Here is a 72089-nt window from a genome sequence, read left to right as displayed (position 1 = left end):
GAGCTTTAATTTTATTTTCTGTAAACTAGACTTACTATACCACCACTTTTCACAGGATAGCCTTCCTTACTACCATTTTACAGATAAGAAAATTAAGTGAAGAGACATTCAGCAATTTTCCCAATAGCTCAGAAGACACATGATTCAAAACCACTCTATCTTCAGACTTCTGGTCTGTTCACTACTGTTCCAACACCCAAATAAACATTTCTCTCTGAAACTGGGTCTAAGTCCCTCAAGTCAGTTGACCTTCATGTCAGTTAGTGTATATCTAATGTCCTTATTTCAGTCATTTTTCTAGTATTCTCAAATGTATTATAATATTACCATATGGATAAAAATGTATCAGCAAACTTAGGTTCTAAATCAATTTACCAGTCAATAATTATATAAGTTTTTATTCTTTTAAGTTGAAAGAGTAAAAATATACTTTCAAATTTACACACTTTTACCAGGTGTAGTTATATACTGCCAATGTATAAAACTACTTCATTTCCACACACAAAAAAAAGTTAGGCCATAATTCTTACATTTTTTAAAACCATTAATGTAATCACAAAATAATACCAGTACCAAGTAAATACATTCACTCTGCGACACTATTTATAGACTGGAATTAGCATAAGGCATACCCATCTTGGACTTTCTTGGGTAGAGAAGTAACAAAGAGCCTAATTATGAAATACTTTCACTTACAAAGCGATTTCTAGTACCAGATATACCAATAATCTGTCCTGAAATTTTCTGGTGTTTATAAATATAATGAATGTTATCCGCCACATTTAAGTTGCAACCTAAATATTATTAATCCTTCAATATTAACTAAGTATTCAAATTTCTAAAGTGCAGTTTTAGGAAATCCTGGAACTTTAATGAATAAAAGTATAAATTTCTCAGTTAAAACATTAAATAGATCTCAAAACCTTCTGAAGATGCTAAAAATACTAAGAAAGGTGACGGGGTGGGGGTGGATTTACATGAGCCACTTAACTTGGTATTTTCAAAGCATATAGTAATTCTCTACTATTCGGGAATTAATTGTACGCTGTCAAGCACAGTGTTTTGCACACAACCGGTCTACATGTTTTGGTTTCTAACAATTATATGCCTCCAAGTTAAGTTTGTAGCCATCACAAGTCAGGATTTTTAATACTTAAAAGTAATCACAGGGGTGTCTGCTGGCTCAGTTGGTAGAGCATGGGACTCCTGATCTTGGGGTCATGAGTTTGAGCCCCATGTTGGGGGTAGGGTTTACTTAAAAATAAATAATTCTTTAAAATAACATTGAAAAAAAAAAGTAATGACAACAATAAAGATAGCAGTTAAATATTTGGTAAGTACTGCTATTTCTCTAGGAAACCCTAAAGCAAACGCCTTACATGACTTTTATTATTTAGATACTACTATCATCCCATTTTACAAATGTTGGAAACTGAGGCTAGGGAAGTAAAGTAATTTGGTCCCAAAAATACTACGTAGCAGAGCCAGACACAGCATTTTAGTTTTGGCTTTTTATGAAGAAACTAGTTATTCCCAGTAACACAAAATCAGAAACAAAGTCTGCTTTATATAAATTAGATTGGAATATTTATACATAAAATATATGAAAGCACCTCTGACATTCTCAAATAGCTGGTAAACAGAGCTACTGAAGTGGAAAGTAAGTTATAAACACAAGAGACAGTGTTGGTACAGTGGATCATGTAGCCCACGTCTGATTAAATCTGAATGTTTAAATCTGCATGGAAGAGAAGCTAAATGATTTGCCAAATCGTTTTGGCAGCTAGCTCTAGTTAGGGGCAGAACTGATACTAGAAGTCTGCAAGCACTGCTTTTACTTTTTTACTGAATATCACTTCTTAAGTAAGCATAATATGAAATATATGCATAATGTTGCAATTAATATCAATTATTTGCTTGGAGAACTGTTATGGTGTTAATGAAATAAACTATGAGATTTCTGAAGCAGAGTATTCTGCTTTAGAATTTGTCCTCGAAAACAACATGATGGTAAATAGTCATTAAATGTCATATCCATGCTTTCAGGGTCATAATCAAAGAATGAGTCAACACTCATTGTTCCAGCAATTTTCCTATCAAATTCCAGTATTTGTTTAAGAAGCTGATTTGCTATGGGGCACCTTGGTGGCTCAGTTGGTTAAGCGTCGGACTTCAGCTCAGCTCACATAATCTCATAGTCTGTGAGTTCAAGCCCTGCATCAGGCTCTGTGCTGACAGCTCAGAGGCTGGATCCTGCTTCAAATTCTGTCTCTCTCTCTGCCCCTCCCTGCTCACACTCTGTCTCCCTCTCAAAAATAAAATAAAAACATTAAAAAATTAAAATAAAAAAAGAAGCTGATTTGCTATAATACACAACTAATGGTAGTACTTTCCATCAGATATGAAAGCATAACAAAATTAAGTAAATCAACTCTTTATAGCTTTCATTTCATACCTCTTCTGTTTTCCAACTCTTTTTCCCTCCTTGCCATACTCCAATTCCTGTAGCCCATTACTTACTATGACACCTTGGGCAAATAAGCTATTTAATGTCTCAGTTACTCAGTATCTTCATCTGCAAAAGAGGGATAGTTAAGGACCCTCTTTAAATGTTGAAAGGCTTGGGGCACCTGGGTGGCTCAGCCGGTTAAGCGACCAACTTTGGCTCAGCTCAGGTCATAATCTCACAGTTTGTGGGTTCAAGCACCACATCCGGCTCTGTGCTGACAGCTCAGAACATGGAGCCTGCTTCGAATTCTGTGTCTCCCCCTCTCTCTCTGCCCCTTCCCCAACTTGTGCGTGCACACACGCGCTCTCTCTCTCAAAAATAAACATTAAAAAAAATGTTTTTAATGTTGAACGGCTTGAATGACACAATGCATTCTAAAGTATTTATAGCAGTGTCTAACACATAAATAATTCCTCAATATAAATTGTTTTTACTGCTGTGGTCATTGCTATTTCCTAATCCATCTCTTCCAACAAATGGAAAATACATGGGAAGCAAATAACTACCATTTCTTTCAGAAGCATAAATCAATGTTTGCCCTTGAGTGGACAGATGGCTCAATCTCAAGTGGCTTGTCCCCAAGAACTCTTCCATAAATGTGTACGGTCTCTTTCCACTCTGATATCACAGTGGAACCTGACATGACCTTAAGAGCTGGGTGCATCTAATGTGTTTTCCAGTAAGTAATTATGCCCACCATATTATTTCAATGTTTTGAATGTTCAATGTTAACTGATATTCACACTCAGGTTTGGGTGTCAGAATTTAAAATCCTGGGTCATGTCATTCTTAAATTCTCAGCTTACTTCAAGTCATATTAAAATAATGGAGTAGGGGCGTGGCTCAGTAAATTGAGCATCCAACTCATAATTTCAGCTCAGATCATGATCCCAGGGTCACAGAATCGACCCCCGCTAGGGCTCTGCGCTGAACATGGGGCCTGCTCAGGATTCTCTCTCTCCCTCTCCCTCTCCCTCTCTCCCTCTCTCTCTGCTCCTCTCCCCCTCCCCCCAAAAATAATTAATTAATTAATTATTTTAAATAATGGAAGGGTGCCTGGGTGGCTCAGTTGATTGAGTGACCAACTTTGGCTCAGGTCATGATCTCTTAGTTTGTAAGTTGGAGTCCCACATTGGGCTTGCTGCTGTCAGCGTCGAGCCTTCTTGAGATCCTATGTCCCCCTCTCTCTGCCTCTCCCCACTGGCATTCTCTCTCCTAAAAATAAATAAACATTTCAAAAAAAATTTTTAAATAAAATGAAAAAAATAAAGGAGTAAAAAAGATCTGGATTCCAAATATGGCTCAACCACATACTAGCAATGTGATCTTAGGTAAATTAAACTCTCTAAACCTCAGTTTCCACATCTGTAGAGTGGTGAAGATATCTGCACTTTACAGAATTATTGTATGAATTAAGTGAAATGATGTATCACCTGACACAGTGTCCAACTAGTATGCACATAATAAACTGTAGCCACTATTATTACTATTATCAGAAAGCAATACTCCTCATACAAACACCTTTCTTTCTAAACTCATAAAGTATCTGTTTTCATCATTTTAAAATGGGAAAAATAAGTTACAGTTTGTATTTTAACTGAAAATGTTTTGCTTCCATTTACTTTAACATTAAAAAAATAAAACAACATATCCTGCAGGTTCTTCCATTAAAATAATCTTGCAGGCCTTTAACAGCAAAGCAAGTTAACTTTTATATTTATCAACTTCCAAACCTAAGTGGAAACTATTCCGTCACCATCAACAGTACCTCTATTTGTACTATTCAGTTTAAGCTTAAGAGTGATTTGTTCTAGAACTCTAACTTTCAAATATCCTAGCTAAAGGCAATTCTGAAATATACCAAACCACCACATTTATTGCTCAAAAATAAAATTACTGAAAAGAGGTACACCTCTAAAAGTAACTTTACTACACGTTGATTAATTCTGGTGTTCATGGTAAGTTGATGTTCATTCTGAACTAACTTCCAAGAAGTGACTATGTTTAATATGGAAAGGTTTCTAATATTAAATCATACCTGTTTGACAGTCATAGGACTTCTTTTCTTACATTCTCTCTCAAGTTAATATATAATCACCATGTAACTTGATTAACAGTGTTGGACTGATCTTAGTAGATGACAGAGAAACTTAAAATTCTAATTTTAAAGGCACCATTCTTGTTTTTAAAAACGTGCTCAAAATCAACTTCCTCCTAAAATGGAACTATGGGGGCTGCTGAGAACAAGAGATTAGCATTCCCTGCCAGTTTGAACATATGCCTGAAGCCAAGCTCACTCAGATGCACACACACTGCTGTGAACAGGGTCATTTCTGTCAACGGTGACACCCAAGCCAGAGAGAAAGGAGAAAACAATTGACACAAACCAGAAGCCAACTGGGAAAAAAGCAGAACGTGGAAAATTCAATGAGTCACCAGTTTTATTACCGTGAGGGCACCATCAGCAAAACTGAGTTCACCAATCACAGCTCTCAATACCCATACCCACTATTAAAAAAATTAAACTATTTTCTTTAAATAGTTTATTTGTAAGTAATCCCCACACTCAATGCGGGGCCCAAACCCATAACCTCGAGATCAAGAGTCGCAGGCTCCGCCCAACCCAGGCATCCCCAAGAAATAAACTATGGATGTAGTTTAGATTTGCTCTTCTCCTCCCGCTGCGCCCAAGACACCTACGCAACCTCTCCCTGCCCTCCAGCCTTACACCGCCCACCGTCCCTCAAATAAGGACAACGGTTGTAGAGAGGCTTCTCTAAGCAGCACACAATCCACGCCCACATGGCTGGGCCGAGCAGCATGACACTGACAGTTTTCGATCCCTCCCAATCTGTCCAATTCGTGGCGCCTCCGCACAACTCAGAGAAAAAAAAGAGAGACAGAGAACACTCAAGGCGACAGCTTAGCTTAGGGTAGAACCTTCGGACCCTTCGTCTCGACATAGGCGGGCCAAAGAGCCGATGCTCAGCTCAACCCAGACACCCACACCGGAATCTGAGAACAAGGCGGGGAAACCACCTCCCCTTCGCGGGGATAGGTGGGGGGAAGGGGTCTCTAGCACTCCAGAGTCAGCCCTGCCACTTGGCTGGGAAATCAAGAGGAGCAGGAGGCGATGTTGGTTAGCGCGCAGCCCGGCGGGAGTTTGACTAGCCGCCGCCGCAGAGCTCTTAGGCCACTTGGCATGAGGCGGGGGCGCCTGGGAGACGCAAGCGGGGGAACCGGGAGCGTATCTCCCAGGGAAAAGCTCGGCGCGCTTCCCCTTTGCCGAGCCCCCCACCCCCAGTTGCCTTCATTTTAAGCGTTCTACCTGCAAGAAGCGGGCAAAGCCCGGCGCTTGTGTCCACGTCTGCCAGCTTCGGCGGCCACCGCGCAGCCTGCCTCCCGAGCAGGCAGCAGCCGCCACTGACAGAGCGATGGGCCCGGCCAACTCCTTCCCATCAAACCCCGCGCTTCCGCCGCCGGCCAATCGGCGCCGCGGCCGGCGCGCGCCGCTCCCCGGTCACGTGACTGTGACCTGAGCGGACAGTTGGGGCGGGCCAGTCCGGCGGTTGGCCGGAGGCCTCCTGTCCCTGTGGCTTCCGCGGCTAAGCAGGGTGCTCCTCGTCGTGTCTCAGGGGTATACTGCCATTTATTATGAGTCTTACCAATAGCGGTTACTTCTTACTCGTCCTCTGCCCCCGATTCTCTTGAAGCCTGTTCTGCCGAGTCTCACTGGAGAAGGAGAACCCCGAAATTGGTCCTGGTGGTCCTAGACCGGCCGCGAGAGAGACGAGTGCGGTTGAGGGTGGAGGCGGCTGTGTCTGGAAAGGACTCCGCCTTGAGGAGTCCCAGATCAGCTGTCATCCAGCCGGCAGCAGTGCGAGTGCTGAGAAGAGGCCAGTTCCCAAGCCAGTGGAGAAAATTCAGCCTAGACTCCAGGAGTGCTTGGGGCTCTTATCACCCATGGACGTCAAAAAGGGTCATTTGATGACAGGACGCTTACCTCACCCGTGTGTGGTGAGCTTCAAATGGCACATGATGTTGATTTCAAACCCATGTATGGCAGAAGCTGAGTTTTCTATTTCAAAACTCTTACCTCCAGGATACTCCCTTCACAGGTCGTGATACGTGGGCCCACGAATAAACCACCCAGGCTGCATTCACCTCAGATTTGAAACACTGGCTAAAGAGCAATTTCCTAGTCAACTGGAAATGACAAGTCCCAATAAGGAAAGATACTTGAACCACACAAGATAACAATGGAGAAGGGTAGAAAAGCAAGCCAAAGCCTTGGTCAGTGTTTTATCTCCGTGACATGTTTTAACCCTTTGTGCAAACATTTTTCGTGGGATTTTTTTTTTTGCTTTTTTTTTTTTTTTTTTTGTTACATAGGCTTTTGAAAACAATGTTTCCAAAGGGGAACTCTCTTTCACTGGTGGTGGGAATGCAAACCGGTGCAGCCGCTCTGGAAAACAGTGTAGACGTTCCTCAAAAAATTAAAAATAGAACTACCCTATGACCCAGCAATAGCACTGCTAGGAATTTACCCAAGGGATACAGGAGTGCTGATGCATAGGGACACTTGTACCCCAATATTTATAGCAGCTCTTTCAACAATAGCCAAATTATGGAAAGAGCCTAAATGCCCATCAACTGATGAATGGATAAAGATGTGGTTTACATGTGCAATGGAATACTAGTTGGCAATGAGAAAGAATGAAATCCTGCCTTTTGCAGCAACATGGATGGAACTGGAGGGTATTATGCTAAGTGAAATAAGTCAGGCAGAGAAAGATACCATATGTTTTCACTCATGTGGATCTTCAGAAACTTAACAAAAGACCATGGGGGGAGGGGGGGAAATACAGTTACAGAGAGAGGGAGGCAAACCACAAGAGACTCTTAAATACTGAGAACAAACTGAGGTGGGATGGGGGAGAGGGGAAAATGGGTGATGGGCATTGAGGAGGGCACTTGTTGGGATGAGCAGTGGGTGTTGTAAGGAAGCCAATTTGACAATAAATTATATTAAAATAATGTTTCCGTGATTTTTAAAGACTAATTGTTTGTGCTATATTTAAACTTTGACAATGCAAACAAATAATGTAAAGTAACAAACTGAACATAGGATCTAGTTGGTAAGAATAAAATCTTACACTGGAAGCTACCAGATAATTCACTGTGGAATCGCTTGTCCTAACTTACAGCTTTTTAAGCTTGAAAGGATGACGGGAAGGGAACCCAAGTTTACTTCTTGTGTACTATGGGTCAGGCACTTTACAAATCTAGAAGAAAATGAAACATTTCATTTATTTTGATATAAAAATTAAACCATTTTGATTTTCATCCTATGCTATTTCAAAGTATATTTTTTAAAGGCCTATGCAGTTATGCAAATATATCTCCTCACCTCAGGAATATATTTTCCTAAGATAACAGGGAAGAAATGTTCTCCACTTGCTAATGGTTTGTTCTCTAGTTTTAACTGGGCCATCAAAGTCTGTTGTAAAGGGGGGAGGGGAGACCAGAACTAGATGGTTGCCAGTGATCCCAAATCTAATCCTGAGACAAAATTCCATAGGTAATTGCCCTAGAAGAGGAGAGGCTTGACCTGGCAAGGGGAGGGAGAGATGTATTGAATCCTTAACTCTTTTCATTGAACAACTTTGTAAGGTAAATATCATTTTTCAAATGAGGAAATTGAATAGAAATATACCGTTGAAGCTAGCATTATACCACTGCCTCCTTTATATTATGTGATGAAGGTTTGTCAGGCACAGCGAGGGAAGATACTAGAAGCAGAGAAATCAACATATGCACTATATCAGGGTCACACCCAATATTAGGGACAAGACCATGTGTTAAGTGTAAGGATACAGAAACAAATAAAATAGCTTCCCTGAAGCAATTGATACTAGCGAGAGAAACCTTCACAAAAATAAGCAAAAAAATACAATATAGGGTAAATAAGTGCTATGATCGAGGCAAATGTTCAGGAGTTGGAAAATGATAAAGCAACAGCAGCCAGAGGGGAAACGGGAAAGCCAATGAAGGTGGTGGTTTAGCGGAGTCCAAATATTAAAGAATTATTCCTTACTAATCCTAAAATAGTCCTAGGGTCTAGGTAGTGAATAGAGTCTAGTAATAGAGTCTAAGGAAGTGAAATCAGAAAAACACTAGAGAAGATGACCAAGGAAACAAACTACTCTAGGCAAAAGAATGCTAAAAGGCCTAATTCAACAAATAAGTAAACCACATTTCATTCAAGAACTAAATGAAAGTTGCAAGGGGTGAGTACCAGGAGGGCTTACAATAGAGTCACTCATTGAACTGGTCAGAAAGGTTAGGGAAGGCTGCCTTGAGGAAGTCACACTGGAGTGGAGATCTGAAGGATGAGATACTGAGGAAAGGAGAAAAGAAAACAAGGAACATCATGCGTAAAAACCTTTGTCAGAGGGGAAACATTGCAAGCCTGAGGGACAGATCAATGTGGCTAGCACATAGATTGCAGGAAGAGAGTGCTACAGTATGAAACGGGAGACCAGACTAAGCAGGACCTTGTTGACCACACTGAGAACCTTCATCCTTTTCTTGAGAAGCAGAGAGGGGATTTAACCTGATCAGGTCTGTATTTTGAAAAAGATCATTCCAGCTGCAATGTGGGGATATGGACAATTAGGATCCACGGGTGGTAGTTACTGTTGGTGGTGGTACAACCGGATTGGGATGGAAACAAGGAGATGGAGACAGGTGGGGAAAATGGAACAATTTAAGAAGTAAAATGGGAGACTTCAGTGATGGATGTATATACGGTGGGGTGGACTGGGGATTGAAAGAAAGGAAGGAGTCTGAGATGATGGGATCTCTGGTAGGCCCAGTGGGTGGATAGTAACGATCCCCAGTGAGATATGGGGAACATTGGAAGGCAGTTGGGTTTGGGGGGTAGAAGGTGATTTCAATTTGAACATGTTGAGTTGAAGATGTTTTTGTGATTTCAAGGAGAGATGTCGTGTAAATAGATCTATTATCCTGCAGCACTGAGAAGTCTGGGCTAAAGGAAGAGAGGGAAAAAAAATTAGAGATTGTAGTCTCTCTCCATAAGGTACTTATTTTTTTTCACAATGCAAAAAAAAAAATACCACTTCCTTATTATAAATAAATGTTTTGTTTTTAAATATACTACAGAAAACAAAACGTAGAAGTCTTTAAAGCTGTTTCCCAGAATTCCCTATGAATCACCTGGACCTTGGTTAAAAACACAAATTCTCAGGCCCCTTGCCTGGAGATTCCGATTCCACATGTCTGGTATGGAGCCCAGAAACTGGGATTTTTAACAAGTGCCTCTGGTGATTCTTCTTATCAAAGACTTTCTCTGAGAAATGGTATGCCCGTGCCACAGGCCACGTGCATAAGAGCTACCCCAGGTACTTATTAGAAATAGACTCTTAGGCCTTGCAGACTAAGATCCCTAAGGGTAGAAGGGAGGAGAGGAACGGAGGGAGGGAGATACTACCGCACCAGGTGGTCTAAGATTTCGCCCTGTATCTCTGACAGGGGCGTCCTAGGCTCTCCACCAGGCAGTGCAGAGGAAAGCTGGTGTCCTTTGCTGAATGATGCACATGAGGCAGCAAGCAACCCTTGCAGACTGCTGTGATAATAGCTTTCCTGCCCCTAGCCCAGGCCTCCTGCCTTGTCTCCCAAAATGCTGCTTAGTCAACTCTGATGCTCTCTTTCCCTCCCCCCCGCATCGAACCTTTCCCTGTCTTGGCCCCCACCCCAATCTTCTTCAGGGTTATGCTGCATATACTCCTCCCAATTCAGGGGTCTGTGGTTTTGTTGTTGTTGTTTTTGTTTGTTAAGCTAATCTGGCCAGGACTGGAAGGGAAATAGGGTCAAAAGCTATGTTTCACTCTTGGCAAGGCTTTTTTTTATTCTCGAGAGCCTATTTTGGAAGTGTTTTTGTTTTTTTGTTTTTTAAGTTTATTCATTTTGAGAGAGACAGAGACAGCATGAGTGGGGGAGGGGCAGAGAGAGAGGGAGACAGAGAATCCCAAGCAGACTCCACACTATCGGCGAGGAGCCTGATGCAAGGCTCAAACTCACGAAACCATGAGATCATGACCTGAGCCAAAACCAAGAGTCAGATGCTTAACCGACTGAGCCACCCGGGCACCCTAAGAAGTGTTTTTGTTTTTCAAGACTAAATTGTTTGTTCTCTTTGTAGTCTTGCTGTAACAACTCCAAGTCTCTATGAGGCACTGTAGATTCTTCTAACTAGAGGAAGAATCAGGAAGTGTGGGGTAAAAAAGATCGGAATTATTTTTTGTCATGGGAACTATAGCAAACACACAGAAAAGTTAATAAAAAAAGAAGTGTACTGCTTAAAGACTAAAACCCAAACACTCATGTGACCCCACTGGGTCAAAAAGTAGAACATTACCAATACCCCATAAGGCCCCAGTGTGCCTCTTCCCTTATAACCCCCAAAGGCCTAGAGATAACCACTATCATTGTTCTTAGCATATTCACTTTCAGGCTTTTATTCATATTTTTTCTGCCTAATTACTCATTCTTAAAAATATAGCTTATGCCGGTTTTCGAACTGTATGTAAATTGAACCATAGAGTAAGTTTTTTTCATGTCTTAAATTGTTTTGATCAAGGTTATGTCTTTTTTTTTTTTTTTTTTTAAAGAACTAATCTTTAATTTTTTTTCAACGTTTTTTATTTATTTTTGGGACAGAGAGAGACAGAGCATGAATGGGGGAGGGGCAGAGAGAGAGGGAGACACAGAATCGGAAACAGGCTCCAGGCTCTGAGCCATCAGCCCAGAGCCTGACGCGGGGCTCGAACTCACGGACCGCGAGATCGTGACCTGGCTGAAGTCGGATGCTTAACCGACTGCGCCACCCAGGCGCCCCAAGGTTATGTCTTTAAGGTTCACCCATGTGGACGTGTCTGTAGCTCATTCATTTTCATTGCTGTAAGGGACCATATTGCACAGAAATATAATTTATCTACTCTACTGTTGTTTGATGTAGGCTATTTCCAGATTTGGGCTATTATAAACAATGCTGGTGTGTGTGTGTGTGTGTGTGTGTGTGTGTGTGTGTGTGCGTGCATATGTATGTGTTTACCCCGGAGTACATAACCACAGATTTCTATAGAGTCTTTACCTTGGTATAGAATTCCTGGGCATGTTCATTTCCATGCTAAATAAATTGTTCCAATTTCTATAACCAACAATACCGTGTAAACATTTCTTCTGCTCCACATCCTCAGCAACACTTGAATTGTCCAACATTTTAATTATTGCCAATCCAATGGATGTGTAATATGAACTTATTGTGGTACTGTTTCGTATGTCCCTTACTTTAGTGAAGAATAACATCTTTTCATAAAAGCATTGGCTCATTGCTCACATACTTTCCCATTTTTCTACTGGGTTATCTTTTCCTTATTGATTTCTATTAATTGACTATATAATGTGGAAACAAGTCTTTGGTTGACTACATGTGCTACAAATATTTTTTTCCATCCTGGCTTGCCTTTTCACTCTCTCTTTTGTTTTTAATTTTTTTTTTTTTTTTTTGAGAGAGAGAGAGAGAGAGAGTGATCAGAGGAGGGGCAGAGACACAGAATCCAAAGCAGGCTCCAGGCTCTGAGCTGTCAGCACAGAGCCTGACACGGGGCTTGAACCCACGAACTGTGAAATCGTGACCTGAGCTGAAGTCAGAACCTTAACCGACTGAGCCACCCAGGTGCCCCGCCTTTTTACTCTCTTAATAATGTCTTTTGATGAAAAATTCTTTTTTTTTTTATTTTTTTAACGTTTATTTATTATTGAGAGACAGAGAGAAACACAGCATGAGCAGGGGAGGGGCAGAGAGAGAAGGAGACACAGAATCCGAAGCAGGCTTCAGGCTCTGAGCTGTCAGCACAGAGCCCGACGCGGGGCTCGAACTCACGAACCGTGAGATCATGACCTGAGCCAAAGTCGGACGCTTAACTGATTGAGCCACCCAGGCGCCCCTGATGAAAAATTCTTAATGGAGTAATTTATCACTCTTTTCCTGAGTAGTGAGTGGTGTCTGTATCCTGTTTAAGAGATCTTTTCCTACCCAAAGGTCATGAAGATAGTCTCTTATGTTGTCTTCTAAAATTGTATTGTTTTCCTGTTCAAATTTAGTTCTAAGCATACCTGAAATTAACTTTTTTATTAATGGAGAAAGGGAGACACCTATACATCCTCATACCCCTACCCCCACCTCAATGTGGAAAATTAAACCAGCACTGCTTATTGTCAGGTGGTCCTCCCCATTCTACCCTGCAGTACTATCCTGGTCATAAACCAAGTAAGTAGTCATGTATGTGTGGATTTGTTTCTGACCTTCATATTCTGTTCCATTGATCTGTTTTCCTTTTTATATATTGCTGGATTTGATGTGCTAATATTTTGTTTAAGATCTGGGAGACTCTCCTATTTTGTTTAAGAAATGAGGAAACAGGGGCGCCTGGGTGGCTCAGTCGGTGGAGCGTCCGACTTCGGCTCAGGTCATGATCTCACGGTCCGTGAGTTCAAGCCCCGCGTCGGGCTCTGTGCCGACTGCTCAGAGCCTGGAGCCTGTTTCAGATTCTGTGTCTCCCTCTCTCTCTGACCCTCCCCCGTTCATGCTGTCTCTCTCTGTCTCAAAAATAAATAAACATTAAAAAAAATTTTTTTTTAAAAAGAAATGAGGAAACAGTAAGTACCTGGGTGGCTCAATCAGTTAAGCGTCTGGCTCTGATCTCGGCTCAGGTCTTGATCTCAGGACCTTTGAGTTCCAGCCTCACATTGGGCTCTGTGCTGGGCATGAAGCCAACTTAAAAGTAGAAAGAATAGAATAGAATAGAATAGAATAGAATAGAATGGAATAGAGTGGAGTGGAGTGGAATAGAATGAAATACAATTGAAATAAAATAAAATAAAATAAAACAAAATAAAATAAAATAAAATAAAATAATAAAATAAAATAAAATAAAATAAAATAAAATAAAATAAAACAAGGAAAGAGGGAAAACTGACAATAAAGACAGGAAAAGACTATCTGCTGTGAGACACAAACGAATAGATGAGAAAGAATGAGATTGATCTCTAATTTTTCTTTCTGGTAATGTCTTTCTTTGGGTTTGGCATTAAAATTACACTAGCTAGCCTCATAAAATGAATATACTTTTTTTTCTGACTCTCGTGTCATTTTTATTCATTTATTCTTGTCTTTGGAACCAGATTACCAAAAAACCCCCCAAAATCACATTTAGATCTTCCTTAAAATTTCTTTGCATTAATTTAAGGGGCAATAATATCCTTCCACATGAGCCTTTTCTTTCTGGAATATGGCATAACTCTGTATTTGTTCAAGTGTCTTTATACATTCTCAAAAAAAAAAAAAAAAAGATTATCGTTTTCATCGTATAGGCCTCATACCTTATAGTAGGCAGAATTCTAGATGTCCCTCCATGATTCCCATCCCCTAGTTAGACAATAAAACACTAATCCAGGTACTACTGTAAAGGACAGTTACAGATGTAGTTAAAGTTATAAATTATCCTGAACAGGGGCACCTGGCTGGCTCAGTTAGTAGAGCACCTAACTCTTAATTGCAGGATCATGAGTTTGAGGCCCCGTTGGATGCAGAGATTACTTTTTAAAAAATTATCCTGAGGGGCACCTGGATGGCTCAGTTGGTGGAGCGTCCAACTCTTGATTTCAGCTCAGGTCATGATCTCACCGCTCATGGTTTCGAGCCCCCCCATCAGGCTCTGCGCTGATGGTGCAAAGCCTGCTTGATATTCTCTCTCTTCCTCTCCCTCTGCTTTCTCTCGCTCAAAAATACATAAATAAACATTTTTTTTTTAATTATCCTGAATAAGCTAAGTGGGCCCAGTCTAGCCACCTGAGCCCTTGCAAAGGGAAATTTCTCTAGCTGGAGTCAGTCTGTGACGTTTGGCAGAAGAGGGAAGCTGAGATGAGAGATGAGTAGCAGCAGAGGAGGTCAGAGAGATTCAAAGCACAAGAAAGACTCCACCCCTCGTTGCTGACTTTGCAAATGAGGGAAAAGGAGTCTGAGCTCCGAGGAATGTAGGCAATCTCAAGAATCTGAGAGGGCCTCCTGCCTGACAGCTGGCAAGCAGACTGAGAACTCAGTCCTATAGCTTCATGGAACTGAATTCTGTCAACAACCCGAATGAACCCAGAAACAGATTCTCCCCTTGAGCCTCCAGAAAGGTACACAACCTGCTGACACCTTGATTTAAATCTTGTAAAACCCAGAGCAGGGCGCCTGGGTGGCTCAGTCGGTTAAGCGGCCGACTTCGGCTCAGGTCATGATCTCGCGGTCTGTGAGTTCAAGCCCCGCATCGGGCTCTGTGCTGACAGCTCAGAGCCTGGAGCCTGTTTCAATTCTGTGTCTCCCTCTCTCTGACCCTCCCCCGTTCATGCTCTGTCTCTCTCTGTGTCAAAAATAAACGTTAATAAAAAACAAAATTAAAAAAAAAACAAAACCCAGAGCAGAGAACCAGCTGAGCCACGGCGTGCCCAGGTTTCTGACAGCCAGAATTGTGAGAGAATAAATGGCAGCAAAAGAAAACTAATACACACCCTACTTATTAAGCAAAATATCTGGGGGGCTCATCAAGTAAGCCTTGGTGATGGTACGAAGAAGGTCACATTCCTCAAGTCCTGTGGCTGAGATTGTTTCACCTTTAAGAATCCAAACTAAAAAATGCCCAAGAGAGAGGTGGTCCTGGAAGCTACTCGGCTACCTCCTGAAGGTGGGCTTGGAGGACAAGATAAATAGTATTTGGAAGGAGGAGGACAAAAAAACAGGGAAAGCACAGCACTAAAGCCAAGAGCTTGGGGTACAACAGAAGGAGCCACGCATCTCCTCCAACCTCTGCTCGCTTCAGAATTAGACTCGTTCATCACACTCTCCTAAAGCAACTGTGTGCTAAGTGTGGTTCCCCTGCTCCAATAAAAAAGTGAGGAAATAGGGGCGCCTGGGTGGCTCCGTCGGTTGAGTAGCCGACTTCGGCTCAGGTCACGATCTCGCGGTCCGTGAGTTCGAGCCCTGCATCGGGCTCTGTGCTGACAGCTTGGAGCCTGGAGCCTGTTTCAGATTCTGTGTCTCCCTCTCTCTGACCCTCCCCATTCATGCTCTGTCTCTCTCTGTCTCAAAAATAAATAAACGTTAAAAAAAATTTTTTTTAAAGTGAGGAAATAAAGTCTAGACTGGTGTGAAATAACTCTGAAAATATCAATATATTTTGATATCAACACCTAATAAGTCTAATGGTAAAGATTCCAATTGTCACTCCTAGTAACTCCAGAGACCATTTGTCCTGAAAGACCAGATGTACAACTAGAACACAAGGCATCCGGGCATGTCGACAACTCTACGTGATTTCAGTCGAGTTATCAAAAAAGAGAGGAACGTTTTCTTACAATGGAAAAAAGATCTTTGCTTTTTCTGGAACAAAATACATGTAAACTAAGCAGGTTAAAATAAATTCTTGTCTTGGTGCCCAGTAATTCCAAAAGGCAGCATTCTAATGCTACCTAAAAAGTGATGATACACATGACAGATCAAGTAGCTGGTGAAACTTGAGTCTTCACTCTCAAGCACATAAAGCTTACACATAAAACAAAGAAGATGTAAATTCAACTAATTTATACTGAGATTTATTGTTAGCAGGAGTCATAAGAGCGCATGGCATTTTGCAAAGCATAAAATATTGGAAGACAAATTTTCTGCCCTGAGGAGCTTAGTAAAACATGTGTAGGCAGTAGCTAACAGGAAAAATATTAAGTCATGGTGATTTACAAAGTCATCGCCAATGGAAGCCCGGGTAGAGAAAAAGATGTCTTATAAAAAGAGAGAATTGGAAAATGCCAGGGATTTCGGAGGGGGGAAGGATATTGCAAAAGTTTGAAGGAAGAATGAAGAAGAGATGAGAGGAATGAAAAAGAAAGTTCTAAGAAATGAGGAAAGAGGAAAAAATGAAGATAAAGATGGAGAAAAAGATTTGCTGCTGTGAGACACGGACCAATACATGAGAAAGAATGTAGGAGTCATTTCCTTGACAAACCTCTGAAATTTGACAGCTGGAAATCCAAACTATACGACTCATTTTTTAAAAAACTTAAGACCTGATTTTCCCAAACAGTAGATGTTAAACCAAACCTCAATCAAACAATATTATCCCAACTGTAACAGATAGAATATACAAACAAAATTCCATGCAGATCGGAATGCAGCTTGAATTGTGAACAACTTAAAAAGTTTGATATTTTTGGGTTATAGTGTAAAAGGAATTTCACTTCCGAAGATATGTTCAAAAGCACTAGTTTTCCTTATGCATGCATATACTCTAGAAAAGTTCCAATGCTATAGCAACACTGAAATCAGACCCAATATTTTCCTTCAAGATAAGGACCAAAGTCCTGTGCAGTGTGCTCAGGACCCACATTGTTTCCAGGAGTTGCCTTTGTGGGGAGAGCACCTGGACAGACTTCTCTTTATTCCCCAAATAGGTCATACTCAAGGAATTATCTGTTTTTAAAAATTATCCATTTTTAATGGCATTGTCTTTTTCTTGAGTTTTAAATATTCTTTGTAAATTCTGGATATTGTTCCTTTTCAGATACGTGATTTTCAAATATTTCTTCTAGTCTGTGACTTTATTCATTCTCCTGTCTTTCAAAGAGCAAAAGCTCATAATTTTGATGAGGAGAATTTTTTTTCTTTTATGGGTTATGTCTTTGGTATCAGATCTAAGAAATCTTTAACCCAGGATCACAAAGATTTTCTCCTAAGTTTTCATCTACACATTTTATGCTTTAGGTTTTGGTTTTAGGTCAATGATCCATCGTGAATTAATTTTGGATAAGGTGTAAAGTATGAGGTGAGGTTCATTTTCTTAATTTTCTTTGCATATAAATATGAAACTAGGTACCTGGGTGGCTCAGTCGGTTAAGTATCTGACTCTTGATTTCCACTCAGGTCATGATCTCACAGTTCATGGGATCGGGTCGAGTTCTGCCCTGACAGCTCGGAGTCTGCTTGGGGTTCTCTTTTCCTTTCTCTCTCTGCCCCTCCCTGCTCATGCATGCTCTTTCTCTATCTCAAAATAACCTTTTAAAAAATTAAAATTAAAAAATTAAAATTGTTTCAGCTATCCTAGTCCTATATGAAATTTTAAATAAACCCATCAATTTCTTTAAAAAAAAAGTCTTATGGGATTTTTATTAGGATTACATTGAATGCTTAGATCAGTGTGTGGAAAAATGACATATTGACAATATTGAATCTTCCAATTGATGGGCAAGGTATTTCTTTCCATTTAGTTAGATCTTTGATTTCTTTCATCATTATTTTATAATTTTTAGAATACGGATCCTGCATATTTTTGTGAGACTTATTTCATGTTTTTGGTACTATTATAAGTGATACTGTGTTTTAAAATTTAATTTCCAAATATTAGTTGGTAATATGTAGAAATAAAACTTATTTTTGTATTGACATTTTGTCCTGTGACTTTTCTAAAATGATTTATTAGTGCTAGGAGATTTTTAAAAATCCTTGGGATTTTCCATGTAGAAAATCATATAGCCTAAACAGAGAAAGTTTTATTTCTTCCTTTCTGATCTGTATTTTTTTTCTTTTGTTTCTCTTGACTTCTTGCACTATATAGAACCTCTGGTACAATATTGAATAGGAATAGTAAAATCGAATATCCTAGTCTTGTTCTCAACCTTAGGGAAAAACATTCTTTCAGTTTTAGTATAATATTAGGTGTAAGTGTTTTGTAAATCTCTATCAGGTTAAAGAATTGCCTTCTTTGAATCCTCACTTTTCACCACAATTCAAAAATTAACTCAGAATGGATCAAAGAACTTAAGGATTAAAACTATGAAACTCTCAGAAGAAAACCTACGGTCCAAAGATAAAACTTTTGTATGTCAGAGTACAATATCACAGAAGTGAAAAAACAACTCATAGAATGGGAGAAAGTATTCGTACCTCATGCATCTTTTAAGGGTCTAATATATAGAAAACGTAAAGAACTTCTAAACTCAAGAAGAAAAAGACAAAAACCATAACTCAAAGAAGGGTCTAAGGTCATAAATAGTTATTTCTCCAAAAAAGGTATACAAATGTCCAAGAAAGCATGAAAAGATGCTCAACAGCCACTAGTCATTAAGGAAATGCAAATGAAAACACAATGGGTTACCACCTCACACCTAGTAGGATGGCTATTACCACTCCAGGTTACAAACACATTATCCCTACTCCTAGACATATACCCATTAGAATGAAGGCAGGGACTCAGAGAGATACTTGTATCTCATGTCCATGGCAGCACTCTTCTCAGTAGCCAAAAAGTGGAAACAACCCAAGTGCTAATCAACAGTCGAATGGATTAAGAAAAATGTGGCGCATATGTGGAATGGAGTATTATGCAGCCTTAAAAAGGAATGGAATTCTGATACGTGCTACGGCGTCGGTCAACCTTGAAACCATGCTCGGTGAGATAAGGCAGACAAAAAAGAAGAAATAATGGATGATTCCATTTATATGATGTACCTAGAATAGGTAAATTCATGGAGACAGAATGTAGAACACTGGTAACCATGGGCTGGTAGGAGGGGGAAAGGAGGAGTTAGTGTTTAATGCTATAGAGTTTCTATCTAGAATTATTTCTTTTAAGTTTTGCAAATGGACGGTGATGAAGGTTGTGTGACATCACGAAAATACTTAACGCCACTGAACCATACACTTAAAAATGGCAGCTCTGTGCCATCCCGTTTCCCCCATAATTTGCCCTATGCATCTCTCCTCTTTGGCTGTTCCTGAGTTGTATCCTTTAGAATAAACTAGTAACAGTAAGTAAGCTGTTTTCCTTAGTTCTGTGAGCTGTTTGAGCAAATTACTGAACCTGAGGAAAGCGGATTGTGGAAACCCCTGATGTGTAGCTAAGTCAGACAGAAGAGTGGGTAACCTGGAGACCCAACACTGGTGACTGACATCTGAAGTGATGGCAGCCTTGTCGGACTGAGCCCTTATATCTGTGGAGCCTGACACTAACGCCGGGTAGGTAGTGTGAGAACTGAATTGAACTGAATTGTAGAACACCCGGTGGATGTCCAGAGAGAGGGACAGTTGGTTGGTGTGAGGGAAAAACCCACATAATTACTGTCGGAAATATCGTAAAAGCAGCTCCCCAGCACACTAGTGAGGTTGGCTTTATGCTGGTTTATCACAGATTTGGGGGATCATCTTCTCCAAGTCTCTCACTTCCAAAACTTTCCCCACACTCTCCAGCCCACGGGGGTCCCTTCTACTGATCTTCTGTCGAGAAAGATGAGATTCCTCTTGGATTCCTACATGCCCATGCTGCTGCAGTGCTTACAATTGGAGGTGCCCATTGGGGCAAAGCAGAGAGGACAAAAAGAAAGATTTTTTTAAGTGTGTTTGTTTGTTTATTGAGAGAGAGAGAGAGAGGAAGGGAGGCAGAGAGAGAGAGAGAGAGAGAGAGAGAGAGAATCCCAAGCAGGCTCCACACCATCCGTGCAGAGAGCCCCATGTGGGGCTTGAATTCACGGAACTATGAGACAGTGACCTGAATAGAAACCAAGAGTCGGACACTTAACCGATTGAGCCACCCAGGCACCTCCCCCTGCCCCCCCCAACACACAAAGATTTTTTAAAAGGAGTTCTTTCTACCTTCTCTTACCCTCAGGTCCCTTTTCTCAACTCCTCTGAACAAAAAGACTCAACAAAAAAACCTACAGCTTCAGCTCCATCATAGGCCAGCTCTCTGTAAGTCACAAACACCAAAAAACCGAGGACGTGAAAGAAAAAAGTGTTACTCCCATTTTCTCTGGCCTACGGGGATCCCCTTTCCTGGTCTTTTGGACAGGAAGGATTTCTCTGAGTTTAGCTGTCTGCAGTATGGATGCCCCAGCTCTGCCAAGGGCTCACCCTTGGCTTGAGAACATGGGCAAAAAGAGAGGGGAAAATGGGAAAATAACCCCCCTACAGCTCACTTCCCCCGGTTTTTACTTCCTTCCTTTACTTTTCAAAGTCCTCAGATAGTTGCATTTTTAACATTGTCTATAAAGAGATTTTAGTTGCAATCATCAGAGACACAGGCTTTCTCTCCCTTGGCCACATCAGAAGTTCTCCTGCATACTTTTTAATTGCCTCTCCATGTGACAATCATTTTGTAATATCATTTTCTATTAAAAAATACAAATATAATTCAGTCTTCTGGTTGGTTAACAAGTTTTTTGCGGGGCGCCTGGGTGGCAGTCCGTTAAGCGTCTGACTCTTGTTTTCGGCTCAGGTCGTGATCTCACAGTTCATGAGATCAAGCCCCGCATCAGGGTTTTCGCTGACAGCAAGGAGCCTACTTGGGATTCTCTCCCTCTCTCTCTCAGTGCCCCTTCCTCACTTGCATATGCACTTTCTATCTTTCAAAATTATCAAACTTTTTTTTTAAGCTTTTTTTTTTTGCATTGTTGACAGTCATGCTTTGTGTTAATATCATGTAAATTTTTAGAATGGTTGTCAAACGCCGAGAAAGTGCTATCAGGTTGTTAGTTTTCTTAATATGTGCTATAAGATGTCTGGGACTTTCAAGTTTCCTTGTACACTAATTAATTTGAAATATTGTTTTAATCACTGACAGTTGTTACTATTACTATTGATGTCCTTGTTTCAATGGCATATTGTGAGTTTATGTTACTTTTTTCAGGGTAATCATTTTATGTCAAATCACCAAGAACTTTAAATCCTTTTTCAGTGTGTTCTTATGGTTCCCTCCTCTCATTAGAAATGAATTATCAGACAATCCTAGAGCCTATTCAGTACTTCCAGTTGAAATCAATCTCCTCCTTCTAGTGAATTCCTGCTTTTGGTGATGATTTGAAATCTTTTTTTGTTATTTGTTAGAATAATTTCTATTGATTAGTTTCACACCTTTTTCTCCTTTTGTTTTATCTTCCATTAATTTTTTATCTGAAAATTTTCTCAGTTCTTTATGAATAGATTTAAAGATGACCAAAGATGGTCCCCTTCATGTAAATCAAATATGGTGATGACAATTTCTTTTTTTTTTTTTAATTTTTTTTAATGTTTATTTATTTTTGAGACAGAGAGAGACAGAGCATGAACGGGGGAGGGGCAGAGAGAGAGAGGGAGACACAGAATCGGAGACAGGCTCCAGGCTCTGAGTCATCAGCCCGGAGCCGACACGGGGCTCGAACTCATGGACCGCGAGATCGTGACCTGAGCTGAAGTCGGACGCTTAACCGACTGAGCCACCCAGGCACCCCGATGATGACAATTTCTTAAATGTCTCACGGAAACATTCCAAAGTGTCCTACTGAATTACATAGTTGAAATTATTTTATTTCTATCAACTTTTTATGTAAGATTTTGCTTTTCTCGTGTTGAGATTTTACTTCCAGATCTTTGAAAAATATGTTTTAGGGGCACCTGGGTGACTCAGTCGGTTAAGCACCCTACTCTTGATTTCGGCTTAGTTCATGATCTGCACTGACAGCAAGGAGCCCGCTTGGGATTTCTCTCTCTCCCTCTCTCTACCCCTCCCCCACTCACTCTCTCTCTCTCTCTAGCAAAATAAATAAATAAACACTTTTTAAAAAAAGAAAAATATTGTTTTAGAGTACATAAAATGTCTTTGGCCCATGTTGCCAGGCTCGAACGGCTTTATAATGGTTAACTCATTATATTATACTTAGACTTTTTTTTAAGTCAAGTTGATATATGTAGGTAAAATACTCCGTTTATGAGAGGAACCTGAAAGGAAAATAAGTCGTAAATGCCAATGTGGTTAACAACCGTGGAGGCAGGTTTTTCTCTTACCAGATTAAAGGAATGAGCTGCACATGGTGTGCATCCTGCACACTTATTAATATCTTTAAAGAGTGCTAAGAGCCCTTTTCCTCACCTTTCGTGGCAGCCATGTTGCTGGACAAGACTGCATGAGTGTTTTCAACCACAGGTTACTATTGTCCAAAAGTTACTTTCCATTGTTGAATAAAGCCACGGGCTGTTTTCGAGTTCATCAAAATGTTTAAAGCTATACATAGAGCTTTCAATCACAGCAGGAGAGAACAATAATGGCCAACTGATTAGCGTTGCACACCATCTAGCATAGAATCCGCAGCCACGGAGCAGGGTTTGGTGTCTGGTTTATTTGTTAAGGCTCTCATTATGCATATATTTTCCTATTATTCCTAGTTGTCGTACGTTGCATAGAATGATCACACCTTTTGAGGGCTTCCGATGTATTCGTTAACTCTGAACACCCACCCAGTGTGTGTCAAGTCTGGATTAATTACTGTTGCAAATAATTTATAAACACAACAGTATCTATGACCTTTCTCTGCCTTAGACTAAACTCCTAAGAGTATGACTATTTAAAATATTTTTAAACATCCTTTTGAGAAACATCTCTTTTGCACATTTTATGTTCTCTTTGATTCTATATAAATATTGTTAGAATCAGGGGGCCTGGGTGGCTTAGTCAGATGGAACGTCTGACTCTGGCCCAGGTCATGATCTCACAGTTTGTGGGCTCGAGCCCCGTGTCAGGCTTTGTGCTGACAGTGTGGAGTCTGTTTCGGATTCTCTGTCTCCCTCCCTCTGCCCCCCTCTCTCAAAAATAAACATTAATAAAATCTTTTTTTTTTAACATTTATTTATTTTTGAGACAGAGAGAGGCAGAGCATGAACAGGGGAGGAGCAGAGAGAGAGGGAGACACAGAATCGGAAGCAGGCTCCAGGCTCTGAGCCATCAGCCCAGAGCCCGACGCGGGGCTCGAACCCACGAACCGTGAGATCGTGACCTGAGCTGAAGTCGGAAGCTCAGCTGACTGAGCCACCCAGGTGCCCCTAATAAAATCTTTTAAATATTATTAGAATCACAATTGTGAAAGGAAAAAAAGTCTTTAAGTATTGAATGTCATTATTACTTTTTTGTTACAGGCCATAATGAAAGACCACAATCCTTGTTAAAGTCAATGAATCATAGGGTAGTTCTCTTTTTAGCATTTTGAGCAACTTCCATACTGTTTTCCAGAGTGGCTGCACCAGTTAGCATTCCCACCAACAGTGCAGGAGGGTTCCCCTTTCTCCACATTCTTGCCAACACCTATTGTTTCTTATATTGTTGATTTTAGCCATTCTGACAGGCGTGAGGTGATATCTCATTGTAGTTTTGATTTGTATTTCCTTAATGATGACTGATGCTGACATCTTTCATGTGTTTGTTGGCCATGTGTATGTCTTTTTTGGAAAAATTTCCTATTCGCTGGAAAACAGTAGGAGTTTCCTCAAAAAGTTTTTTAAAAAATGAAATACCCTATGATCCAGCAGTTTCACTATAAGGCATTTATCCAAAGGACACAAAAAAACTAATTCAAAGGGATACATGCACCCCAATGTTCATAGCAGCATTATCTACAATAGCCAAACTATGGAAACAGCTCAAGTGTCCATCGACTGATGACTGGATAAAGAAGCTGTGGTTTATATATACAATGGAATATTACTCAACCATATAAAAGAATGCAATCTTGCCGTTTACAACAATGTGGGTGCAGCTAGACAGTATTATGCTAAGCAAAATAAGTCAGAGAAAGACAAATACCATATGATTTCACTCATATGTGAAATTTAAGAAACAAAACAAACAAGCAAAGAGACAAGAAGAAAGAGACAAACCAAGAAACAAACTCTTGTTGTTGTTTTTTTTTAATATGAAATTTAATGTCAAATTGGTTTCCATACAACACCCAGTGCTCGTCCCGACAAGTGCCCTCCTAAAACATACTCTTCACTGCAGAGAACAAACTGAAGGTACCAGAAGGGAGGTGGGTGGGAGGGTAGGTGAATTAAGTGAGGGAGACTAAGGAGTGCAGTTGTATTGAGTACCAGGGATTGTATGGAAGGGTTGAATCACTATATTGTACCCCTGAAACTAATATCATACTGTATGTTAACTGGAATTTAAATAAAAACTTTAAAACAAAAACAAAAACCTCTTCCAAAATATGAACCAATAAATAAATAAATAAAGTCCATGAAGCCATCAACCTAAAGCTGCTGCCAACCTTCGTTGACTACACAAATTGTATTTGCTTTACTATTTTCTATTTTCTTCGGCTTTTTCATTTCCTCTTTTGCAGGGTCCTCATTCTCCCAATCTCTGTCTCTTTTGCTGTAATTTTAAACACCTGTATTTTCTTGGCTCTCGTAACTGCCCTTTTCTGCACAATTTTGACAGCTTTGGTGACAATCCTGATGTAATAAGGCAGTTTTTGATGTCTTGAGGCTTTTGTGAATCTCCAGTTTAAATCTTTGGCTTGCAAAAGGATATTTTCTTCCAGACACCTTTGAATTTAGAAGAATAATTCTAAAAATATCTTGTTCCAAAAAACCTGAAGTTAAGACAAGGAGGAGCAACTAACTCAACTGTATTTTTTAATTTGCTACTATATGGTGATAACCAGGAAAATGTGTAACTGAGTCGCTCCTATTCCATACACTGGTTTCTTATGAATATGCGCAGGGAGTTTTGTCACTGGAACACTTGTGTGCTCTGACCGTATCACCGTGTTAGTGGTAACTTTGCATGCCTAGTCTCCTAAACCACAAGACTTTGTCAGCAATAGATATGCCAGCAAGGCTAAGATGCCTTATAACACATTGGAATGCAAAAAATATACAGAATGCTCGCTCTGTCTCAAAAATAAGTAAATATGTTTCTTAAAAATAAAAGAAATATTCTTTGTACTATTGAAAAGTAACTTACTGTTTTGGAAATCTTTTAATAATTTCTATGGATAGGGCGCCTGGGTGGCTCAGTCAGTTAAGCGTCCAACACTTGAATTCCACTCAGGTCATGATCCCAAGGATTATGAGATAGAGGTCCAAGGCAGACTCAGCTCTTAGCATGAGGACTGCTTAAGATTCTCTCTCTCCCTCTCTCTCTCTCTCTCTCTCTCTCTGCCCCTCCCTTGCCCATGCTCTCTCTCTCTCTCTCTAAAATAAAATAAAAATTTTTTTCTGTTGAGATAAAGCATCATTCTAGAATGAGCCACTCCGTTTTTTTCATACACTGAAGCTATTTAAATGTCACTCTCAACCTTTGCAGAATGGTTCATTTCAGAGTACTTCAGAGACCTTAGGCTTCCTTTAGGAATTCCACCTATATCGCGGTGCATTGTTCTTATTTTCCATCCAAATTATTTAGCCAAATCTATTTATGACTATGTCTCTGAGCCAGTGAAGTAAAATACTTCAAATATTCTACTTGAGATGTGATCTGTAATGTATACTCTCATACACTGTTAGTGGAGATTTTTTTTTATTTTTTTTTAACATTTATTTATTTTTGAGACAGAGAGAGACAGAGCATGAACAGGGGAGGGGCAGAGAGAGAGAGAGAGGGAGACACAGAATCTGAAACAGGCTCCAGGCTCTGAGCTGTCAGCACAGAGCCCGACGCGGGGCTTGAACTCACAGACCGTGAGATCCTGACCTGAGCCGAAGTCGGATGCTTAACCGACCAAGCCACCCAGGCGCCCCATGTTAGTGGAGATATAAATTGGCAGTAGCCCAACGTCAATTTGAAAACAACTACCATATTTGAAATATGTATAACACATACTAATTTTATAGTTAAAATAGTTTTTTAAAGAAGTAGTTTTTCCCAATTTAACCTTCAGGGTGAACGGGTACAGGGTCTCTGGGTTCAAGGACCTCATACTTTAAGGGTGAAGGAGAAAAGAATGATAACACCTGCTCTTTACTTACATAGAGCATATTTTTAAATATTGGGGTGTATTTTCATATTTTAAATATGAATTATAATCCACAATTATAACCCACACAGAAAGTGTGAGCAGTCTACAAAATTTTGAAATTGGCTTAATGCTACATTTTTGAAATTGAAAATAATTGTGTATTAAATGTAAATAAACCCTCAAACTAAGAATAAATGAGTTGTGGGGCGCCTGGGTGGCTCAGTCGGTTGAGCGTCCGACTTCAGCTCAGGTCGTGATCTCACAGCTAGTGAGTTCGAGCCCTGCATCGGGCTCTCTGCCGACAGCTCAGAGCCTGGAGCCTGCTTCAGGTTCTGGGTCTCCCTCTCTGTCTACCCCTCCTCCGCTCATGCTCTGTCTCTCTCTGTCTCAAAAATAAATAAACATTAAAAAAAATTTTTTTAAGAATAAATGGGTTGTTATACTATTCACAATATTTATTTTCAAATTATTTTGTTTATTTTGTATAATGTTTATTCTTGAGGGAGAGAGAGAGACAGAGTGTGAGTGGGGGAGGGGCAGAAAGAGAGGGGGATACAGAATCTGAACCAGGCTCCAGGCTCTGAGCTGTCAGCACAGAGCCCGACATGGGCCTTGAACTCACAAGCCATGAGATCACGACCTGAGCTGAAGTCCAACGCTTAACCGACTGGGCCACCCAGGTGCCCCTTGTTTATTTTTTTAATGCTTATTTATTTCTTTTGAGAGAGAGGAGTGTATGCACAAGCGAGGGAGGGGCAGAGAGAGAGGGAGAGAGAGAGAATCCCAGGCAGTCTCTGCAGTCAGCCCATAGGCCAACCCCCGGCTCGATCTCATGAACTGTGAAATCATGACTTGAGCCAAAATCAAAAGTCCAACGCCACCCAGGCACCCTAATTTTGTTTATTTTTTTAAAGTTTTGTTAACTTAAGTAACCTCTGCACCTGATATGGAGCTCAAACTCACGACCCTGAGATCAAGAGTCACATGCTTCTCCGACTGAGTCAGCGAGACCTCTATTTTGTTTATTTTTGAATGGGTAATACATGTATATGATACAAGATTCAAATGTTACAAAAAGACTATAGAAAAGTCTCTCTCTCACCCTGGCCTCAGGACTTATAGTTCCTCTCCCCGGAGGCAACCACGGTTGGCAGTTCTTGGGTAGCTTTTCAGATATATTTTGTGAATGTATGGATACATTTCTTTCTCTTTTTTTCTGGCACAAAGAGTAGTTCATTCTATATGCTATTCTGCATGTTATCTTAAGAATTAATTCTCAGCGGTGTTAGTGGCTGCGTTCAATTGCAAGGACGTAGCATTCTTCATCTAATCTTCTATTAATGGACATTGAGGTTGTTTCTGACCTTGTACAATTATAAACAACATAGCAGTCTATAACCTTGTGCATGTGCCATTTCTTTGTGTGCCGATATACATCTGCAAAAAAAAAGGATTTCTAGAGGTGGAACCGGTGGGTTAAAGGATATGTGTAACTATAATTTTCAATAGATATTTCCCATTACTCTCCATGGAGACTGTACTGAATGACATTTCCACCAGAAATGTGCTTCTTTCCTCACTCTAGACAAAGCAATGTATGATCACATTTTTATTTTTGACAGTATGGTAGGTTTGAAAAAATGGTATCTCATTGTGTTTTTACATTTTTCTAATTATGAGGGAGGGTGAACATCATGTGTTTAAGAACAACATTTACTTTCAAGATTAACTACATGGGGGCGCCTGGGTGGCTCAATCGGTTAAGTGTCTGACTTTGGCTCAGGTCATGATCTCACAGTTAGTGAGTTCAAGCCCCACATCAGGCTCTGTGCTGACAGCTGAGAGCCTGGAGCCTGCTTTGGATTCTGTGTCTCCCTCTCTCTCTATTCCTCCTCAGCTTGCACTCTGTCTCTCTCTCTCTCTCTCTCTCTCTGTCTCAAAAATAAATAAATAAGTAAATATTTTTTAAAAAAGATTCATTACATAAAGAGTAGTCAATATTTCCTTCTAAATTTGATTAGATTTTCCCCCCTCAGTGAAAAAAAACCCTCCCTTTGGGTTGTAACTTTATATTGTCTACCATTTAACTAACTTACTAAATAAATAAATAGATAAATAAACAAACAAATAAATAATAAATCACTACAACATCTTAGAATATAAAAGCAGGGTTTTTCTACCTTTTCTGCAAGAATTCAAAAGTTTATGTTTGAATTTACAGCAAACATGGAAATTTTCACTAAAATTATCTATTAGTAAGGTTGGAAATCCCTATAATATACAAATCCTTGATTTTAATTGTTTTTTATAATTCAGTGTCAAAATGCAAAACATATATACCTTAATGAAAAAAATGTTTTTTCTTTAAAACAATAGCTGCCAGTGGGTAATGGGTACTGAGGAGGGCATCTGTTGGGATGAGCACTGGGTGTTGTATGGAAACCAATTTGACAATAAATTTCATATTAATAAAAAATAAATAAATACATAAAAATAAAAAAATAAAACAATAGCTGCCATATTATCCACTAATGAATAAAACTCCAAAGACTAAGAAAATATTTCCTAATGAAAGCTTATCGTTAGGGACTTTCCTATATGATTATTGATAAGTACTATAAATACAGTATAAAATTTTTTTTAAGATTTTATTTTTAAGGGGCACCTGGGTGGCTCAGCCGGTTAGGTATCCAACTTCAGTTCAGGTCATGATCTCATGGCCATGAGTTCGAGTCCAGCATTGGGCTCTCTGCTGTCAACGCAGCGTCCTCTTCAGATTCTCTGTTTCCCCCCTCTCTCTGCCTCTCCTTCCACCTCTCTCTCCCTCTCAAAAATAAATAAGCATTAAAGAAAAAAGTGTTTATTTTTAAGTAATCTCTACACCCAACATGGGGCTCAAACTCACAAGCCTGTGATCAAGAGTCACATGCGCTACCAACTGAGCCAGCCAGGCGCCCCAAATACAGTATAAGTTTAAGGCAGCGTTCATAAATAACATGTTTACATTGTTGCTAGTGTTCTGATACCAAAGTAAATAAATATTGTAGGGGCTCCTGGGTGGCTCATCTGGTTAAGCATCCAACTTCGGCTCAGGTCATGATCTCACAGTTCGTGAGTTCCAGCCCCGCGTCGGGCTCCGTGCTGACAGCTCAGAGCCTGGAGTCTGATTCTGATTCTGTGTCTCCCCCTGTCTCTGACCCTCCCCCGTTCATGCTCTGTCTCTCTCTCTGTCAAAAATAAATAAACATTAAAAAATAAATAAATAAATAAATAAATAAATAAATAAAAGATAAATATTGTAAATGGATATCAATTGTTTCTCTCTGTTCTGTGTCATTTCAAAGTCAACATTAAATTATCTTTCCATCGTTGCTATAAAAGTGAATTTTACTCAATAATACCTAGCGCTTGAAATGTGTCAAAAATCTTGGGACTCTCCCAGTTTGTATTGATCATATGGAAATTAGTACCTTAGAGTTCTATCTAGAATTCTTAAATATCATTACTTTGGAAAATTAGTCTGTCTTCTCCCTATTTCCCACCCACCCCATAAGCCTCACCCAGAGAAATAACTCTCTCAAGTTATAGATAGGGGATGCCTATTAATCAATCCGCTGGTCACTGGAATGAAAGATGTCACTGCCAGATCATCTGATGCCCTGTATAGTGGCACAGACTTCTGGAATTGAAAGGGAGCCAGATCAAGGAGTCATTTAATCCAGACCTCTCTCTTCCTGCAAGGCTCTGCCTGAAACGCCTAAGACAGATGGTTTGTCCTTAAAATTCACCAGGGACAGAGATTCCACAATATTACTCTGGAGCCTTTTCTAATGTTTAATCACTATTTCTGTCAAGTCAGTTTAAGCTCTTTTCTGCTAGTTTTTCCTCTGCAGACATGGAAAACAGTTGGTCAGCGACCTCTACATAATCACCTTTTCTGTGTGAAAAGACACTTACCAAGGTGCCCTTCAGCCTTGTCTTTAACTTACATAATTTATTTTCTATCCATTTTAATGGCAACATTTTATCTCATTAATCATTTGGATTATGTTTCATTAAACTCTTCCCATTTGTTCTACATCACTCCTAACTTAGTATTATAATAAGCTCCTTAATTGTAATGTGTGTTTATAAATTTTAATTATTGTAGGACAAAATAACTACACTTTTACTTATTCACTAGGTAACGATTTTTTGAGTATTTTTTGCCAGCAAGAAAAAGATAGGCAAATCTCCTTCTCTCTTACAATATGTACTCTAATAGAAGAAATCAAGAGTAATTAAAAATGGATCTATAATATAACATTTTGATAAGAAAAAAGTCTCCTCTAGTACTTAGAGAAAGGTCAGACTGCTGTGCTAGCGACCCAACAATAGCTAAGTGATTTGAAAAAGAGGTTTACTTCTTTTTTTTTTTAATTTTTTTTTAACGTTTATTTATTTTTGAGACAGAGAGAGACAGAGCATGAACGGGGGAGGGGCAGAGAGAGAGGGAGACACAGAATCGGAAGCAGGCTCCAGGCTTTGAGCTGTCAGCACAGAGCCCGACACGGGGCTCGAACTCATGGACCATGAGATCGTGACCTGAGCTGAAGTTGGATGCTCAACCGACTGAGCCACCCAGGCGCCCCAGAAGAGGTTTACTTCTTACCTAACAGTCCAGTGTGACTGCTTTGGATCACCAACAACTTCAGCTCTGTGAAGTCATTCAGAGACCCCAGTCCTTCTGCCATCTTCCATCATCAGACCTTAGGTCACTGTCATTATCTTTATAGTATAAGCTGAGTCACTCTGAGTTCCAGGCAGCAGGGAGGAGAAGGACAATATGGGTGGAGCTAACCTCGGCTCAGAAGTGGCACACATCACTCACACTGTTTATTGAAGAGAACACAGCTGCAGGGCCACACTTGACAAAGGCTGGGAAATGTAGCCTAATGTACCTTGCAGGTAGCCTTCCGTGGGCTTCCATATTCTCTTCCATAGAATAGATTTTAGGGGACCAGATAGATTGTTGCAAACACTATCAACGTTTCTTCCCAATATCTGCAGATCCCTTTTTACCTCTTTGTGTGTTTCTGCTTCGAACAGCGAACAATGGGCTATTTTTTGGAAGATGCTCTGGGGAAACTGGATCTCACTGTACCAACACTGGAAAGTGCCTAGGAATTTACTTCCCCCCACCCAGCTTCACCCAAGAGGGACTGATAGGTGCAGGAGTATGAAAGACCCTCTCTTTTACCCTCTGGTCAAGACAATTCTGAGGCATGGCTTCATTCCAGAGCGCTCATGCAGGCACAAGTAAAGCTACCCTGTGAGTTGCGCTGACATTCATTCTTGCTTGGCTGTCTTCTCTTCCCTGTCCTGCTTTCCACATCCCCTTACTTGGTTCCCCCAGGAGTACTTTCTTAATAAGTCCCTTGCATATGAATCCTCATCTGATGGCCTGCTTCTAGGAAACCTGATAAAAGACACAAGGTGAAGGTTTAAAGGTGCTGGATCATTTTTAGTAGCTTCAAACATAAGATCAAAAGGAGTATTTGGACAAGTATGAATGATTTAGATCATACCTATCCCTACCACTACGGAAAAACAAACTAACGTGTGTATTTTTCTTGTTTTGCTAGGGTCACATTCACATATATAAATTTAGCTTTTGTGATGGGGATATCTACAGCCTGTTCACAAAATGAATGCATTTGGAGGTGCCTGGGTGGTTCAGTCCGTTAAGCAGCCCGCTCTTGATTTTGGCTCAGGTCATGATCTCACATTTGGTGCAATCGAGCCCCACTTAGGGCTCCGTGTTGACAGGGGGAAGCCTACTTGGGATTCCCTCCCACGATCTCTCTCTGCCCCTCCCCTGCCCTCATCTCTCTCTCTCTCTCTCTCTCTCTCTCTCTCTCAAAATAAATAAGCTTAAAAAAAAAGTGAATGCTTTTGTATCTTAACTCTATATTACCACAGTAAGCTTCGTAAGAGCGATCTTCTAATTGGATCTTTGAACATAAAGGGAGTACATTTAAGTGAATAGAGTCAATGGACAACAAATGTGCTCAGCGATACTCAGCCCTGGGGAAACCAACAGAAACAGCATTTCAGAACACAGGATGGTTAACTAAAACACTGAAGAGTGACATCTTTCTGTGGCTAGATATATCACAAATAACTGTTTTGGACAAGCATACTGGAGGAACTGGAGAGAGGACTTTAGAAGGAACAATTGGCAGAGTGCCTGGGTGGTTCAGTCGGTTAAATGTCTGACTTTGGCTCAGATCATGATCTCATGGTTCATGTATTCGAGTGTCAGTACAGAGCCCACTTCGGATCTTCTGTCCCCCTCTTTTTCTGCCCCCCTTCTCACTCTCTCTCAAAAAATAAACATTAGGGGGGCCTGGGTGGCTCAGTCGGTTGAGCATCCAACTTCAGCTCAGGTCATGATCTCATGGTCCATGAGTTCGAGCCCCGCGTCGGGCTCTGTGCTGACAGCTCAGAGCCTGGAGCCTGCTTCCGATTCTATGTCTCCCTCTCTCTCTCTGCCCCTCCCCCGCTCATGCTCTGTCTCTCTCTGTCTCAAAAATAAATACAAACATTAAAAATAAATAAATAAACATTAAAAAATAATATCGGGGGCGCCTGGGTGGCTCAGTCGGTTAAGCGTCCGACTTCGGCTCAGGTCACGATCTCGCGGTCCATGAGTTCGAGCCCCGCGTCAGGCTCTGGGCTGATGGCTCAGAGCCTGGAGCCTGCTTTGGATTCTGTGTCTCCCTCTCTCTCTGCCCCTCCCCCGTTCATGCTCTGTCTCTCTCTGTCCCAAAAATAAATAAACGTTAAAAAAAATAATAAAAATTAAAAAATAATAATATCGAAGTATGTAAATATTAGACTTATTAATGTATTGCAGAATTACTAGCTTTGTAAGAAATTGTAGTTGACTCAGAATTTTTTAAAAATAGGTTTCTAATTTAAAGTATCACCTTTGATAAACACAAAAATCAGGAAATGTAGATGCTACTTAAAGTAAAAATAACTTACATTGAGATTACCATTCTATGAATTTTACCCTCCAGGAGTCCCGTAGACTTGTCTCAGGCAGCTTTGTAGTTCTGATCAGTTACAATTGTAAATTCATTATTGTGCTTATTTGATCAATGTCTGTCTCTCACACTGAACGATAGACCTCTGAGGGCAGTTTTGGATTACCTTTATATCCTCAGCATCAAATACAATGCTACATAATAGGCACTCAAAAAATTTTTGACTGAAAAAAATTAATGAACATATTAACACAGAATAATTCATATTACATTTCAATCATAGCATCTTCGCCATTTAAAATGCATGGTGCAAGTATTATTATTTATTACTTTGTAAATTAAAGAAAGTAGATAACACAAATGATTTTTGTCCATAGAAAGGCAGACAAATTACCTCCAGTAGAAGGCAACTGATTATTGCTCTCTGTATAGATCAGTTTTGCATCTATTTGTAAATGTATTTTAACTTCCCATATTCCCACATGTATGTAGTTCTTTGAATTCTCTTTGTAACATTCTACTGTTTCCCTCACTAATTAATGCATTAAATAAAATATTTGGTCTCTAAAATGAACATTTTAGATTTGTGCGAGTCACGGTTTTACCTTCTTTTAGAAATATCCTCTAACATCTTAATAATACCTTAAAAACATCTTTAATAACGCTAATGGCTCACTCTACACAAAAATATATTGAGAATGAACTACACGAAGAGCACTGTGCGAGGCTAAGCACATTAAACAAGTGCAGGAACTGAATATCTTCATAACACTTCTTTAAAGAATTTACTAGTCAAGCTGCAAAGAGCTTAGTAAAAGAAGTATTCATACATATTTTGCTTTTCATCATTATTATTAGCTCATGCAACCACAAAGTACCAACACTGCATTCTATCATGGGGACCCAGCCCCCATTCCCTGGGATTTGCATGCTACAGAAATATTTTACACAGACCATCCATACGATGTTTTCCAACGGTTCTGGTTTTCAGTTAAATTCATTCTTTTCTGTTTCTCTTGTTGTTATTATTTTGCTCTATTTTATATAGTTTTCATAACAGAAAAATTACTCATAGTTGGAAAAAGAGATAGTTCAAGCATTGGAATGCCAACTCCATACATGTTTCAGAGTGCAAAAGGTTGTATTTCAGGAGGGTACTAAAATTACATATGATTTTTTTTTTCAAACAAATGCCAAGAACTGTATCTGCTAATAAGTTTTGCCCAGCTTGGAAACCAAACTCAGCCACATAGTATGAGAATGCCAGATATACGACAATAAATATTTTTGGCATAGTTTCAAAGCTACATAATGCCAGACATAGGCATGTAAAAGTAATGGCAAGAACTACAAAGATTATAAAAGAAATAAAGTCACAGTTCGTAATTCATATGATTATGTTCAATAGCAGGCTTAGACAGCTTTTCACATAATAAGATCCACATGTAAAAGCATCAGCTTATTTTACTCAGAAAAAGATAACAAATATTAAAATGGCTTTTAAAAGTAAAATTTTGTTGAGAGCTTGTAAATGTATTTTTGCAAGCTAAAGGAGAGTAGCTTAAATTGGGTTTTTCTGTGTTTGTTTCTATTTAGATACCCAACCTCTGCTTCCCTTCCGTCACACAGAAAAATTAAGTAAAAAAAAGAGAACGCAATCTCAAAGACTGGACCAACTTTTAAATATTGTCACTATAATCAGCATATTAAAACTGGAGTTTAGGGAAAACGCCATTCCCCTAAAATTAAATTGTCCCTCGCATTTAGAGAAAGGATGAAGGAAATATAGTTGTCAGATGCTGAACCTGGATTTGACTACTGGGTACAGATTATGGGGAGCAGAGCCCAAGTGACTAAACTATTCCAGAGCAATCCCACTGCCACTTACATCACAAGATGAAGCATATCTAAGGCTGGTTTTTAAGTGCAGATATTCTAGCAAACGTTGGGTGCTACTCGGGACATTTTATTTTAGACCCGGAGAAATCAAACTAAATTGAGTTTGTGGTGCGTTTGATTTCCAGAGATAAAAGAAAGCACGCTTTTGTGTTTTCCTTCTGTTTAATTTATAGATTAGAAGTGGCCAGCCATCAGGGTGGGCTTAATGAAAAGCAAGACCAAGGGGAAATGCTAGTGAAAGAAGGATGGAAGAAACTGTAGAATCTGAGATAAACTGTCAGTCCCTTGGGCAAGATAAGCCAGAACACCACAGTGCCAAGAGCAACCGTCTCGGGTTTCAGTTCTCAGTCACAAGCAACACTGCGAACTGAGGTTTATTTTCTAAAAAGGAATTTTATCAGGATAGAAGATAATAATTTAGTAGGTGAGCCAAAAATAGTCACGTTTTAAGATTTTATATTAAATACGCTAGAATATGTTTGTTAGTACTACAGGTCTGTATTGTGCTGAATTTGAATTTGGTTGTGTAAAATGTAAAAAACAAAATGCTTTTGTTTCTTTTCAACCCAGTATAGGTTGGATAATGTAGGGTAAGTTATGTGGCATCTCTTCTCTGACAACTATCATGAAAAAAAATAATGTTTTGCAAACACGTATTTTCCTCAGTTCCAAGTTTTGCATGAAATTTTTGAATACCTCTCTGGCAACGCAGCGTTTACATCGAGTACATGTGCAAGGTATTGGTGGTGATAGACAATTTCGTTTCCTTGTGGGTGAAAATGTTTGTTGCAAAAAGACACGTTCAGATTGAGTTCTATCTCCATTTACACACAGATCCCTTTAATGGATGTTGAGAGTTTTGATTTAGAACTTTTAATAGGCTCGTTTACATTTTGCAAATCTCTACCTTTGAAATAAAAATGCAGTGACCCACCCATCTGCAGACAATTAAGACCAGCAGCCAAGTATAAAAGGGTGGAGAACTTTTAATGGGTGTTTATAGATTGGAAGCACCGACCCCCTTTTAAATGAAAGAGGCCTAAGAAGAAATAGTAAGTGTTAAGGATAACCATGAAATTCATTTAACCCCCCAAGCAGAAGATCTGTTATCAAAGAATTGGCAGGACTCTATGCCTTCCAACTTAAGGTTCTTAGCTTAAGTACTTAGCAAAAGTACTCAGAAAAGAAATATCTTATTTAGAAGTGTCTTGATTATAATTTCTCAGCTGCTTTAAGGTCAAAACACAAGCCCACAGGAAGACCAACAGTAAGGTATGTGATATAAAAACAAATATTTCCATAAAGTCTTTGCCCTAGCAAAAAGAGAAATTCTTAGTAGGTTCAAGGTGGGAATTTAGGGAATAGTATTTTTTTACAGGAAATACTGGTTAGGCGTTTTATATAGGGGGTTCTGCATTTGTGAAAGGATAATTTGCTCTAAAATATGTGGGCAACCAGCCTAAATTCTCTAATTGAGTAGTTTGCTCATAACCCCAGGCCATTAGGTGAATGTAAACTGTTACAGGCTTAGTAAGAAAATAGTCCCATTAGGATTTTTGTATTTGTATGTGGTTGTGGGCTAGAGTAACTGTTTCCAAAATCATGGATTAATGAAAGGCTCTTTTTTCTGAGTTTGCAAATACCAGCTTTGAAATGCTCAAACTCAAATTAAGGCAAAGATTCTTTCTTTCGTTGTTATTTTGGTTTGGTGTGTTTTTTGTTTTGTTTTTTTTACAGTTAAAGAAACTTTACAAGATCCAATTTCAGCTATCAGTTCCATTGTTCGTTATCTAAGGAAAATTAGAGATACTTAACTGACTGGTTGTTAATAAAGGACAACAGCCATATCATCTTTGATACTGCTATTCAAATCCTTTGCTCATGTCCTAAAATTCCCCTCATTGGTCACTGCCAAGAAACTTGACACACAGAAAATGGGTATGACCTCTTGAAAATAAAGACGGGTGCAGAAATTCAAGAAATGTGTACATATGTTTCATTTGGTACTTGTCCTGCGTAGAAGCTCGCATTTTTGTGAAGGATAAGACGACTTTATGTGCCGTTTCTTGCATCCAATCTTGGGCTCCTCTCTCTTAATGCATCTCTTCAACTAAAATCCGTTTTCTTTCCTGTTCCCCAGTCCCCCCGTCACCGTGTTATCATCGCACTGCTTCTTACAAAGCATAGTTTACTTGTATAGCCCAGAGCGGGGCAAGAAAGGACTATGTCATATTTCTTCAAATCAGTAACTGTCGATGCAGAAGAAATACAGTCAGAGGAGGAAAAGATCTGACCAAACAGATCAGATCAATTTAATAGACATACTCAAAATTAAGATAATTCATGTGTCTTTCGCATGTCTCCATAACCCCACTGGGTACTAATAAGGCTGGGGAGATGAGTATTACATCAAATCTTCTTTTAGAAACTGAGTTACATGAGAACTCTTCTTAGCAATCAAAGAAATAACAAAATCACAGAGCCCAACACCAATCTCTTACGCCACCTGGGGAAGCGCTTGGCATTTTCATAGGCTGTCTAAGTTTTTACTCAGTCAGGTTTCCTTTTTTCCGTTTTAAAATTTCCTATTTCAAAACACACCAGTACAGCCATACCATAAATATAACCTACATAGTTTGGCTGACAAATCAGAATAACGTGATATGGAAGGAAATATCTTTTAGAAATTTTTTTTGAAGAAGATACTAAAGCAGAATTGTTCTGAAATGACTTGTGAGAAGTGAGATATTAAACTCACAGACATAGGAGTGTGTGAAAAAAAGAAGGGATCTTAAGAGAGCCTTGCTTTACGGTGAAGGTAGGTTTAAATTCCATACCTTGAAAGAATGTACTAAAGATTTCCAGAATAGTTCGATAGTTTTGAATAGCTTTCTTAAAAACTCTCTGTAAGATATAACAAAGAGATTGTATTTATTATCTTCTTTGGATTGAGATTGAAGCTATAATACTCGAATAATAAATTTTAGGCAAGTTGAGAGATGAGATTTGCCTAAAGGACTGATGATAAAAGAAATACAAATTGAGCCTGGTAACAACCAAATGGAGAAAAAGAATTTATCTTTGAAATTCTTCCCTTAATTTCTCACTGTCAAAAATAATAATACTATAGAGAGGAAAGGCAGTGATTCATCAGATTCTTTCACCTAACGCGTCCTAAAAAAGATTTCCTTTTATTTTTTGAAGTAATCTCTATTAAACGTAGGGGATCGAACTCACAACCCCAAGGTCAAGAGCTGCACGCTCTACCACTGAGCCAGCCAGGTGCCCCTCACATACCACTTTACCAATACTTTTAATACCAGCATAACTATGAATTGTGTTAAGAGCAAAATGAAAATAGGTGTTTTTGTGGAGAACAATCCCACCTGAAGTGACCAAAGGACACAGTAAAATGTCAATGATAGCTGAGACCTAAAAAAGAAAAATCCATAAATATACACATAAAGTTAGAAGCTACCTGCCTGTAAAGATGCTTCAAGAGGATTCCTAGATGATCCCTCAGAAGAGATAGAGGTGGAATTTTTAAAGATACAGGTGAACTTCATTTTAAATAAATGTCCCATATCTCTTAGTTCCATCTGGGACATACAATACCTTTAATAAACGTGTTTTGAATGAATGAGAAAGAAAGAAGAAAAGCAAGGCCGTTGAGACACAACATCTCTTCTGTGAGCAAGAAAATACTCTGTCTAAATGTTTGCTCTCTCAAGTTTACTAAAATATGGTGGAAAACAGGTTTCTGGTAGATAACTGTTGAAGTTGGGGGGGGGGGAGGATTTCATTATGGCATTCTCTCTTTGGTATACGTTTGATATTTTTCATAACAAACACTTTAAAAATGAGGAAATGGACTCTACGTTTTAGAGACTAGATAAGTCGACATTTGCAAAATTCATATTTAGTAATCCAAACTTGGAGATCATTGTGGAATTTCTTCCCTAGGAAAGATTTGCCGGGGGAAGGAATAACAACGTGGCATGTGCTCTGTCTAGTGACAGAGAAGCGAGAAGGCAGAACGAGGCAGAAAGGGAAGTGAGGAGGGAGGGGCAAGGCACCGTTTTAAGTGTGGCGGCTATTTTAACATTACAAGACTTTGTTCTTCTTGATGCTTCACCACCTCATTAACCTATGTGTCATTCTGAAGTATTTTGCCATGCTCTGATGATCAGAGACTCACTCGCTAACAACACAACATTCTAAATGCGAGCTCGTCCCCGGAGTCGTGGTGAATTAATTTTCAATTAGTTTTCATTAATGAACTTCATTTTTATGGGTCTGATTGCCGTCCCGGCTTCGAGAAATTCAGCAAGCACTTTGGTGGGGGGGTGGGGGGAGGGGGGAACAAGCTATGGAGTCAGGAATATCCTGGGTCCTTCCCGTGAGACCTTACTTCAATCATTGGCCAAAACAAACAAACAAACAAAATGGCTAAATTATACCTCAGACATGTACCAAGAGAACACACGAATCTTCTCGGAGGTCTTCAGAGGTAAGTTCTGTTGCTAGCTGTGGCTGGTGTTTGCCTTGTACCCCAAAACCATGCTCAAGAAGGGAAAACATCAGGTGTAATAGAAAAAACTCTGGGTGCACCACTCTTTCTATGCTTTAGTTTCCTTTCATGGGAAAGGTTTATCCAGATTGTCCAGATCCAAATAACTATTATGAGTCCATAATAGTTGGCAAATAATTACAAATAAATTTAATACAGAGAGACAAACTACGTAGTAAAACCGATGTTCTTGGATTGCTAATGAAGGACTAGTAGCCTGGGTAACATGCCCGCAAACCAAAATCCCAGCAGCTTCTCAGGAAAAGTGTGATGCTCTTGGGCCAAAAGACAATAAGGTTTCTATGCTCTTTCCATTTCCATTTTAAAAACCTGCAACTGAGAGCCGTGAGATACTCACCACCCACAGCCTAAGACTCTGCCTGTATAAAATTTAATGCACATTTTTCTTCCTTGTGATTTTTCCATGAAAAACGAAGTTTGTTGAGAGCTTAATCCTTTGGTGTTAGCTCTCGAAGAGGCACATATTTTAAAGTACACTCTGACTGTAGAATTATAAAAAGGTATTTAATTCCATCTTGTTACTCTGACTCAAAAGTAAATAAACTCAGGGCACCTGGCTGGCTCAGTCAGTAGAGCATGCAACTCTTGGTCTTGGGGTTGTGAGTTTGAGCCCCACGTGGGATGTAGAGATTACTTAAAAATAAAATTTTTATAAATAAATAAATAAATAAGGCGCGCTTATTTCTTAGTTAATGGTGTTAATTCTTCCCTTCACACAGAAATGATTATTTCAGCTTTCTTTCAGTAGGTATTTATTGAGTGCTGATTGATTCATAACACTGAGATCTTCAAGATCATATCTAAAAAGCAAAACAAAATCAAAAAACTAGAAGATGGGGTCCTGTTCTGGTGAAATTATAAAGTAAGTGAATGACGAAAGAGGAACGCACGAAACCATAGAATAGCGACAAAATAGCAGATGAGTGCAACACAATTCAGTAGAAATTATAAGGGGACATGCCCAGGGCATGTAAAATAAGGCAAATTATGATGGCCATAAACCTTAGCTGGTGCTTTATTGTCTTTATTTACTTTCTTCATCAGAAGCAGTTTCTCTGCATTGCTGATCACTTATTATGAAAACAAACTCAGATTTCAATTCTTTTTAAATGAGTGGTATCTTCTAAATGGAAGCATTTTCTGACATTCAGTTCTTTGCCCACAGAGAGGTATAAAAATAAAATTGGGGATCTTCTGTGATGATAGAAAGACAATGACTTCCACAAAAGTCAGCAGACGCTAGAAACGTAAAATACTTTATTATGTTCGTTACTTTTAAATATCTGGAACATCACGGTACAAATTAGAATCCAATCTGTAAAAAAGAAAAAGAATGATAGATAATAAAACTGAATTCTTCATGTACAGGAACAAAACTAATCCTCAAAAGAAGTAGGTGGCGCATTAGTTGCTACGATGAATTAAGGACAATTTGTCCAAGCATTTAGAAATGTTTATTCTTGAATAAGTGTACGTGTTTTTAACAAAAGATTGCCTAACTAACTGACTATGAACTTAAGGTCTGGAGTCTGATGATGGTGTAGTAAAGAGAGGTCAGGTTTTACAGTCAGACAGACCTAAATAAATCCCATATCTGACATTTATGAACAGATTCCTGGACAAGTTTCTCAACTTCTCTGAGCCTCAGTTCCATTATTGGTAAAGTACAAATAATAATAATGCCTACATTAGAAGGATTTGGGTGAGGTTTAATTGGGATAACTCATATAAAAAGTTTTGCACATGGTAAGCACCCAATAAAAATGAACTATTGCTATGATATATACTCGAGTAAACATTTGGAAGCAAGAAAGGCTCTAGGAGGATAGGGAGTTACTTTAAAAAGTTACCCCAGCGGGGTATATAAAATACTTTTATTAAAAACCACTAAAAAATGTGGATATGTAACCAAATGAGAACGACGTGGCTTCCATTAGGCTACCAGGTGGTCGATTCAAAGCACTGATGACACGTTATCAGTTTCCAAATCTCAACTTCTGGCACAAAAATCGAGTATTTAGTATTATTTGCCTTCATAATTCCACAGAAACACCAGGCTACGGGGTTCTAGCTTTTGTCCTAAACTCTCCTGAGTTAAAATCAACAATAATATACGTGTCCTGTGTCTTCCCATGAGTAAAACATAAGTGGATATATGTGGTCTTATTAGGTCAGTTGGGAAAATAAAGTCCCCTGCAATCATGCACCTGTTTTCTACATGTTCTAATGTACGAAACGTCAGCTTCCTTACAGGAACCCCTGTGAAACTAGGCTCTTAAGTACATTTTCCTAAACTCAACATAATAATGCTTTTTCTTACATGATACAGGTTTTTCCAAAACATTGAAGGACTTTTTCAGGATTCTCTAAGAGTAGTCATAATGTTCTTATAAGGTGGATGATTTTTATGACTCTAGTATTTTTTTAGACACAGCCACACTGTAATAGCTGCAAGTCAAATAGTATTACCATAAAAAGGCAAGGAGAGAGAATTGAGTAAAATTATAATTCTGACTCTGCAAGATACTTTTAAAAATGAGCCATCTTTCCTGTGGTAAAATAATAGAATGGCATTGCCCCCATTTTTACCTTTGTAAAATGTTAATTATTTTGTTTTCATATTTTTAGAATAGTAAGACATGCACATAGTTACCAAAGTTTTAAAGTTCAAAAGGATATGCTTCCCTCACTGATCTCCCAATTAAACTTTGTTCTTAAGTTGGGGGATCTATGCAGTCGTGCAGAATATAAATGTAATTTTACGTTGATTTTACCTAATATATGAATGATAGATGATGGATCGATAGAATTTACATCTGCCTTAATAATATAGTATATATTCTTATGTTATATATTGCATTTTATAATATTAGTTAATAATGTAGTATATTAAATCAGAAGTAAATTAACAAATAGAACGTAAGTTACTGCAAGTCTTTTGTGACTTTTGGTTTTGAAGAAAATCTCTAGCATGAAAGTCTATTGGACTGCAAAAAGACCGTGAAGAAAAGCTATGAAAACCATTTCACTTAGGGTGCTATTTATATAAAGTCAAAGGAGAATCGCAGCACACATGGTAAGCTCCTATCTGACGGGACCCAAATAACTAGAATTCTTTGTAGTCACAGGCAGTGATTACTCATGCTTCCATAGAGGGCCCTACGCCTCTGCAAGACGCGAGTGCCTTCTGAAGCACAAAGCAATACAATCGTTTGACCTAATCTTGATATTAAAGTCATCTTATTATATTCTATTTCCTTGAAATGTATGCCCCACAACGGAGAGTTTTATACGTGTGGCAATTGTTTTCTTACCCAGAGTATTACGTTAATCGTAATACGTATTACATTAATCGTAATACGTATTTCATTATCCTTCAATTCTTTAAAAAGAGGAGTTTCCTTTAAGTTTAACACGGATATAAGAGGACGCGTGGAGAGAAAGAAAGCTGATTTTTACCTCTACAGCGTTATGAGTAAGATGTTTGTCCTTTGTCCCCACTCTTGACTGCATTATTATTAATATTGCCTTAGAGTATACTGAGCAATTTCATCCCTTTGTTATTGTTTTTCCAAATAATTACAGTGATGTGTTATCAAACATTCAGGTGTTTCTTAATAGATTTTGTTTCCAAAAACATAATATCTTGAATGCATATAAATGTATTTCAAATGATTAAAGTGCAGCTCTTAAGGTATTTTCTACAAGGAAAAATACTTGAAGTAAAAGCAAGTAATCGTGCTGAGATATCATAAATGCACATTGAACATGTATGGTACTCAGTTTGATAAGTTAACAATTTAATACTATTTACTGGGTTTTTTTACATAATTTCTTCAGAGCTAGTTACCTCCGTTTTTTTACATCTATTTTAATAATTATGCATTGTACATGGATTGAAAAACCACCTTAAAGTGTCTCTCCCTGAATCTAATTTGGAAGGTAAATTATTAACACAGAAAACTGTTTTTAGAGGTTCCTACTGAAAAATTTAAAAATGTTTTATGTGTGCTTTGCTTTGAGTTTTTAAAATGCTTCGAGCACACTATATTGTTCCATTATTAACTATTAAACTTTTTTATATTTATATGCACCAAAATTAAAACATTTCTGTTTTGACAGACAGAAACCAAAGGAAGCAAGGAAATGCACAATTAAACCAGAAAGATACTGTGTCATCCAATACTCAGACACCACAGGGTATGTTAAGAGGGCCATTAAAACAGCATTCTGTTGTGTTACAATGACATATGGTAGGCTTCCAAAATTAACGGAGTATTTTGCTGCCTACTGGCTTGTATCACAGGCTTAATAGTTTGGGGGGGGGGGGGGGGGGGGGGGGGGGGGGTGTTTGGGGTTGGGTTTTTTTTGGCAGAGGGAGCACTTAAAATGTCTTCTGTGTTTTGATAAGTACTTTTGAGAGTTTGTGAAGCATTAATCTCTTTTAGATAAGTGATTCTGGTTAAGAAAACACTCAGAAATCTCATTTCTTTTGGTTTTTTTTTTCACAGTGCCCTCCTTTGCTCTATGCCTATTCACTCCTCCTTGTTGACTAGGGTAGACTCTCCGTTCTCCTCCTCTCAGCCAAACTGCATTTTTTGAAAGATGTTTTTTAAATATATAAGGGAAGGCATAAAGCTGTTTGGTTATGATATCGGTCGCTTGCACCTGATCTACTGGGTGGTGAGTTCCCCTTGACCTTTCACATGTGAGGCAGCGTCTCCAATTTTGTTTAAGACACACAGGGTTAGCTCTGCCTCGGCACACCCCCGACACCCACGATGTAACTAGAGTCGCTCTCACTTAACTTCAGCTTTATACAATATTCAGTTTATGCCCTAGAATTTGTTCACTGCATAAATCAGATTCCAATACGTTTCCAAAATATGGAATGTATTTCTAAACCGCAGGGAAGAACATAGAATCTCATCTCAAACGTCGCCTAGTCAGGTCACTATGTGGCCCTGGCTGTTTTCAAAATGAAATGAAGGCTTTCAGAGTCGTATAAACTCAACCTCAATGTCCCCGTATACACTTTCTAAATATTAATTAGGATACTCTGTGGCTTTTATAAACTGTGGTGGGGCCTCTCCTTCCAGACCCCCAACCACTGCCATCTGGGTCTAAAGCATCTACTGGCCACTTGTTCTACCAGATATCAAATTTCTTTTTGAGGACGTTATATTTAGATTTCTGAAAGAGATGGCAGTAATACTTAGCTCTACGCCCCTGACTCACCCCCAAGGGGGTCAAAGGGCAGTATATATTTTGACGTCAGTTACTCCGTCTCTCTTGTTTAGAAGGACCTCAGTTATGCAATCTTCAAGACACAAAGGGTAAAAGAGTTCTCCTGCAGCCAAAATTGCTGACGCCCCCGCGATGAGAGATTCCAGCCCTGGTGAATTCCTTCTTCACGTGGTGCTAACCCGACAAAGCACAGACACAAGTTCACCAGGCAAAGGAGAGCCGGAGCGTTGTTAGTTGCTTTTAGTTGACTTTCTCCTTGTAGAGCCACAGCATGTTAAGAACATGGAGTTGAAGTGGCCAGGGTTCAAACTTCACACATTGCTAGCTGTATGATTTGGGGCAAGTTAATTAAGCTTCACTTTCTCCTCTATAGAGTTCATAACAGCATCTACTTCATACAGCTTCGGTGTCACATTGCATGTAAAGTCCCCAGCATGTGGTGAGCACCATGTTAGTATGGTTACTTCTAGTTCATTCATTCACTTAACTAACACTGAACACCTACTGCAAAGCATTTTATGGATGGAGAACTGGGGCACAAAAATCTTGGGCAGTTATCCAAAGTTATCGTTTAAATAACAGTGGGACACAGATGTCCTGATGTCAGTTTTTAGCTCACTGGGCTAAGCTGGCTCTCTTAATGGGATATTAAAAACCCAACCTAGATTTGGGAAACAGCCAGGAGCCTCTCTAAAAATGCAACATTTTAATGAAAAGATAATTTCTTGTTTTGGTTTTGTGCAGGGTGTAATGATTTCAAACACGTCTATAAAGTTTTCATAAGCAGAACAGAAGAAGACTGAAGCATAACGATGACCCACTAAAAAGTGCCAACAGATCCTTAAGCCATGCAAAAATCCATCTCGTGCTTTACCTGTGTCTCGTACAATCCAGAAAACATGCCTTGTTATAAAGTAAGGGCCCGAGATTTTTATTTCTTAAATTGTACATATTGTCTTTATTTCTTCATATAATGAGATTCTTAACACTTTTAATCAGTACTATTTATAATATAGAAAATAGTAAGGGCAAACAATGGGTGAAAGGCAGAAAGATAGAGTCCTTTGAATCAATGATTTATTTTCCCAAATGAACGCTTACCCTCAGAGATTGCTTAATAAAGTGAAACTATTACACTAAATAGATTAGCCCACATCCATCCTGCCAAATGCTGATTTCAGATTCCCTATGGAACAAATATTCCTTAAATCTTTAATTTCCATATCAGTATACTGAACTGAAAATTTCAGGCTCTGTAAATTCAAGTAACTTAAAACTGGATAAAAGACTATGAAATAAAATTAAATATAGTTCTTCACATATTCTAGCAGGAACCTAAACATATGATACTTTGGTTGTTTCTGCACAACAATGCAAAAATATGTTTATTTTAAAAAGTAATAAAATCAGGGGCACCTGGCTGGCTCTGTCAGTGGAACACGCGACTCTTGATCTTGGGGTTGTAAGTTCGAGCCCCATGGTGGGTGTAGAGAGTACTTCCACATAAAATCTTTTTTTTAAAAAAGTGATGAAATCAATAACCAGTTAGTATGCTCACTAAAACACTTCAGAGCCAATCCGACAACGAGACAATGAGACTTTTTTTCCCACCAAAAGCACAGAAAGTAATTACATTAAGGCTGTCCAAATAATTTGACAAATTTAATGAATGCTCTACAGGTGGATTTTCCGAACATCTTTAACCAGAATGCTTAGGTTGATGAGATAGACTATACCCACATTTCATGACATAAATATTTCAAAGTAATAAACTTGATTCTTCTTAAATCCCTCTAATTGAAAACTGTGCCAAAATTAATACGAAAATAAATTTTGAAACAACCAGGAGTCAAAATGTGTATTTTGAATGCCAGCAGTTCTACTGGCTTATAATCATTTCTTTAGCCCATATAAAAACCTCTTTATAGCTTCGGTTCCATGATTGTGCGTTTCTGATGCAGATAATTTATTATAAGAAAAGCAAGATCGTCCTGGTCTGTGTTTAAGTGCATTTTTTAAATTTTGCTCTGCTGTGAGATATAACCTTGGTAATATAAAAAAAGTGGGAATGCATATTTTTACAAATGGCAAGACTTTTTATGCAAAACTAGCATTTGACAGTGTCATTTACAATAACAGTGAGTCTTTTAATCCATGTAATTCCTGGAGTAGCTACTCTGTTGTGCACCGGACTTATCAGTTTTGGGTCACATTGTTACCACAGCTCTGAGCTTAGTATTCACTTTTATGTTCCCTCTCCCCAGGCACAAGAGTAATTTTGAAACTGATCAAAGTAAGATTTCTCCTTATTGAATAGAAGTTGAGATGAATCCATTCATTCATTTCACACATTTTCACAGAATGCCTGTTATGTGCCATCTAGGGACCTGTGTGGAGAAATACTCACGGTCCCTGCTCTCACATGGCTGAGAGTTTAGTGGAGAGACCAAGAACAAGTAAGTGTATAATTTAAAGGTGATAAGCGTTGTGAAGGAAAATTGTAGGGTACTTTGAGCTAGAACAGGAAGGCTCTAATTTAGTCAGGGAGATCAGGGAAAGCCTCCCTGCTAGTGGCAGCCACCTCTCTATGAGGACAAAAGCCAGCTTGAAAATAAAGCCGACATATAGGAGAGAGAAGAACCCAGATAATCACAGTGAAATGAAGCCCTGATGGGACTGTGAATTAAGGACTAAACCCCTGGTCCCCCTAACTTGGGTTTGTTGTTAATGACTACAAAAGCATTGTGTTACAGGCAAAGAAGATAGAAAGAAGAGATAGAAAGAAGAGAAAATAGCCTACGTGAAAACCCTAATACAGGAAAGCAGGTGATACAATGTTAAATACTTCCTATTTCCAACATAGATCCATTCCTTTGCCCCCTAAGGACACAAATCTGTGCTTATACTGTTCTCTCTGCCTCTAGTACTTTTTCACACCTACAATCTGCCTATCAAATCCTCCTCACCCTTCAAGGTTGTATTTAAGTGCCTCCTCCTTCTCCACAAAATCTTCTCTAACCATTTTTACCCATAACGATACCCTTTCTCCTTACTGATCCTAGCTAACGTTTTTCTAAATTGAATTTCAGCATCTGCTGTATCGCTCAACCTCCCCCTCCAACCTATTCTCCAGTGCACTTTTGCACCTGCTTGCCTTTGCCCAGCGTATTTCATATTCACTTGACCTGGAGTGAACCTTCTCCTACACAACCTATTGAAATCCTACATATCCTTCAGACATCTATAATGCCACCTTTCTTGGAAAGCTTGCTCTAACCCCCTCGTAGGACATGAGCATTATCTGTTTCTCCCGCAGGATTGTCCTTCTTTCATTGAATACAGAGACCATCTTTTATTCAACTTTGAGTTCTGAATGCAATACTACAACAGAGTGGACACTAGAGACAAATTTTTACTGAATGAATAAGTGGATGAATGGATGGATGGATGGATGGATGAATAGATGGAAAGATTCCTCTAAAACATATTTTGTATGCATGGAAGTTCTTAGAAAAAGGAACCATATCTAATTTTTAATCCTCTGAGTACATAGAATACACATGCATATTGCAAAAACTAAATATAAATATTTATTGAATAGAATTTAGAATAATCAGAAATATGGGAATTTAAGCAAACCTGTTTGATGTTTTTCTTTCTTGCTTTGCTTTGTTTTGTTTTGGTTTTTGTTTTAACTGGAAGCTATAGAATGTCATGTAGCCACATTTACTTTAATGCCAAGAGTTAAGCACATTCTTTGCTAATGACAGAAATCATCAGAGCCATTACTAAAGTCACTGATGCTCTTTAAAAGGGGTCTATGCTTGGAAGACACTGATCTATATATGTGTATCCTATTTAAAATAAATTTGCTTCCTTTGAATCTAAAGAAAGAAAGAAAGAAAGAAAGAAAGAAAGAAAGAAAGAAAAAGAAAGAAAGAAAGAAAGAAAGTCACTGATGTACAAGGATAGGAAGCTAATAGAAATGAGAAGTGTTGTTCATGTGGTTAAGCACTAAATTTTGGTGAATTGAATTTGAATAGAAACAGTTTCAGCTATAAATACTGGACTAAAAGAACTAAAGACCAATGTTTACTTCTTCCTATGAAATGCTTTTTTGAATGGGCCAATTGACTTTTACAGTGAGAATGTCTTCCAGTGGATCAAACTGGACACTTTATAGCTTTGTCATTTTCTTTAAAGTAAATGCCTCAAATCTTCAAGTTAGGTTAAGATTTTTGGTACTACTCATGCAGTGTTTGATGGGAATGTAATTGTTACAGATTTTTTGAATGACAATTTGACATTTTCTATCAAAATGTAAAATATGCATAACTTTTGACCCCACTGAATCTCTTAGGACCCCATCCCAAATAAAAAAGCTCACACTAGACTATGAAGAGATACTTTTGAATTTTTGAAAATTTCTGTAATATAGTTATTTATGTATTTTTTTATTTTTAAGTGATGTCTACACCCAATGTGGAGTTCAAACTTACAACCCTGAGATCAAGACTTGCACGCTCTACTGACTGAGCCAGCCGGGTGCCCCACAAGGAGTTTTTAAAATACAGGCATATCTCATTTTATTATGCTTTACTTTTTTGCCCTTCACGAATTTGCGGTTTTTTACAAATTGAAGGTTTGTGGCAACCCTGCATTCAGCAAGTCTATTGGTGCCATTTTTCCAAGAGCATTTGCTCACTTTGTGTCACAAGCATTTGCTCACAAAATGTGTCACATTTTGGTAGTTCTAGCAATATTTCAAACTTTTCCACTATTATTATATTTATTATGGTGATCTGTGATCAGGGATCCTTGATGTGACCACTGCAATTGTTTTGGGGTGCCACGAACCACACCCATATAAGGCAGTGAACCAAATCAATAAAAGTTTCGTGTATTTGACTGTTCCACTGACCAACCATTCCCCACTCTCTCTCCCTCTCCTCAAGCCTTCCTATTCCCTGGGACAAAACAATATTGAAATTAGGCCAATTAATAACCCTACAGTGGTTTCCAAGTGTTCAAATGAAAGGACAAATCATACATCTCTCACTTTAAATCAAAAGCTAGAGAGCCACCTGGGTGGCTAATCAGACTCTTGATTTAGGCTCAAAGTCATGATCTCGTGGTTCATGGGTTTGAGCCCTGTGTTGGGCTCCGTGCTGACACTGGAGAACCTGCTTGGGATTCTGTCTCTCCTTCTTGAAAATTTCTGTAATATAGTTATTTATGTATTTACTTATTTCTTTATTTCTTAACATCTCTGCCCCTCCCCACTTGCGTGCTTGCTCTTTCTCTAAATAAATAAATAGCTAGACATTATTAAGCTTAGCGATGAAGGCATGTCAAAAGCTGACCTAGGCTGAAAGCTAAGCCTCTTGTGCCACAACTGTTCGCCAAGTTGTGGATACAGAGGAAAAGTCCTTGAAGGAAGTTAAAAGTGCACGGTGAACACACGAATGATAAAGTGAAACAGCCTTATTGCTGATATGGAGAAGGTTTTAGTGGTCTGGATAGAAGATCGAACCAGCCATGACATTCCCTTAAGCCAAAGCCCAATCCAGAGCAAGACCCTAATGCTCTTCAATTCTGTGAAGGCTGAGAGAGGTGAGGAAGCTGCAGAAGAAAAGTTGGAAGCTAACAGAGGTGGGTCCATGAGCTTTGGGGAAAGAAGCTGCCTTTGTAACATAAAAGTACAAGGAGAAGCAGGGAACGCTGATGTGAAAGCTGCAGCAAGTTATCCAGAAGATCTAGCTAAGATCATGAATGAAGGTGGCTACACTAAACAAGAGATTCTCAGTGTAGATGAGACAGCCTTAGATTGGAAGAAAAGGCCATCTAAGACTTTCATAGCTACAGAGGAGAAGTCAAGGCCTGGTTTCAAAGCCTCAAAGGGCAGGCTGACTCTTTGTTAGGGCCTAATGTAGCTGGTGACTTTACGTTGAAGCCAATGCTCACTGACCATTCCAAAAATCCTAGAGCCCTTAAGAATTATGCTCAATCAACTCTGCCTGTGCCTAATGGAACAACAAAGCCTATGGATGACAGCACATCTGTTTACAACATGGCTCACTGATTATTTTCAGCCCACTGTTCAGACCTAGTGCTCAGAAAAAAAGATTCCCTTCAAAATATGACTGCACATGGGCAATGCACCTGGTCGCCCAAGAGCTCTGATGGAGACGTACAATGAGATTAATGTTGTTTCCATGCCTGCTAACACAGCATCCATTCTGCAGCCCAGGGATCAAGGAGTAATTTTGACTTTCAAGTCTTATTATTTAAGATATACATTTTATAGGTTACAGCTGCCATAGATAGTGATTCCTCTGATGAATCTGGGCAAAGTAAATTGAAAACCTTGTGGAAAGGATTTATCATTCCACATGCCATTAAGAACACTCGTGATTCATGGGAGGAGGTCAAAATATTAACATTAACAAGAGTTTGGAAGAAGTAATTCCAGCCTTCATGAATGACTTTAAGGGGTTCAAGACTTCAGTGAAGAAAGTAGCTGCAGATGTGGTCGAAATAACGAGAAAACTAGTATTAGAAGTGGAACGTGGGGGGACCTGACTAGCTCAGGTGATAGAGCATGCAACTCTTGTTCTTGGGGTTATAGGTTCAAACCCCACACTGGGTGTAGAGATTACTTAAAAACAAAATCTTTAAAAAAAGGAATAAGTGGAGCCTAAAGATGTGACAGAATTGTTGCAATCTCATGATAAAACTTAAACAGATGAGGAATTGCTCTTATGGATGAGAAAAGAAAGCGGTTTCTTGAGATGGAAGCTACTCCGGGTGAAGATGCCATAAAGATGATGGAAATGACAACAAAGGATTCAGAATATTATATAAACTTAGTTGATAAAGCAGCAGCAGGGTTTGAGAGGATTGACTCGAATTTTGAAAGAAATTCTACTGCAGGCAAAATGCTATCAAGCAGCATCACATGCTACAGAGACATCATTCACAAAAGAAAGAATCAATGGAGGAAACGTCATTGTTTTCTTTTTCTAAGTGCCACAGCCGCCCCAACCTTCAGCAACCAGCACCTTGATCTCGGCTCAGATCATGATCTCGCGGTTTGTGAGATCAAACCCTGCATGGGGCATTGAGACAAGACCCTCCACCACCAGCAAAAAGATTACAATTCACTAAAAGTTCAAGTGATGGTATTTTTAGCAATAAAATATTTTTAATTAAGGTATGTACATTATTTTTTAGACACAATGCTATTTCATACTTACTAGGCTACAGTATAGTGTAAAATGTGTAGGTTTTATATGCATTAGGAAACACGAAAATTCATTTGACTCACTTTATTGCAATATTCCCTCTATGGCAATAATCTAGAACTGAGCCCTCAATCTCTCTGAGATTTTTTAAAAATCCTTTTTTTTTTTAATTTTTTTTTAACGTTTATTTATTTTTGGGACAGAGAGAGACAGAGCATGAACGGCGGAGGGGCAGAAAGAGAGGGAGACACAGAATCGGAAGCAGGTTCCAGGCTCTGAGCCATCAGCCCAGAGCCCGACGCGGGGCTCGAACTCACGGACCGCGAGATCGTGACCTGAGCTGAAGTCGGACGCTTAACCGACTGAGCCACCCAGGTGCCCCTAAAAATTCTTTTTTAAAGAGTTTATTTATTTTTAGGTTTATTTGGAGAGAGAGAGTGTGCGTAGGGGAGGGGCAGAGAGACAGGGAGAGAGAATCCCAAGCAGGCTCCGTGCTGTCAGTGTGGAGCAGGACCTGGGGCTTGACCTCATGAACTTTGAGATCATGACCTGAGCTGAAACCAAGAGTTGGACATTTAGCCAACTGAGCTCTCCAAGCACCCCAATAGTTTACTTATTTATTTTCAAAAATTTTTAATGTTTATTTATTATTGATAGAGAGAGAGCATGAGTGGAGAAGGGGCAGAGGGAGAGAGGGAGACAGAGGATCTGAAGCGAGCTCTGCGCTGACAGCAGCAAGGCAGATGTGGGGCTCGAACTCACAAACCATGAGATCATGACCTGAGCCGAAGTTGGATGCTCAAATGACTGAATCACCCAGGGGCCTCTAATTTACATATTTTGGGAGAGAGAGAGAGAGAGGAGCAGAGAGACAGGGAGAGAGAGAGAGAGAGAGAGAGAGAGAATCCCACGCAGGCTCCACACTGCCAGCGTGAAGCCAGATGTGGTGCTCAAACTCATGAATTGTGAGATCACAACGTGAGCTAAGTTGGACACTTAACTGACTGAGCCACCCAGGCACCCCTTAAGATTTTATTTTTCAGTAATCTCTACACCAGTTGTGGGGCTCAAACTTACAACCCCAAGATCAAGAGGTGTGTGCTCTACCGACTGAGCCAGCCAGGTACCCCCAGAGTTCCACATCTGCTTAGGATCTAGAAAGCTTCAAGAGAACATTTTTCCAGGGGTGCCTGGGTGGCTCGGTCGGTTAAGTGTCCGACTTCGGCTCAGGTCATGATCTCACCGTCCGTGAGTTCGAGCCCCGCATCAGGCTCTGTGCTGAGAGCTCAGAGCCTGGAGCCTGTTTCAGATTCTGTGTCTCCCTCTCTCTCTGCCCCTCCCCTGTTCATGCTCTGTCTCTCTCTGTCTCAAAAATAAATAAACGTTTAAAAAAAATTAGAAAAAAAAAAGAGAGCATTGTTCCCATCCTAAGAACAAGAAAAACAGATAATCTACAAAATCATAATTTTTCTTGAATCCATTAGAAACCTGAGTACACAAGGCAGCTAAGTGAATTAAATTCCAAAGAGTGGCAAACCCCTCCAAGAAAAAAGCGAACACATGAATTTTTACCTTTGTTACAGCATGGCAGTAAGGAATGGCCACCATTAAGGTAGGTAAGAAGAAAACGGCTAAACTTTCAACCAATTCTTAAAGACTGAATGTGCGCTATTTCAGTTTAGAAAAAAAAGGGAATCACAGACTTTTACAAGTAACATTGCACCTATTCCCAAGCTGTTATCCACCAGATTATCACAAGGGAGATTGGGGGAAGGGCAAGGGATAAGAGAGAATCCCCTTTCAGGGCTCAAGCATGCAGGTAATGATCAGGTACCACTGGGGGAGAGGTATGAAATATAGCCCACTTCCCCCCAAACCCTCTCTCATAGGAAGCAAAAGCTTTGAGCATCTGAGGAGCAGGAGAAGGTAGCAAAGCCTCCCAATTAGGGACTCAAGCAAAGATCCACGGCTTCTGTTATGGAAGGGGTAGAAACGAAAGCCCCTTGCCCTAGGGGAGGGCTAAGAGAAGCTACTGTAATCCTGCAGTAATACAAAGCAGGGGTCCTGGTCAGATAGGGAAGAAACAGGAAACTTTCATCTGCTCAAGACTCAGTATAGATGTCCTTGAGATGCATCCATGACTCGTATACGTTTTGAAGAATAAACTTACTGGGGCACCTGGGTGGCTCAGTCGGTTAAGTTCAACTCTTGATCTTGGCTCAGAGCATGATCTCATGGTCTGTGAGATCAAACCCTGCATGGGGCTCTGTGCTGAGAGCACAGAGCCTGCTTGGGATTCTCTCTCTCCTTCTATCTCTCTGTCCTTCCTCTGTTCATTCTCTCTCTCTCTCAAAATAAATAAATAAACTTTTAAAAAAAGAATTAAATTACTAAAATTATCTCTTTCGGGGTGCCTGGCTGGCTTAGTTGGTACAGTTTTCAACTCTTGATCCTGGGGTTGTGAGTTCAAGCCCCAGGTTGGAGATTTTTTAAAAATAAAATATTTTAAAAATAATAATAATAAAATTATCTCTTCTACTAAGGGCCATGTTTATCTACTTGAAATTAGCAGATGGTGGTGGAAAATTTTGCAAATAGTCGGAAACAGCTGGTTTCCTAGCTTATCCTCCCAGACAGGCCATTCCTCCAGTTATTGGCAGATCTGAGACTGAAACCCAGGCCTCCTGCCTCACTCTGTCATTATAAAGCAGACAAGCTAAGTGTATTTTAAAAACCAAGTAACTGTGCTCATCCCTACATCATAATTAAAGACCTCTAAAATATGAAAAATGCCATAGTGAAGGCTTTCCTGGGTGAAAGTCCTTCAAGACCTCAGGAGAAAAGAAATTGTATTAATCCCAAGTTGTAGCCCCAGTCTTTATTATTATTACTATTATTCAAACATTTGGATTGTTTTAGTTAATTTTAATATTATACTCTGGTAGATTGAAAATGGTTGCAGATTTTTTGCTACCCCCTCTCCTAGAGTCTGGGCTGACCTCAGGAGCCTGCATGACCTATAAAATACAGCAGAAGTGAGGTCGTGAGGTTTCTGAAGCTAAGCATAAGAAGTCTGGCAGCATCTACCTGGATGTCTTGGAATCCTTTCTCTGAACACCATGAGCTGTCATGTAAGAAGTCCAAATATACAGCTTAACAACAACAACAAAATAACACAACTTAAAAATGGGCAAAGGACTTGAATAAACATTTCTCCAAATAGAACGTACAAACGTCCAGTAAGCATTAAAAGATGCTCAGTGTCACTAGTCATTAGGAAAATACATATCAAAAGCCCAATAAGATACCTCACACCCATTAGGATGATTATTATTTTTAAAAAACCAGAAAATAAAGTATGTTGGTGAAAATGTGTAGAAATTGGAACACTCATGCATTGCTGATAGGAGTGTAAAATTGGTGGAGCTGCAATGGAAAACAGTTGGGGTGGCTCTTCAAAAAGCTAAACAGGGGCGCCTGGGTGGCTCAGTTGGTTGAGCATCTGACTTCAGCTCAGGTCATGATCTCGCGGTCCGTGGGTTCGAGCCCCGTGTTGGGCTCTGTGCTGACAGCTCGGAGCCTGGATCCTGCTTTGGATTCTGTGTCTCCCTCTCTCTCTGCTCTTTCCCTGCTCATGCTCTGTCTATCTCTGTCTCTCAGGAATGAATAAACATTAAAAAAAAATTTTTTTTAAAGCTAAACAAAGAAATGGGGTGCCCGGGTGGCTCAGTTGGTTAAGCGTCCAACTCTTGATTTCAGTTCAGGTCATGATCTCATGGTTGGTGAGATCGAGCCCCGTGTAGGGCTCTGTGCTGACAGCAAACAGCCGGCTTGGGATTCTCTCTCCCTGCCTCTCCCCTGTTCATGCATGCATGCACTCTCTCTTTCTCTCTCAAACAGATAAATATTAAAAAAAAAAAAAAAAAAAAAAAGAATGACCATATGGCCCAGTAATTCGACTCCGACGTATACACCCAAAGGAATTGAAAGCAGGGACCTGAAGAGATATTTGTATACCCATGCTCACAGCAGCATTATTCACAATAGCCAAAAGATGGAAGCAACCCAAGGGTCCATCAACAGATGAAGGCATAAACAAAATGTGGTTACATAAACAAATGTGTATACAATGGAATATTATTCAGCCTTAAAGAGGAATGAGATTCTGACACATGCGAAAGCATACACGAACCCTGAAGACATTATGCTAAATGAACGAAGCCAGACACAAATACGATGTATCTAGAATAGGCAGATTCATAGAGGCAGGAAGTAGATCAGAGTTGCTTTCTATGGGCTGAGAAGGAGGGGAAATGGGAAGTTATCGCTTAATGGGTACAGGGTTTCTGCTTGGGGCCATGAAAAAATTGCAAGTAGACAGACGATTTACTACATTGTGAATTGAATTCGTGCCACTGAACTGACACTTCTAAAATGGTTAAAATGGTAAATTGTATGTTATGTGCATTTTACCACAATAAAAAATATAAGAAAAAAATGGCAACCCAAACCATGTATTAGAAGAGAAGGAGGAAAAGGAGAAGGATGGCGGAGAGAAAGAGAAGAAAAAGAAGATTGCCCTAGTCCTAGTACCTTGAGAGCATCACTGGAGCGGTCACAGACCCAGATGATCCTGACCTTCCAGCCAGCCTGCAGGAACCAAACATGTGAGTGAAGCTGCCTCGAGCCCTCCAGAGCAGCCTAAATTCCAGCTGATTACCTCTGGGTGATGGACCTCAAGCAATGTCACTTGGGACTGAGGATTACCCGTCTGAGTCCTGCTCCTCAAAAGTACAGGCATGTTTTAGGCTGCCAGGTTTCAGAATAATCTGTCACACAGCAACAGATAACCAGAACATAATCCCTCTACTGTCCGTAAGTGGGTTGAACTGGTAGTTCCTAAGTCAGACCTAGGAGAGTGGTATCAGTAAAAATTCCACTCAGTCAAGTCGTGGGAGGTTTGGACAAGTATTTGGAGGGTGGTGCAGGACAGGTCCCCCTCCCCTAGGGCAGAGGGAACAACAATCTGCCTTGAACATTATATCCTAGGTTGCTAGCCAACATCCTTTACAGACAAAGGCCAGTTCAGCCATAAATGAAAAAACTTACGGAGCGCATCTTGGTATCATTCAAAATGAAGTTACTCCCACAGGAGGAGTGTATTGTCATAAAAAGTAAGATTATTCCCGGGGCGCCTGGGTGGATCAGTCAGTTGAGCGTCCGACTTCAGCTCAGGTCACGATCTCGCGGTCCGTGAGTTCGAGCCCCGCGTCGGGCTCTGGGCTGATGGCTCAGAGCCTGGAGCCTGCTTCCGATTCTGTGTCTCCCTCTCTCTCTGCCCCTCCCCCGTTCATGCTCTGTCTCTCTCTGTCTCGAAAATAAATAAACCTTAAAAAAAAAAAAAGTAAGATTATTCCCTTTACTAAAATGACAATGAGGAAAGTGACACTGGTTTCCAGTGCAAAAAAAAAACAAAAACAAAAACAAAAACAAAACAAAACAAAACAAAAACATTACTATTGGGTGATATTTCAGAACTGTGAAAGCTGCTTTCGATCTTTTGTCCTAAAATTGGAAGGTTAGCAGGCTTCACTGTGCCTATGAACCAGGGGCTGCTCCCCAGTGCCCCAGTGGAGAGGGGTGTCTCTCTTTGAAGCAAACATGAATACTACTGCTCATATGCGATGAACAGTATGTTAGAAGAGAGGTCAGGAGACCTGAGTTCTTTGTTCACTTCTACACACCATGTAGCGTGGGCAGGACACATGACCTCTCTGGACGTCAGTTTCCTTGTCCACAAAAAGGGAATAGTTTGGTTGCACACTGGAATTAGCAGCCTAAGATATAATACTCTAAAATCTTGATGCTCAGGCTGCACCTCAGGCCAATTACATCAGAATCTTTATGGGTAGAACACAGTCCTCAGGATTTTTTTTTTTTTAACTTGCAATACTTTCCAATACAAAGCCATGGTTGAGAACCACTGAAATGGAGGAATGAAGCACAGAAGAAATTTTTTAAATTTCCATCCAGCTGTAAAAGTTGTGTAACTTAGCTATTTTATCAGCACGCTGGAAGAAAGCAGTCATCTTTTCTTTTCTTTTTTTTTTTTAAGACTTTATTTTTAAGTAATCTCTACACCCAATGTGGGACTCGAACTCACAACCCCAAGATCAAGGGTCGCACGCACCACTGCCAGGCACCCTGGCAGCCTTCGTTTCATGCCTAGTGCAACCACGGTTCTTGGTCCCAAGAAGCGTCGGTAATGTGTAGCGGCTGCAAAGCATTGGAGGCTGGATAAACTGACCAGCGTGTTTGCTCCTTGCCCATCTGCCAGTCCTCACAAGCTGGGAATGTCTCCCCCTCATCATTTCCCTAAGGAACAGACTTAAGTATGCCCTAACAAAAGATGAAATCAAGAAGATCTGCACGCAGCAGTTCATTAAGATGCATGGCAAGGTCCAAACTGATATCACCTACCTTACTGGTTTATGGATGTCATCAAGACTGACAAGACTGTAGAGAATTTCCGTCTAATCTTTGACACCAAGAGTGGCCAAGTACAAGTTGCGCAAAGTGAGAAAGATCGTTGTGGGAACAAAAGGAATCCCTCAACTGGTGACCCATGATTCTCACCCCGTCCGCTACCCTGATTCCCTCAACAAGGTGAACAACACCATTCAGAATGATGAGGAGACTGGCAAGATGACCAACTTCATCAAGTCTGACACTGGTAACCCGTGTGTGGCGACTAGAAGTGCTAACCTGGGAAGAACTGGTGTGATCACCACTAGAGACACCCTGCTTCTTTTGATGTGGTTCATGGGAAAGATGCCAGTGGCAATAGCTTCGCCATCCAACTCCCCAACGCTCTTGTTATTGGCAAAGGCAACAAAAAGGCACCATTGCTGAAGTGAGAGACAAGAGACTGGTGGCCAAACACAGCAGTGGGTGAAATGATTTCTAGGTGACTTGAATAGAAGAGTCTTGGCATATAATGAAAGATAATATAGCATAAATAAATATTGTATAATCTGATACCCCAAAATGTTATCCTTCCATTAATAAATATTTATCACATGCTATGTTCCAGGCATTCTGCTTGACATACAGGTACCAAGAGAAGTTCAGCATTCTAGATATTAGGGGAGGGGGGAGGTGCATATGGGCATGGAGAGAGATCTAAAAGAAATACAGATTGTATTCAGTCTCAATTCAAGTGAAGAAATAGACCAATCAATTCTCCTTGGAGGAGGGGAAAGGGATTCAAGGAAAAAATACCTTGAGTCAAGTCTTTAAGAATGATTTGGCACTTAACAAAGGTAAGGTTCAGGTAGTGGAGGGTAAAGGAAGAACATCTTCAGTTGTCCAGCACCCCATTGTCTAACATCTGCACCTAGAGCTGTTGGTGCAATTAAGGGGAAACCTCTGTTTTGGGTTAATTCTGTGACGTCAATGACTCTAAAAGGGCTTGACTTATGAAGAAAAGAATGGCTCAAAGGCAGTCTGATCATGAAACTAATAATAACAGCTACCATTTATGAAGTGCTACCATGGGCCAGCATGGGCTAAACACACAATATTCATGAGTTCAGTGACTTCCGATCACACAAGCAAGCCACCTGGAAATATAAAGAACCATAATGTGGGGAGGTCATTTGGATTTGTTCTGTGTGGTCCTGGTTAGAACTAGGATCAATGGGTGAAAGCCTTAGAAAGACAGATTTCAATTCAACCAAAGGAATAGCTGCCAAAAAAGCCTATATTAGGATAGGCTGAATGACCTCTGGACAAAGTAAGTTTTCTCCTTTTTTTTTTTCTTAAGTTTGTTTATTTATTTTGATAAAGAGAGAGAGAGATAGAGAGAGAGAGAGCATGTGTGTGAGTGGAGGAGGGGCAGGGAGAAAGGGAGAGAGAGAATCCCAAGCAGGCTCCATGCTCAGTGCCCAGCCTGATGTGGGGCTCGATCCCATGACTGTGAGATCCTTAACTGAGCCAAAAATCTCTTTCATTACCCCAACAGTAATAGGATTACTTGTTGTTATCCTAATCATCATATTCCCAAGCATTCTATTTCCCTCACCTAACTGACTAGTCAATAACCGCCTGATCTCATTACAATGACTAGTTCAACCAACATCAAAACAAATACTAGCTATTCACAATCACAAAGGACAAACCTGAGCCCGAATACTAACATCTCTAATCCTATTCACGGGCTCAACAAACCTACTAGACCTACTGCCACACTCATTCACACCAACCACGCAGCTATCAATGAATCTGAGAATGGCCATTCCCCTGTGAGAAGGGACTGTAGTCACCAGATTCCGACGCAAGATGAAAGCATTCCTACCCCAGGAAACCCCTCTTCCTGTAATTCCAATACTTGTAATTATTGAGACTATCAGCCTCTTTAGCCAACTAACAGCCCTAGTCGTGGGACTCACAGCTAATATTACTGCTAGTCACCTGCTAATCCACTTAATTGGAGGGGCCACTCTAGCTCTAATAAGCATCGGCACCACTGTTGCTCTCATTAGTTTCATCGTCCTTGTCTTACTAACAATCCTTGAATTTGCTAATTCCAGCCCTAATTCAAGCCTACGTCCTCACCCTGTTAGTAAGTCTATACCTACATGACCACACCTAATGACCCACCAAACCCATGCATATCACATAGTTAACCCAAGCCCATGACCACTCACAGGACCCCCCTCAGCCCTTCTAATGACTTCAGGATTGGCAATATGATTCCACTTCAACTCAACATCACTATTAACTCTAGAATTAACAATCAATCTACTAACCATATTATCAATGGTGACGAGATATCATCCATCATTGGTGCCCCAAGTTTTCTGCTTTTTAAGTTCAACACTTTCCTTTGTTAATAGACAGTTTTTGCCGTAAACTACTTAGAGACTAAGAGCAAGGAGCCGGAGTGCCTGGGAGGCTCAGTCAGTTAAGCATCCAACTCTTGATTTGGGCTCAGGTCCTGATCCCACGGTTTGTGAGATTGAGCCCCGCAACCGGCTCTGCACTGACAGCATGGAGCCTGCTTGGGATTCTCTCTCTCCCTCTCTCTGCTCCTCACCCATGTGCATGCACTCTCATGTGCTTGCTCTCTCTCAAAACAAAAAAAAAAAAAATTAAAAAAAAAAGAGCAAGGAGCAAAGGCAGAATTTAAAGATTCTTTAAGAGTTTGTTTTTCCTCACACCCACAGATATACCTCTATTTCTTACAAGACCAGCAAGCAAAAAAGATAATAGGAAGAGAGAGGCTCTTGACCCATAGGTAAAATGCAAGCTTAAGCAGCTGAGTGCATTGAGTCCAGTTAGGATATGCACAAGTAAGTACAGTGTTCCTCACAAAACTCCATAAGTGGTACTCAAAGCTTCTGCGGTGGGGTATGGCTAACTCAAGGCTTATAGTCCCCTCTTCTGGCGTAGAGCTAGACTTGTGCCCAGACTGCCAGTTCCAGCTGGCAGTCCCTCGTCTGGTTGGGTTCTTGTCCCTTGCCATCCATCTATGGAGTCTAACCTACCCATTTGCTTCTTATTCTGAGCCCCTTGCTTTGACAGATGGTTTTATCTTCAAATTACAAATAATTTTCTCTCTGGGTACTAGTTCAGTCCCTAACTTATGTTTAACATTTTAGGTAATAGCCTGCCGTTCATCATCTTAAGCAATTTACAGATTTAAATTTACCCCGCATGTGTGTGTATGTGTATATAAATACATATGTGTTCTAATACAAATAACTTCCTGCTTCATTATTTCTACACACAGCATCCTGAACTGCAAGAGAGGGAAGAGGAAGCCTCCAGTCAGCTAAATGTTCCCCACACTCCTATCACCATTACAACATACTTGAAGAACTCTAGATGCTACAACTTGTGGAAATGTTGAAGAAGGGCTTTCGAGTGTCAGTTAGGTAGTTGAATTAGATCACCTGGAATTGTTCTCCCAAGTCTAAAAATCTGTGACTCTCTGATAATCACCTTGAGTTGAACTCAGTCTTGGATTGGGACTATTTCCCATATATTTTAATCACAAATTATAAATCGTCATGGTTAGCTTACAGTCACCAGGAGGAAACAGAAGGATCAAGACACAAATGAAGTCACTGATTGACTGGTTGAAGCCAAGTTTACAAAAAATGAGTAAGACACGATTCTATGCTCAGAAAGTCCATAGTCTGGTAGGGGAAACTGAGCCATTCTAGATTATATCAGAACAATATGACAAAGTGATTTTAAAAAGATGTGTACAAGGGACCACATGGGACCACAGAGGAGGAGCACCCAGCCTATCTGGATAGGATGTAGAATTTGGAAATCACTGGGAGGAAGGGATGACTCCAATGGATCTTAAAATAAAAGTAGGACCTATACTGACATATGAAGGGAGATACCAGAATTCTGGTGTAGTGCTATATATGGAGGAAGAAATTCTACTTCAGGACAGAGATAGCAGGCTGGCATGGGCGAGAGATGGGGCTGGAGAAGTAACCAGGGGCAAGATCACAAAAGGCTTAGATGACTCATTAGGGCATCAGGGCGTTACCTTGCTCAGAAGGAGCCATTTTTTGGTCTTAACCAAAATGACATGGTCAGATGTGCCTGTAAGATAAATCTGTCACGGCCTTGTAGAAAACTGATTTGGGGAGACAAGACAGGAGGCAGAGAGTAGTTAGGAGACTGTTGTAGTAATCCAGAGAGCAGATGATAAGTGGTTGAACCTGGGTGTTAGTAGTTAGGGGAAGAAATCAAGTTGAGAAATATTACATGGTGAAACTGGGGGGCTCACCAGATGACTGGGCATGGGGGGTATCAAATGGGGTGGATGAGGCACAACTCGCAGGTCTCTACCTCTGAATGTCACTTTCCCAGTAAGGCCTTTCCTAGCCACCCTATTAAAACTACATTATCCTTACCAACATTCTCTATCCGCCTTCCCTGCTACATCTTTCTCTGTATCTCTCACACCATATTATATAATTCCATTACCATCTGTCTCCCCCCACTAGAAAATATGAGGTTCTTTGGGGCAGACATTATGTCTCATCTGTTTACTGCTGCATCACAAATACCTTGAGCAGTCTGTGGAACCTACCATGTGCTGAAATAGTATCTGCTGAATGAATGAATGAATGAATGAATGAACGAACTCATGCATGATGGTGGTGCTGAGGAACTGAGAAAAGGAATGTAGGAAGAGGAACAGATCTAGAAAAAAGATGTTAAGTTCCGTCTGGGAATTTCTGGACCACTCCAGGGAAGCCTCTGTGGGATAAATAAATGCACGGTCTCAGAATGTTAGATCTCTTCTTAAGGGCTAGGATCTACAAATCCTACTCAAGCTCTTAACAGTTACTTTCAATGTAGCATACCTGAATGGGATGTCTTTATCAGGAAATATAATTAATAATAGATGATAAATGACTAAAGAAATGTATAACCTTAATGTAAATTTTTTAGAATTCTAGTTGAGATTAAGCTACCTTACAAAAAGATTTCACATTTCTACAATGGACTTAAAATCAACCTTTTGGCCTTTTAATAGGCCAACTACCCTTCTGGCATTTAAATCCCATCTTCTAGGAGATAAGCTGACCTGGCGTGTTTCTTGTATTTTAAACAGAGATATAAAGAGCAGCTCATTAAAACCACACCCCAAATTAAAGTCAGGCTGCATTAAGGCCAAATTACCTTAAATATAGCATGTTTTAGTGTTAATGTTCTACATCTTTTTTATGTATTATATGTGAATTTTTGTGGAGGGCCACAAGATGCATATTGCAACGTCAGGAACATTGCTTCCCTAAACCAAGAGTAAGGCCACAGGAGAATCAAAACTCAGATGGGTGGGGACAAAAACCAGAAATGACTCTGGAAAATACTTAGGGAAATAACGAACCCAGAGCTTAAAGCAAAGCATAAACCAGAGCCTTCTAATTCTGAGATGATCGTGGGGAACATCTGTTCACCAGTTCAATGCACTGTCATTTACATGAGGGAGTACATTTCATGGACAAAGCATTAAGATCACTGAAGGATGACACATTTTGTTTGCAGCAATGTGTGACTTCACAGCCTCTCCAGCCAGCACTCAGTTACGTCCAACATGACTAAATGGCCCTGTGAGCCCCTCCCATTATGTCAATTCTTGCTCTTGAAAGCCCGTGTGTGGCGAAGAAAACTAAGCTGCTCTGGATAGCCCATGTTGTGATTCCAGAACCATAGAGCAAGTGGAAGAGTCTCCTTGGAGATATTTAATGCTGAGGGGCCACAGAATCTAAAAGCATGAAACTAATAGTCTAATGACTTGGAGCTTTTATGGTTATTTCAATCATCATTTAAAAGAGATAGAGCTACAGAGAACTTTCCTAAACACCTTGACTAATAAACTGTCAGTGTTTAAACAACAATTACATTATGAAATGGAAATTAGCTGTTATGATCAAGCCATATGGCTAATATAATTGATTGGTTCATATTTTTAAGAAGATGGAAAGCACAACTCAAAGAATAACTGAATAGATTTTACAAAATTAACTGCAGGTGATAAGTTCTATTTTGTCGGACAGGTTGGGGTTTTTATGTGAAGAACAGAGAGAGAAAAAAGGAAACTATGAATTAAAATCCAACAATTTAAGTTAAAAACTCCTTACACAAAATGGAAAATGAAATGGCTATTTGCACCTATGGATGCAAAATAGACATACACCTATATGGGGCAAAGAGGCTTTAAAATGAGAAGCTATACAGATACTCACTTCCATAGCTGATAGCAGGAGGGGAAAAAAATGGTTCTGGGTTCCCTCCCTATTTTAAAAGTACACTTCAGCATATTTGCAATAACTCTGTGCAATTTTATCATGCTTTGACCATGTTTGGCCAGCCCTCATCTACTATATGACAATTTCCTGCATTGATACTTGAAAAACTGAGATGTATCTATAAGAAAGTATCTCTGGGCCTGATGGAGATAGGTCTTGAGTTTTTGAGTGGAAAATGGGGCATAGTTGTCCCTTCTCATAACTGAGTGTCCTAAACCCCCTCTCTGAAGCTCATGTTCGGCTGCATGTCTGGATTGAACCTTTTCTTCGTGAATGAAAATAAGCACTAATCATTCTGCACTGGAAATATCTGTCCTTTTGGGTTTCTCTTCTTTGCTTAAGTTTTGTTTGGGGATTATTGTTGATGTTATCACTTTTGTATTGTATTTTTGTATTTTGTATTTTTATTATTGTTCTCTCTCTAGCCTCCTGGGTTACCAGTGCAAAGCGCTTCAACATGTATTTTATTTTTTTAACTTTCACAAAGACCCTTTAAAGAGGCATTACCATCATCCCCATTTTACAGATGAGGAAATTAAGAATCAGAGAGGTTAATGGGTTCGCTCTTATATGCTAACACTTTTTGTATTTATTTTGAGACAGAGAGAGAGAACATGTGCACACTTGGGGAAGGAGCAGAGAGAGATGGAGAGAGAGAATCCCAAGCAGGCTCCACATTGTCAGCACAGAGCCCAGATGTAGGGTTAAATTTCATGAACCATGAGATTATGACCTGAGTCGAAATCAAGAGTTGGACTTCTAACCGACTGAGCCAACTAGGTACCCTTTGGATTTGCCCTTATTGACTGGTAGAGACCAGATCACTTTTTTAAAAATTCTTTCTAATGTTTATTTATATTTGAGAGAGAGAGTGCACGTGCCCAAGTCGGGGAGGGGCAAAGAGAGAGGGAGAAACAGAATCCGAAGCAGGCTCCAGGCTCCAGGCTCTGAGCTTTCAGCACAGCCCGATGCACGGCTCGAACTCATGAGCTGTGATCATGTCCTGAGCCAAAGTCAGATGCTTAACCAACTGAGCCACTCGGGTACCCCAAGAAGACAGATCACTTCTAAGCCTGCATTATTTCCACTGGGTCATATGCAAAAAGAAATTTGTTCCTTGCTTTTTCTTTGCCCTTTGAAATGGGTTTCTGGAAGGTGGGAGTAGCTAATGTTGCCTTAATGTTACCTTAATGAAGGAAAGAAAGAAAATGAATGGAAGGAAGGAAGAGAGAGAAAGAAAGAATGAACAAAGAGGTTTCATAGCAAACCTTGGAGCAGAAAAGCATAACCTTGGATTATGGAAGTGAAAAGAAATTTTTCCCAAATCGTTTCAGTCAAAGGCTGCCTAGCATTTTTTAAGCTCCTTCACCTACCTTTGACCACTCACTCCTCTGCAGTGCTTTATTCTGCAGATCCTGATCAACTGGGTCTCATCCCGCCTGTGCGTTAGTGTAGGAGAGAGAGGATCTTGGGTTCCCCCTGACGTGTGCATAAAGGGAAATGACATATATGGAGTGCCTCCTATAAGGCACACTGCTTTCTGTGTGACATGAAATAACTCATGAAATCCTTATGACCCTTCTTTGAAGTAGGACTATTATTCATCCCCATCATACTGAGGAGGACACTGAGAAAGGTTAAGTAATTTGCCAAGCAAGTAAATGGTGCAGGTGGAAGTGGGAGCTCAGACTTGGCCAAGGGGCCCTTGGGGGCCAATCTCAGGCGCATGCCGTTTCACCAGAGCCCTCCTTAGTGATGGCCTGGAGGCGGTACAAGGACCTCAACTCAGCTACTAATTAATGGTGGGGCAGAGAAGTCTGAGACAGGAAGACAGAGGGCGTGAGCCCGGGGACGGGCTCTTTTGCAGGTACTTGAGCTGCCATACTCCAAATCTTCCTTTACTGATGAACTTTAGAGAAGCAGCGAGACAGGAAACCCGGCGTCGCCAGAGTGCTGATTTCTGCTGACCGTTTGCCACGCAGTTCGGGACGCGTGCGAGTGCACCCGCCCACCCGCAAACAACTGAGGTCCTTGGGGCTGTGTGAAGTTCAGGCACGCTAAGAAGAACCTTGCCCCCCGACCCCCACAAACACCGGTGTCACGTTATAGAAAAGCCCCTCCAGAGTGCCGGCCCTTTGAAAGGGTGAAACCCATTCTCCTCAAAACAACATCTGGAGAGCTAACACTTTTCAGGAAATCTCCAGGTGCTTCCGGGCATTCCGGGGAAGCTTAGAAGAGCCACCCGTCCCTGTCCTCGGATACCAGGCCTGCAGGTCAGAAGGCTGGCGCGTCCACCGCTGGAAAAACGTTCCGGGCGCTGCCCACCCAGCTCGCCGCGGGGCCCTCCCTGCCCCAGGGCTCATTTTCCAGCCATCCCCGGGCGGTCGCCGAGACCCAGACCGAGTCCCCTCTCGCTGCGTCGGGCCAATCCCGGGCTTCTCCGACCCTAGTTGCGCAGCCGACTGCATCTGGCGGCTTGGAACAGCGCAGAGGCTGTGGGTCCTGGGCCGCTCGCAACAAGCCCTCGGCTTCCTCTGCGCACGCGGCTGCGGTCCCACCTTGACATCCCCTGGTGTGTGAGATTGGAGAGCGTCTGTGACCTTCTTTAGCCTCTGAGGCGGCCGTGGGAGTAGGAATGCCCATCAGGTCCAAAACCAACGTTTATTTTCCTTTCCTTTCTCTTAAAAAAAAAAAAAAAAATCCGGCCCTACAAGGTCACTAACGCTCAGAGACAGAGTTGTGTGAGAGACTGGAAGCGGTCGTTGATTTTCACCGGTGCCGTGAGTCTGGAAGCCGGTATAAACCAGGAGGCGTGGCCCTGCTCGACATCAGGGGTACTAGGATCCCGCCCGCGGTCCTGTCCGCCTTCTGGCCCTGCGAGGCCGCAGCGGGTCAGGATCCGCTGGCCTGGGGAGAGTCTAGGCACCCGAGCGGCACTCTGCCAGTTCCAGGCTCTCAAACCTGCTGCAATGCGAGCTCCCCGCGGGCCGGACCCGCGAGCACCAGTTGGCGAATGCAGGACTCTCAGCCGGGCAGCTCGCTACTTCTGGGGCCAAGTCCCTGAGCATCTGGACTTCCGCCCTTTCCCCACTAGGCAGCCATCCCTGTTCTCTAGCCCCACAAACCGCGCGGGGAGCTACGCGCTGGAGAGAGCTCAGGCGTGCGCAGCAACGAGGGCAGAGGGCAGAAATGGGGCGAGTCACCCGCCAAAGAGGCGGGCCGGGACTCCGGAACCACAAGTGAGGTCTGCGACTTTTCCGTGTTCACAGTGTCAAAGTTTCCGATGCACACGACTTCTCTGGGTTCAGTCTCCAATGACGTACTAAGAAGACACTTGCAGGCAGGACTTGGTTAGGCCAAGCGGGAGCATGTCTGATTGCAGGCTTTCAAGAGTCTCATAAGGAAGGCAGATATAGAGGTCCGTTTCCCACGCGGAGAAACTAAGATTTCAACAGAAGATTCCAGAAGCTTAAGCCTGCGCTTAACTGGCACAGCCAGTGGCCTCAGTTCTCTGGGTCAGCCATTCTCCCTCACCTGAAACCCAATGTCCCAAAGGTTCCTAAGGATTGCTCTCGTTGGGCGTCCCCACGTGCAGGAGGTCAGGGTCCGCTTCTGTAGGTCTCCCAGGATGCTTTGGAGGCGGGGTGGAAAGCGCCGTTGCATCCTGGGCCCTCCCCACACCCCCAGGCACCTGGGGCCACCGTGCTTTTTTTTTTTTTTTTTTTTTTTTTAATTTTTTTTCAATGTTTTTTATTTATTTTTTGGGACAGAGAGAGACAGAGCATGAACGGGGGAGGGGCAGAGAGAGAGGGAGACACAGAATCGGAAACAGGCTCCAGGCTCTGAGCCATCAGCCCAGAGCCCGACGCGGGGCTCGAACTCACGGACCGCGAGATCGTGACCTGGCTGAAGTCGGAGGCTTAACCGACTGCGCCACCCAGGCGCCCCATTAAGAACACTGTCACTCCACCTGACGGGAAGACCGCCCATCAAGCCGTCAACACCAGGGCAGGCAGCCCAAAGGCCGGGTCGCCGGTGGAGATCCCACACCTGAGACCGGCCCTGTGCTCACCGGGCGCAGCCCTAGAACTGCCCATAAATTTCAAAAGCTGCCACGGAGGCTCCGACCGGAAACTGAGGTGCAGGGCCCACACCAGATCTCCCGCCTGGCCAGGGAAGACAGGAAAATTAACCACAATGACTGTTCTTTACTGAACGTTGACTAAGTGCCAAGCAAACTTGAAAGGGCTTTATTTTCTTAAGCAAGCTGCTCCACAATGCAAATGAAACAGGTTTCTATTATTATACCCATTTTACAGAACATCTGCATCTCTGAGATGCAGAGATCTGGTGATCATTTATTTACCTGAGCTCTAGCCAAAAAGTGTCTGACATCCCTCTGCTTTAATTTTAGAGGATGGAATGTGGCAAGTGTTGGTGAAGGAGGTAGAATGTGGCCTGCAGGGCTCCCTGATCCCTTGGTTCTCCCAGGTCACTCATCAACAAAATGCTGGGAGGATTTCCAGGGGCACTGCTGGGGGGAGGGGCAGGGCAAGGAGGAGGGGGCACTGGGCTGAGGACTTGGAACCTAGGGACAGATTTACCTCATCTGGATTCCAATCTTGGCTCTGGGTGTTTTAGCTGTGTAGCCTTGGGCAAGTTGCTTCACCACTCTCAGCTTCCGTTTTCTCAGCTATGAAATGGGAATAATGCAGAATGCAGGCAGGTTACTCCTTGAGAGGATTAAATGAAGTAAGAGACTTGCTTTTTTCCTCTTGTTTTCCCTTCGCTTTCCTCATGCCTAGCACAGGGCCAGGGATGTAGAGAATACTCAAGATAAGGTCTTTCCCTTCCTTTTTGCTTTTCTGGAAGCAAAGCAGCCTGCACCCGGTGCCTCCCACCCTGCCCTACCCACTACCTGACTCCACCCAGGCCTGGACCTACTGAGGCTCTGGGGCAGAGCGTTTGGTGGACTGGCCTCGGCCTTGGGGGCTCCCGGGAGCAGTGGCAAGGGAGGGTGAGGGTGCCGGAGGAAGGGAGCCAAACGGGGTCTGCAGACTCACCGCTCCTTCCTATTAACCGGAACGACTAATAGAACTTTAAACTCTAGCGTGAGCTTTACACATACGAACTCAATCTTGCCAACATCCATTAGGGTAGGACTATCCCTATGTTACAGATGAGGAACTTGAGGCTCAAAAAGGACCAGTAACTTGCCTGTGGTCAGACCACCAACTAATGACAGAGAAGGTATTCAAACCAGGAGGCTATACAGCCTCCCACTTTGGGGAAGTTGAGGCTGTGGGAGGGAAGAGGTTAGTTAGAACCTGAGTCTGCAAGATTTCCCACAGCACCCTTAGGTCTAGAGGCCTACAGATGACCAGGCCCTGTGCCCCTGCCCCTGCCTCCCCTCCACACCAACTAGTTCCCAGATCTGGAGCCCACTGCCTGACACCTTGACATTGCAGCTCTGTCCTGTGTGTCCTCAGGCCTGGACCTACCTTGGGCCTTACTGGCCCTGAGTCTGATGCTGTCTCTGCCCAGCCTCCCGGCTGCCTCCATCATCAATCTGCCCCAGACGCTACTCTGTCACTGTTCTGGGGGACTTTCTGGGTCCAGGCCCCTCAACTCTGCAGGCCTGGGGCTCTTTTCTCTGCTTGCAGATCTGGTCAAATTTTTCCCATTTTTCTCTCCTGTAGAGACCTGTGGGGCATAGGGGCCTGTGCAGTTTCTGATCCATTCCTTTTGCATTGGGTAGGAGTGCTTCCCCAGCTGGGGACTGCACCTAACCAGTCACTGCCTCTGGGGAGGCCCTCCATCCTTCGCCTCCCGACTAACGACTAACCGTGGCAGTTAGGGCAGGCGTTTCCTGACCCCTGCTTTCCTCCCCCAGGAATTGAATCTCTATGGCCTTGCTGGCCGGCATCTCGATCGCCCTCCCATCAGCAGCCCTGGGCCTCTTCTCCGTTCCCCCCATGTATCCATTCGTTCAATCAACATTTCTTGAGCCTCTATTCTGTGCATGGTTCTAGAGATCCTGAACAAAATCCTAGTGCTTGCCCTCCATCGAAGTTGAGGCCAATTCTTGGAAAAAACGGGAGTCCCTGAGGGGGAAGGGGAAGAAATCAAGGAAGTTTGCCAAGGGAGTTGGGGGACCCGAGAAGCTGATGGAGTGTCCCCGAAAGGCCCCCCCTGGACCTCACGTGGCCTCTCTCGGGACAGGCCGGGGGGTCAGAGAGGCGGCGCGCGGTGCTGGGAGCCCGGCTGAGCCCTTTGCTGACCTAGCACACGCCCCTAGGAGCCTCCTGCAGTTCAGCCAGCAGGGCTGTCCGCGACACACTCAGAGGTGGCCTGGCCGGGACCTGGACAGACATTGCCCTCCCCTCGCCACTCCTGGGCCCGCGCGTCTGAGTAGTGGTAATCCACGTCTGCAAAGCGCCCGCCCCCGCCCCCGGGTGACCCGGACCATCCGCGGGGTTGAGAGGCCTAGGAGGAATGCCTGGGGTGTGAGGGAGGGAGGGTCATGCAGGCGAAGGGCGAGCACTAACTCGCTGGCGAGACTGCAGGCTTTACGCTCCCCCCACCCCCCACCCCCCGCCTCGTTCCGTTCTCCTGGTTGCTTTGCCTCGGCGGAACCGGCTCGGAAACCGCCGGCATCACGCGTCCCCCAGGTTCTGCCCGCGGCGGCGAACACCGCCTGGCTCCTCCTGCAGCGGCCCCGACCCCCGCGGAGGGAGGGCGGGGAGCAGCGGGGTCCGCGGGGCGTCCCCCTGCGGCGGCTTTGGAGCCTCGCGCCCCTGCCGAGCGCAGACGCGACCCGTCTGCCCCCCGCGCCCAGCTCCACTC

General features: G+C 41.1%; 1 protein-coding gene and 1 pseudogene across 3 annotated transcripts in view; one reads left to right on the top strand and one right to left on the bottom strand.

Annotated features, from left to right (window-relative positions):
* Nucleotides 1-6442, bottom strand: part of LNPK (lunapark, ER junction formation factor) — a 74304-nt gene extending 67862 nt beyond the window's left edge. Inside the window, exon 1 of one of the 3 annotated variants that reach the window (XM_049615500.1) lies at nt 6175-6442. Coding sequence is in view for 1 of the 3 variants with exons in the window: in XM_049615502.1 (XP_049471459.1) it covers nt 5838-5968 (131 nt within the window). In the remaining 2 variants the exon portion in view is untranslated. Of the gene's footprint in view, nt 1-5837; nt 6101-6174 lie in introns of those variants that run through there. The other 2 variants (XM_049615502.1, XM_049615501.1) reach the window with 2 other exon arrangements.
* Nucleotides 6443-39783: 33341 nt separating this feature from the next.
* On the top strand, nt 39784-67806 carry LOC125911397 (40S ribosomal protein S4-like; annotated as a pseudogene).
* The last annotated feature ends 4283 nt before the right edge of the window (nt 67807-72089 follow it).

Source organism: Panthera uncia (genome assembly GCF_023721935.1).
Source record: "Panthera uncia isolate 11264 chromosome C1 unlocalized genomic scaffold, Puncia_PCG_1.0 HiC_scaffold_3, whole genome shotgun sequence".
Taxonomy (NCBI): domain Eukaryota; kingdom Metazoa; phylum Chordata; class Mammalia; order Carnivora; family Felidae; genus Panthera; species Panthera uncia.
Note: the sequence above shows the minus strand (reverse complement) of the source record. Positions and strands in the feature narration are given on the sequence as shown.